At 34.4% G+C, this 72,089-nt stretch overlaps 6 protein-coding genes and 1 long non-coding RNA gene across 8 annotated transcripts; 4 read left to right on the forward strand and 3 right to left on the reverse strand.

Moving 5' to 3' along the window:
* Positions 1-14,700: 14,700 nt before the first annotated feature.
* On the reverse strand, positions 14,701-15,369 carry LOC106398518 (keratin, type II cytoskeletal 1). Its single transcript, XM_013839057.3, has one exon. It carries the CDS (start codon positions 15,233-15,235, stop codon positions 14,834-14,836), a length of 402 nt encoding a protein of 133 aa, XP_013694511.1. The 5' UTR covers positions 15,236-15,369; the 3' UTR covers positions 14,701-14,833.
* A 224-nt stretch (positions 15,370-15,593) lies between these two features.
* Positions 15,594-19,280, reverse strand: LOC106398517 (putative F-box protein At1g46984). The gene has a single exon (XM_013839056.3). It carries the CDS (start codon positions 18,764-18,766, stop codon positions 17,570-17,572), a length of 1,197 nt encoding a protein of 398 aa, XP_013694510.1. The 5' UTR covers positions 18,767-19,280; the 3' UTR covers positions 15,594-17,569.
* Positions 19,281-26,499: 7,219 nt separating this feature from the next.
* Positions 26,500-30,390, forward strand: LOC106399270. The gene is made up of 2 exons (XR_001279982.3): positions 26,500-29,881; positions 29,983-30,390. It is a non-coding gene; the product is annotated as an uncharacterized LOC106399270 (long non-coding RNA).
* Positions 30,391-33,619: 3,229 nt separating this feature from the next.
* Positions 33,620-36,053, forward strand: LOC106400186 (casparian strip membrane protein 3). Its single transcript, XM_013840575.3, has 3 exons — positions 33,620-35,006; positions 35,113-35,236; positions 35,660-36,053. Exons 1-3 carry the CDS (start codon positions 34,684-34,686, stop codon positions 35,876-35,878), a joined length of 666 nt encoding a protein of 221 aa, XP_013696029.2. The 5' UTR covers positions 33,620-34,683; the 3' UTR covers positions 35,879-36,053.
* A 13,436-nt stretch (positions 36,054-49,489) lies between these two features.
* LOC106399349 (small RNA-binding protein 11, chloroplastic) lies at positions 49,490-59,657 on the forward strand. Of its 2 annotated transcripts, none has more exons than XM_013839826.3 (6): positions 49,490-49,721; positions 57,995-58,128; positions 58,563-58,631; positions 58,733-58,839; positions 59,082-59,217; positions 59,294-59,657. In XM_013839826.3, exons 2-5 carry the CDS (start codon positions 58,041-58,043, stop codon positions 59,175-59,177), a joined length of 360 nt encoding a protein of 119 aa, XP_013695280.1. In that variant the 5' UTR covers positions 49,490-49,721; positions 57,995-58,040; the 3' UTR covers positions 59,178-59,217; positions 59,294-59,657. The 2 variants fall into 2 exon arrangements, with proteins under 2 accessions (XP_013695280.1, XP_013695279.1); XM_013839825.3 differs by having other exon boundaries at positions 59,082-59,169.
* LOC106413513 (uncharacterized protein At3g43530-like) lies at positions 49,781-53,768 on the forward strand. The gene is made up of 6 exons (XM_048752771.1): positions 49,781-50,630; positions 50,704-50,784; positions 51,352-52,110; positions 52,184-52,345; positions 52,438-53,317; positions 53,399-53,768. The coding sequence occupies exons 1-6, from the start codon at positions 50,094-50,096 to the stop codon at positions 53,662-53,664; spliced, it is 2,685 nt and encodes an 894-aa protein (XP_048608728.1). The 5' UTR covers positions 49,781-50,093; the 3' UTR covers positions 53,665-53,768.
* On the reverse strand, positions 54,608-57,988 carry LOC106405995. The gene is made up of 2 exons (XM_013846566.3): positions 57,593-57,988; positions 54,608-57,102 (listed from the first exon to the last, which is right to left on the reverse strand). Exon 2 carries the CDS (start codon positions 57,095-57,097, stop codon positions 54,758-54,760), a length of 2,340 nt encoding a protein of 779 aa, XP_013702020.1. The 5' UTR covers positions 57,098-57,102; positions 57,593-57,988; the 3' UTR covers positions 54,608-54,757.
* Positions 59,658-72,089: the final 12,432 nt, after the last annotated feature.

The following is a 72,089-nucleotide window of genomic DNA, read 5'->3' on the forward strand; positions in this document are numbered from 1 at the left end:
TCCTCGGAATTTATTTTTTACTCGGAAATCCCCCGGAATTTTCCGTCGGAATTCCGAGGAAATAAATTTCCGAGGAAATTCCGAGGATCACTAGTTTGTCGGAAATGTCCTCGGAATATACCGAGGGAGAACTTCGTCGGTATAATTCCTCGGAAGTTCATCGATCGATGCGTTTTTGGACATATATACATCGATCGATAGGAGTATACCGACGGACATTTTCCTCGGTTTATTCCGAGGAACTTTTCCCTCGGTATATACCGAGGGACCAGTTCCTCGGAATTTTCCGAGGGACGGCTCCCTCGGAATTTTCCGAGGGATATGTCCCTCGGAATATACCGAGGGAAAAGTTCCTCAGAATAAACAGAGGAACCTGTCCCTCGGTATAGCCCGAACGTTTTTAAAAAAACGCATCGATCGATGCGTTTTTGAACAAAAACGCATCGATCGATCAAGTGAAAAATATAATTAATTTCCTCGGAATGTAAAAAATATTAATTTTTTAAAAAAGATAAAATTTCTGAAATTTAAATTCGAAAATATGAAATTAAAAGTAAAATTGAAATCATATTAATTAATATTCAAAGTTTCACAAATAAAAATAAAACATTCCGAGTTTGTGGAAAAAAAAAAACTACGGGTCTGGCACGTCCGGGAACACCTCGTTCGGGTACATCCTCTGCATCATCTCCATCATTTGCTGGTTCAGCCTCCTCTGTGCCTCATAGCCCGCCTGTTGAGCCGCCATCTGGGTCTCTAACAAAGATATACGATCATCTTTGTCCTTCAACTGGGCCGTAAGTACTTCTGGATCAACGAAGGGCGGTGGTGCAGAAGAAGGGGGAACCGACCGGGTGCGACGACCCAAACCGACCAAACGTCCCTTCTTCTTTGGAACCGACTGAATAGAAAAAAGCCAAATTTAGAAATTTAAACCAAGAAATAAATGAATTGAACTTTTAAAAACAAAGAACTTACGGATTCAACGATTTCGTTGATTCGAAACCGGGACAAGTTGGTCGAAGCCGTCGAAGCGTCATCCTCGGTTTGAAGCTGAGACACTTCGTCTACCACCTGAGTTTGGACCAGGTCGACCACGTCCCTCACAAGACCGTCATCAATCTGGCCGGTCTTCTTGTTGGTATACGCCCTCCTCATTAGGGCGAGATCATCAACCGGCTCGCCATCATTTTCTTCCGCCTTGAAAAAAAACATAAATTAAAGAAACATTAGAAATTAGAAGAAATGCACAATAAATTTAAATTCTAAAACTCAAATAATTGAAGAAAAAACGGTTGAACTTACCATGCGATCTCCGAGAGTGGCAATAGATTGAGCACCCAAGTTATGCTTGTAGATGCTCTTCCCTTTACGGTCGCTTTTGCGGTTGGTGGAGTTGGTGGAAGAAGTTTCTTTCGTCTCTTCCTTATCCCAATGCGCACACAAATCCTTCCAGACCGTGTCGTTCATCGACTTTGGGACCTTTTAATAAAAAAAAAGAAAAATTTAATAAATTAAAAAATAGTTTAATAAATTAAAAAAATGGTTTAATAAATTAAATCGAACCTTATTGATTTCTCACTTCTTCTTCCACTCGTGGATCTGCTTCCCATAGTTGTCCATTACTTTATGGACGAAGTGGTGATAGATAAAGAGCGTCTCATCGGAATTCCAGTTGAACTCTTGCTGAAAAAAACACAATTAGTAGAAAATTTATATTAAAGATTAAAAATATAAGTAAAAAATTAGAATACTTACCGCAAACTGACGAAACCACAGAACCTGCTTGTCGGTTGGGAAGTGAGTGAAAGTCGGATGTCCACTGTCGAGGGCCGAGTACATCATACGGTTGATCCATGCGCTGATCCCCTTCCCGGATCGGTTGAACCTTAGTAAAAGAACAAACGGTTAATAATGAATCCAAATTTAAAGAAAAAAAAATGTTTAATTACCATGTTTGACCCCGTCCATGTGGATACGGAGTGAGATACGGAAGATGGTCACGACCGGGCTGTTGAACCAACTCCGCAACACGCATCACTCCCGGAGGACCCGGATGAACAGGAGCGGATGCAGCAGCGGGAGCGAGAGGAGCAGGAGCGGGTGCAGCAGAGGGAGATGTATGGTTGGAGCTGTGGGGCGAAGGGGAATCTTGAAAATGGCTGGAATCCCGAGACTGGCTTCCCGTACCACCACGACCACGACGCTGTCGAGGCCGGGTCTGATCATCATGAGACCTGTAAATTTAAAAAATATATTTAATAAATACAGAAATATATAAATTAATTTTTTTAAAAAAAAAATTCCCAAATAATTTAATCACAAAAAAAGATTTATATATATTTAAAATTTTTAATAAATATATAAAAATAGTTCTAATAAACAAAAAATAGTTGTAATAAATAAAAATAGTTTAATAATTACAAAAAATAGTTTTAATAATATATATATATTAAAAATATTTTCAAATCCCAAATAATAGTTTTTAATCACAAAAAAAGTTTTATAGATATTTAAAATGTATTGTAAAATCCAAAAAATTGAATTTATATAGAAATTTTTTTTTGTAAAGTCCAAAAAATCGAATTTATATAGAAAAATCGTTTTTTAAAAAACAAAAATCGATTGTATATACAAAAATCGATTTTATAAATAGAAAAAAAAATTATACAAAAATTCTAAATCAATTCAACAAAACAAATCATTCAACCAAATCACAATTCTAAACCTATTATACAAAGAATTCACAATCCTAACCAATCACCTTAACAAAAATCTATCAAAACTACAAAAAAACCTAACAAATAGAACCTAAGAGAGTGGGATAGGGTCCTTACATGATTTGTGTAAGAAAAGGGGGAGATCGCCGGAGATATCGTCGGATTTCAGGGGGAAATCGCCGGAGAAAAAAGAGAGGAATCGCGCAGAGGAAAAAGAAAGAAATGGGGAAGAAGAAGTGGCTCGTAGGTATAAAACCTAGGGTCCGACGGATATTATCCGTCGGAATTCCGTCGGAATTCTAATTTCAATTTTCGCGAAATATTTGCCCGGTAAAATGAAATTATTCCGAGGAAATTCCGACGGATAGTAAAATATCCGTCGGAATTTCCTCGGAATATTCCGAGGAAATACCGAGGAACTAGTGTTTGGGGTTTCAAAACATCAATTTTTTTTGCCGTATTTCATTTCTTATACAATTGTAATGCATACCATTGAGGATTCTTTGTATAGATGAGCATAAACCATGAAATAAAAAATTTCAAAACTAATTGAAAGTATTCCCTTTACCGTTCATTAAAAGGTATAAGTGTTTGTCTTATGTTGCGAGATTTCGTTCATACAATCGGAAAAGTGTTAATTATACGGTAAGGAACAAATTTTTGTCTTCATAATGAACGTAAGACACTTAATAAGGGTTATATAGGTGTTATTCAAACGGCAAAACGTTGTTTTCAGTTTAAAAACCCTATTTCCTCGGAATTTCCTCGGAATTTCCTCGGATTATTCCGAGGGAACTCCGAGGAAACCCTCTTCTTCCTCGGAATATCCTCGGAATATTCCGAGGAAATTCCGAGGAACTAGTGTTTGGGGTTTCAAAACGTAATTTTTTTTAAATAAACGCATCGATCGATGCGTTTTTGAACAAAAACAAATCGATCGATTACAAAGATGGACCGGGCCGTAAGATTGTGATCGATCGATGAGAGAATCCCATCGATCGATCGAGAATCTCAATTGTTCCTCGGAATGTCCTCGGAAAATCTTGTATGTTTTTTTAAAAACGCATCGATCGATGCGTTTTTGAAGAAAAACAAATCGATCGATTACAAAGATGGACCGGGCCATAAGATTGTGATCGATCGATGAGAGAATCCCATCGATCGATCGAGAATCGCAATTGTTCCTCGGAATGTCCTCGGAAAATCTTGTATGTTTTTTTAAAAACGCATCGATCGATGCGTTTTTGAAGAAAAACAAATCGATCGATTACAAAGATGGACCTGGCCGTAAGATTGTGATCGATCGATGAGAGTATCCCATCGATCGATCGAGAATCTCAATTTTTCCTCGGAATGTCCTCGGAAAATCTTGTATGTTTTTTTAAAAACGCATCGATCGATGTGTTTCTGAACAAAAACAGATCGATCAATTACAAAGATGGACCGGGCCGTAAGATTGTGATCGATCGATGCGTTATAGAACAAAAACGCATCGATCGATGTGTGTTCGGAAAACAGAATTATAAGGCAAAACCCGACCTTTTCTGGATCTAAACCTTAGAACTCTCATCCCCTCCGATTTCCCCTATAATTCGCCCCCCCTTTCTTCTCTATAATCATCCGATTTGAACAATTTTGGGCTCCATTCCACTTGATTTTTCGAGCTCTACCTGATTCCTACACTCGTCTTCACCCTAAGACAGGTATACTCCGCGAATCTCCACATTCTGAAATCCTGTTCTTGAGCATTTTTTTGGGTTTTGTGAATTTCTTATTTCCGTGTTGATTCCTTGATCAAATATGCATGAAACAGATGTTTAAACATGGAATAGAACACAATTTTCTGTGATCAACGAGTTTGAACATGGGTCTAGGCCAACTATGCAACCTCAACGAACCCACTTATCCGGAGTTGGTACGCCAGTTCATAGCATCCGCATACGTCACCCGTCCCGATGATAGCCATCAGGAAGGTTTTCTGGCATTCGTAGTGCAGAAAGTATACTATGAGGTATCTTTCACAGACCTCTGCAGACTATTTGGATTGAGTGCAGAGGAGAGGACATCTGGTCTTTATTGGACTTCAGAGCTGTTGAACTTCTGGGAAACGATTGGCACAGGGGTTTATAGATCTTCTCAGGCAAAGGAGTCACTTATCCGGAGCCCAGTACTGAGATATGCCACACGCCTCATTGGCTCATTGCTATACGGGACAACCACAGCCGCATCAGTCACGCAATGGGAGTTGTGCCTCCTGTACCAAGGTGTGAGGCATTTGCTACCGGCATTTGGAAACTCTACATTCCCACCTGCTACTGCCTTCAACATGGGAGCGGTGCTGGCCGCAAACTTAGCAGGATACAAGGGGAAAGTAACCAAAAAAAAGAGCAATGCATGTGGATTTGGTGCAGTGATTACTCGGATCCTTAGACATGTGGGTGTAGACTGCAAGAACCAGGAGGTAGCACTGGACAGATCGAACAACATTGCTTGGAACTACCTGGATGTCATTTCTCTAGTAAGTAAGGAGTTCATAGCTGGTCCCCACTCGAGGATCCATCGGGATGGTCCTTACGTCTACGTATTCCAGGACCGAGCGAAGAAAACACTCTACTGCCACCTACCTCAGATCGGTCTCACTTCTCTACTTTCAGAGGCTGCAGTTGAGTTCCTACCCCCTGCTACCGCACTAGTAGACAAGCCATCCTTCTTCACGCCAAAATATCAGACCAAAGGCAAGGGCGTGGTTGATGAAGAAGGAGAAGATGAGGCTGCACAAGCCATTCCAGATGATTCACAACCCCATCAGCTACTCCCATCAGACTCCAGCCAGTACAAGCTGCAAGAGCTTCCACCGAACGCCACTTCGCGCCAGCAACAACATTGGAGAGATCAGAGCATAAAGACAAACAACGACATGCTACACAAGATCTGGGCTGCCATTTCACGTATCAGGCCGTGTCGTTGCCAAAAGGATGATGTAGTTCATCGGGACAACTCTCCATCCACCTCTGGTTCGGGTTCGAGTGGTACACACAGGGTAAGAAAGAGGTCCAAGAGACCCAACGATGCAGGAACATCTGGAGCAGGAGACGAGGAGTAGGAGCTATCACCGGCTATTTTATTTTCTTTTCTATTCTAACGTTTTATGGTCTTATTTTCTGTTAATTTTGAACTGAGTTTTTTTTTGGGTTTCTTAATTATGAGTTCGTATTTCTTTTACATGGTTTCTTCGTTTTATTTGGTTGTGTTCTGAGTAGTTTTTAATTCGTATTCAGCTTTGCCTTGCTAGATAAACCAAATAACTATTATCCGAGGAAAGAGGTTATATCAAGTGTTCCTCGGAATTTCCTCGGTATTTCTTTAAAAAAAAAAAAAATAAGTTCAATGGTAGTCTGTTTCCGAGTCATCATCACCAGATGAATCTGAATCTGGATCTTCGTGAAACTCTCCAATCACTGGTTCATCCTCTACGTGAACGACGGCTTCCTCTCCAAAGTCGGTTAAATCGACTACAAGGCCAACTCCAGCTAAATCTTCTGCTGCACTTAAGTTGCCGGATGTGCTTGGTTGTAGTGGGTCTTCCAGCTCAGAACTTCCCTGAACTCGGCCTCTCGGGTTGAGTCTTGTAACAGTAACCCATGGATCATCTCTGTTCCTTACCCGGGGGTACTTGATATAACAAACCTGTAACATTTAGAAAAATTATAAATTAATACACATGATGATGAATCATTCTGAATAATTAACATTTAATTACCTGATCGGCCTGAGAAGCAAGAATGAAAGGATCATAATATTGCAGCTTTCGCCTCGAATTTACTGATGTAACACCAAATGCATCTGTTCTCACACCTCGATCTGGGGTGTTGTCGTGCCAATCACAATAGAAAACAGTACAGCGCAATCCAACCATGCCCAAATACTTAATTTCCAAAATCTCATGTATGTGTCCGTAGTATACATCATCTCCTGATGCAGAACAAACGCCAGCATCATAAGTCGTACTCGAACGTCTCCTCTTCTGAGTTGTGAATGCATATCCTCGAGTACAAAATCTCGGATATGACTTCACAACAAAGTTTGGTCCAACGACCATCTCACGTATCCAATCGTCAAATGTTTCACCTCTGGCCAAACCAGCAGACACCTATTAATAGCACATATATATATATTATATCAATAAATGTGAATTAGTATAAATATGTGATAAAATATATTTTAATTTGTTTAAAGCACTCACATAAGTAAACATCCATCCACTAAATTCTCTCTGCTTCATTTCTTCTAGTTCGTCCTCTGTGGCGTATCTATACTCGAACCGCTTTTCTGCCATGAAAATCCTGTATATGATGACAATAATGTAATTAATTAAGATTTAAATTTCAACTTGTTAAAATAAAAATTTGTAAGCTCATTTATTTACCTCTCATATTGAAGAACGTCTTCGCAGTTGGTGAGCAAATATGTTTGCAAATGACTGCGCTCCTGCTCAGTAAGTCGACGGTCCTTTGGTTTTCCGCTAAGTCGTCCAACATCTGTGAAAATGTCTGGAACCGTAACATGATATGCTGCCCGTTCGCCTCTATCATCATGCCGAGCAGGTCTTCTGTTTTTGGTCTGAACTTCTGCTGGAAAGTAGTACTCGGCAAAGTTTGAAGTTTCTTCATTGATCATCTGTGCGACTATAGAACCTTCCACCCTACTTAAATTTTTCACCATCTTCTTCAAATGGAACATATACCGCTCATACAGATACATCCATCTATACTGCACAGGACCACCAAGTTCCAATTCTCTTGCCAGGTGAATAACAAGATGCTCCATAACATCAAAAAATGAGGGAGGAAATATCTTCTCAAGGTTGCACTGAATCACGGCTATGTTAGTCTTCAAATTTTCAATACCTTCAAGAGTCACTGATCTCGTGCATAAATCGCGGAAGAAACCACTTATCCCTGCAATTGCTTCATGAACATTTCGTGGTAATAGTTCCTTGAAGGCGAACGGAAGGAGGCGCTGCATCATTACATGGCAATCGTGGCTTTTCAAGCCAGTAAACTTTCCTTCCTTTCTGTCGATACAGTTACGCAAATTTGATGCGTAACCGTCTGGAAATTCCACATCGTTTGAAATCCAATCAAAGAACGCATCTTTTCCCGCTGCATCAAGTCGGTATATGGGAAAAGGAGCCCTACCATTTTCATCAACATGAAGTTCTGAACGAGCACATATATCGACTAAATCCAGTCTTGACTTCAAATTATCCTTTGTTTTACCTTGAACATTAAGGATCGTGTTCATGAGATTGTCAAAAAAGTTCTTCTCAATATGCATGACATCTAAATTATGCCTTAGCAGATGATCCTCCCAGTATGGCAGATCCCAGAAAATACTTTTTTTGTGCCAGTTATGTAGTTCTCCAACAGCATCTACCGGAAAACGCTCATGTCCACCGACTTCTGGCGTCCTTTCTGCACCAAAATCTCTTAGTTGTATCTTCAAATCTTTCCCACAAATTTCCGGAGGTGGACTGTCAAACACCCTCTTGTTCTTCGTAAACAAATTCCTACTCCTACGATATGGATGATCAGGTGGTAGGAATCTCCTGTGACAGTCAAACCAACACGTTTTCCTTCCGTGTTTTAGTTGGAAAGCATCAGTGTTATCTTGACAATATGGACATGATAGCCTTCCATGCGTTGTCCATCCAGACAACATACCATATGCTGGAAAATCACTTATTGTCCACATTAGTACTGCCCGCATTTGAAAGTTTTCTTTACACGAAACATCGTATGTTTCAGCACCTTGAGCCCATAGTTGTTGCAACTCATATATTAGTGGCTGAAGAAACACATCAAGTGATCTCTTAGGATGCTCTGGTCCGGGAACGAGAATCGAGAGAAACAAAAACTCTCGTCGCAAGCACAAGTTTGGGGGGAGGTTGTATGGTGTAAGAATGACGGGCCATAGAGAATATTGTCTTCCACTCTTGCCAAACGGACTAAAACCATCAGTACATAATCCAAGGTAGACATTTCTTCTCTCATACGCAAAGTCGGGATACTTTGATTGGAAATGCTTCCACGCTTTTGCATCTGAAGGATGTCTGATCTCACCATCTGTTGAGTGCTCCGCATGCCATCTCATTGGTTGCGCTGTGCGTTCAGACAGATACAACCTCTGCAACCTTTCCGTCAAAGGTAAATACCACATCCTTTTATATGGCACTGGAACTCTTCCACTCGTATCTTTATAACGAGGCTTTCCACAAAATTTGCATGTAACCCGCTGTTCATCCGCCCTCCAATAAATCATGCAGTTGTCGCTGCATACATCTATTACCTGATACGATAAACCAAGACCAGCTACGAGTTTCTGAACCTCGTAGTATGAACCAGGAGCTACATTATCCTCGGGTAGAATACCTTTTACAAAATCAGCAATCGCATCCACACAGTCTTCAGCCAAATTATAATCTATTTTAATGCCCATCAATCTTGTAGCAGATGATAAAGCTGAATGACCATCTCTGCAACCTTCGTACAATGGTTGCTTTCCAGCATCCAACATATCATAAAATCTCCTAGCTTCTGCATTGGGTAAATCTTCCCCTCTAAAATGATCATTTACCATCTGCTCAGTACCTACACCATAATCTACATCCGTTCTAATTGGTTCTTCTAATCTAACCGCTGGCTGAGGTTCGCTAGTACTACCATGTTCATAATCAGTTTCCCCATGATGATACCAAATTTTGTAACTTCGTGTAAACCCACTCAAATATAGATGAGTCCAAACATCCCACTCTTTAATAACCTTTCTATTTTTACAATTAGAGCAAGGACATCTTAACTTACCTGTTTTTGCTTCCGGTTGTCGGTGAACTAACCCCATGAATTCGGTTATACCTCGTTGGTATTCTTCCGTAAGCAATCTCGTGTTCGGATCCAAATGAGGTCGATCGATCCAAGAACGGAAATAATTTGAAGAAGACATATTTTTTATGAATCAAATTCGTGTGTAAATAGAGTAAGAGGGAGGATGAAGATATGAAGTGAATGAAGAGGAAGAGGAGTGCTTGTTTATATAGATTAAATCCTGCCGACATACCGAGGAAATTCCGACGGAATTCCGACGGAAAAGGCTAGTTCGTCGGAATTTCCTCGGAATTTTGTAAAATCCCCCAACGGCTCTCCAACGGCTATAATATTTCCTCGGAATTCATCGGTTTTTTCCGAGGAACACATTGTTCCTCGGAATTTTCTCGGAATATTCCGACGGACTGAGGTTTCCTCGGAATTCCGTCGGTATATTCCGAGGAAATTCTGAGGAACCCCAATTTTGTGTTTCCTCGGAATTTCCTCGGAAATTCCTCGGTATATTCCGACGATTTCATTTTCCGTCGGAATGTCCGTCAGAATACCGCTGTTTTCTTGTAGTGCACATGTCATGGTTCAAAGGTTGTAATGTTTTTCTTTTAATATATAGGAGATTTTTTATTTGTGTTGTATTTTAATTATCATTATATTTACTCATTCCATACCATAAAATAAATGGTTTAAACGTCTTACATATTTAAAAAATAAATTTGTAATTAACAAAAATAACCCATCTTTAATATCATAATTTTTTAAAGTTAATTTATTATAGGTAGTAACTAATTTTACTTCATATTATTTTATAAAAACAAAAAAAAAATATTTATTAAAATGTTTCTTATATTTTTTTTTTTTTGAAAAAGGGCATATGTTTCTTATATTTGTGGGCTACAATTATTTATGATTTTTGTAACAAATACGTTGGTTTTGTCAAGAGTAAAATTTAAGATTTTTAAAATATAATAAAGTCATTTGATGACCAAAACAAAGTCATTTTAAAATTTTCATAAATTATTGTAATACATATTCTTGAAAATATTTAATTCAAGAAGCAAATCCTCGTACTTATTAGAATATGACATCGATCTTGTTTTCCTATTAAAGTTGTTTTGACCTCTGAATCATTCTTTTTCTCTTACCTCCAGGTAAAATTGAGAATTTCTACATAAAGTGAGATTTTTTTTTCTATATTTCAGGATACATAAGCATCTAACTTTGACTTCGACTATAATATTTATATATACTAGATGATAATCCGCGCACATGCGCGGAATGAGTTTTTATAATAATATTTGTTTATTAAATAGTTTTAACATTTTGTAACACCACAATCTTTATCGATTATAAAATGACGAATATACATGTTGGTTTCTTAAGTATATCATCATTGTTGAAGATTTAAAGTATTTCATCTTATTTTAATTATTTTTAAGACTTTATATGCACAAAAGAAAATTAAGTTTTGCGGCTGACACAAATCACCAAAACCAAATAGGCAACATCAATTGTATAATGAGGATTATGTTTTTTGCTCTCGATTTGTTTACTATTGACTCTCTATAAGTAAGTTCATTTTCTACTTGTATAAAATTGTGTTTTCATTCCCGTGTTTGTTTTATTGATATGAGTTAAGTTTGTTTTTTTAATTTCTTCTATGAATTCGGTGAATTAAATTAGTGTCAACTTAAAAAAAATGGACATCTGTAAAAATTAGTTTCAATCCAGATACATATCTAAGAATCAAAATTTTTAAAAAATCACTGGCAAACTATATTAACAGATTAGTGTTCAAATCTAATATATCAAGTTGTTATAAAATATATAAATGCACACTAGAAATATAAATGTCTGTCTAGTATATATTCACCAGCTCGGTCTAAATATCATCTAATTCTAAAACAACAAAACAAATTACTTATTTCACCAGTTCGGTAATATTTGAATCCAAACGGGTAGTATCCAAACCCGAATGTATATCTGAAGATAACCAAACATAAGTATACTTAACCCTATATTTATAGTCTGTCTCTCTCATTTTATTCAAAATATTTATATTAATGATGCTTATTTCTCAAAATTATATAATATACATATAATTATGGACAAAATTATTTGCTACTCACTTAAAATATATATCAAGCTCTTGTTTCTTGCATTAATAAAAGTTCCATCTAAAATTTCAAAACAACAACTAAATTAGCATATTTTTATTTTTAAAGTTTTATCTCCAAACCTATTAACGGTTTAATTTTTTTAAAATTAGAAAAAATAGTTAAAATATATTTTAAATGCAAAAAAACCTTAGACAATGAATCATTTATTTATTTTTCTTCAAAATTTAAATATCCAAACCCGACTCAAAATATCTAAACCCGAACATAATATACCCGAACCCGACTCGAAGTGTAGAAATATCCGAATGGGCTTTATAATTTTATACTGAAATACCCGATACGAACCCGAACGTTTATCCGAACGCCAACCCCTACGATATATGATCATCATTTGTGTCATGCTTGAACAAAAAAAAATAAACCATTGATCACAAAATTTTCAATGTGGGACTTTTCCCATTTTTAGTAATTTATAGTCGTTTTTAAAACTTCGAAATATAACATATAAGAAAAAATCTATTTTTTTTAATTATATGCTTAATGTGATTGTTTAATTTCTTTTAATAGTATAAAATTAAACAAAAAATAGAGAAGTTAGAAAAAATGTTATCAAATCCCTTTTTTATTATTTGAGGAGCATTATTTTAAACTAACCTTGACCTCATGTGTTATTAACCAAATTGCCATTTCTTAGGTGTCAACACTAGAATCACTCTCACACCCTTTAATTAAAAGCCCTCTCCTCATTAGACTAATTACATATATTGCCATTATTCATTACAATATAGCTTAACATAATATATTATATGATTCCTATCTATATAATCGATAACTCATTTGATCATTCATTATCCATTTCTCACGCGGCCTCCTTCGTATTGATAGAATGTCTATTTTATTATTGATTTTTGTAGTCTCCTTAGGTTTCTATATCCATCAAGTAGATACAAATATATTTTAGTAAAAGTAGTATAACACAGGTTTTAGTTCAAGAAATATTTCTCATCTATCTCGAGACGCCTATCATCTTTATGATATATAAGTACAAATAAAAATCGAATATAGCTCGAAACGCCTATCATCTTTGAGAATATAGAAATCTCAAGTATAAATTTGTTTTTGTATAAGTAAGAATGTTCGCCTCACTTAAATGATATCAACTATAAGGCAATTTCAATATTTTCAAAATGTAGAAGGAGCTATATGACTGCTTGCTTTATACGGTTTGTATTAATATTTTTTATTTCAGAAGTTCTTATTGTCCAATGGTCATATGTTAATTTTTTTTATATCAACCTCACATATATAAACTCATTATAGGTATAGTTATATTGAATATATCAAAAGATGTATTAAGCTATAACCTTGACCGGTTAGCTACTTATGTTATTATGTTGAATTTAAAAAAATTCATTAGCCCGCTTGGACAAATTAAATTAGATACCAATTCAAAATTTTCATTGATTGTCGTTTTAAAGTCATTAAGTATTTACCGGCAACTACGGTTGTATATAAAGAAAGTTAGATTATTCTGCTTGGACAAATTAAATTACATATCAATTCTTAATTTTAATTGATTGATTTTTTATAATCATTAAGCATTCATCTGCAATTACAGTTGTATATAAAGAAAGTTAGATTATGTATTCAGATTTTAAAAATTATATCACATGATTTTGTTGTTTAAATATCATCCCGAAATCGAAGGTGATTTTATTACAAGTGTTTTAAAATAAAGTGAATTGATTACATCATTTGTGTATGATAGTATTTACCTAATTTGATCTTCTTTGATTTATTATTATCGTGTATTAAGGCAAGCTTTTAAAGAGGATTAAAGCGCAAGTTTGTGATAATAATTAGTGAATATTTTATATAATTAGAGTGAGATTGATTTCAGAAGATTAATTTAACGTATATAAATACGTAGCCTTGAGCTCTTTGTTATTTCTCTTTCTAGGATTGCAAACCTAGAGTTCTAAAGACATTTTTCACATTAGTTGTGGTTTTATCAGTTTTTTTATTTGTTTCTTTATAATTTGTTGCTTTTGTATATTATTATTCTATTACATATGTTTCATTTCGTATTATCATAATTTTTATTATGAAAGTAATACTTATATTCCTATGTGTTGTTTTATCTTAAATTTATAATAAATTTATTTAACTATTTGTTTACCCTTAAAGATTTATTTCCATATAATATACTTCAATTACACCTAACCAATTACAGTAATAATTTTTTTTAATCACTCATTATTTGTGACTATATATTTTTACTTTATAATATCTATAGATTAAAAGTAATAATTTCTTTTAATCACTCATTCCGCGCAGGATGCGGGTTATCATCTAGTATGTATTATTCATAATCATTAATTGTCATATATATGTTAACCATATTAGATAATTATGTACCTTTTATTTAAGGAAATAAAAAAATATCTTTTATACACTACTAATTAATTTTATAGCTAGTTTAATAAAAAAAATATTATATGTTTATATAGACCAATTTATTTTTTAACAATTCTAAGAATCATTCTCGTGATGATACGTGACTACGAAAATATGTTGTAATGGTCCAGGATTAATATATAGGGGATGAGAAAAATGACCAAAATAAGTTTTATTAAAGAGTAAAACTACATTTTTACAATAGGGTTAACTAATCTAGATTTAGTGTTTAGAGTTAAGGGGTGGAGTTTCGAGGATAGAGTTTTAAATTTAAAAAAATAAAAAATAAATATTAAAATTTTTAAAATAAAAAATAGTTATTTTGGACATTTTCTTTTTTTGAAAACTATTTTTGTGACAAAAACTTAAAAAAAAATATTTAAGAAAATTACCCTAAATATAACTGGAGAAATAAGAAAAACTTTTTTATAGCTTTCTCTAGCTTGGAACCGCTTTAGGAATTGTTAGTTCAATATTGATTATGTTATTTTTGAAACAGATTATATTTCTGTATTTTCAAATATATAGCTAATATAAGATAGTAAATACTAAATAAAGCAAAACCAAGTAAGACATGGACGTATACAAAAAAAAAAGTTGAAATTGAAAGAACCACAAAAAGACACAAGCAACACTAAAAAATTAGAACATTTAGAGTCTAATACATGATAACCAAACAGGTCAAGAAGAAGAACATCGCTACAGAATAATGAAGGCGAGCACCACTGCTTGGAACCCGTCCACCTTGAGTATTAGTCGTAGATGGTCTAGTGACACCGACGGAGCCACCTCCGCGACTTCCCCCACCACTGCTTCTGCCACCTGAAGAACTACTTCGAGAGCCTCCACCTCCTCCACGGCCGCCACCGCCTCCTCCTGCAAGTTGCCTTCGGTTCAAATCTGCCGTAAACAATGTCGTTTTTGTGATTATTTGATGGCGTTTTAGATCAACGGATGGAAGAGAATCCTGGTTAAGTGAACCAACGGCTTCGATTTGCGTATGAATTAGAAGAAGTGATAGAAATAAATGAAGCACAGTGCAACGCATTTTGAGTTCCATTTTGTGTTTACCAATATTTAAGCTTCGGTACCAACACAAAACTATATATACACACGATTCTTAAGTAACCGCGTTTGTGAAAATCAATCGTCTTAACATCATCTTTCTTTTTTGACTATCATAACGCGACTATCGCAAATTGAAGCTTCCTTGCAATAAAAGTGTTACGGCAAGAGTTGACTTTTATTATCCTTGCGTGTATATTTTGATTTGTTCTACCAACTAAAAAATATTCCATCCAGATAATAAAATAATAGATTAGATGCGGGTATATGAAAACAAAAACGAGGTACATGATTGACTAACCTTTATAAAGAAACTTCAGGAATGAACCATAATAATGTTCCCTATTATTTTCGGTCAATAGTTAAATTTTATTTTGGAAACTAATTAACAAATCAATGGAAATGAAAGAATTCTACTTCTACTAATTTTCTAATACTACTATTTAAATATAAAAATAAATTTGACCTCTCCCTCTCCCTCTCCTTCTCCCTCTCCCTCTCCCTCTCGAAAAGAATTTGACCTGAAATTCGTATCTCCTAGGCAGAATTAATTGTCCTTACACAACTTTGGTTAGACGACTAATCATTCATGCTCATTCTCAAAGATCATGTGCTCTTGGAGCCATTAAAGCAGGATCAAAGTCCTCCATGCTCAAAGATCATGTGCTCTATCCCATTGTTTTGATTTTGATCATGCCTCAGCGGCTCCAATGGTCTGTTCTGAATCTAAACAAGTACTTGAGTCAGATTATTATTCGGGTCCTCGGATCAGGTCCGGTCCGTTCTCACCGGTCTGGATCTTTCGGATCTAGCATATTTGAACCCAATAGATATATTTTAGGTGTTCTGATTTAGTGTTGGGTTGGTTCGTGTTGGGTCCGGGTCGATTCAAGTGCTAATTTTAAAAACTTGTTAAAAAATCCGTGCATTTCGGGTTGGAGGTTTGGGTATTTACGATCCAAAAAGCCCAAAAATACTCAAACTTGAAACAAAGATCCGAAAATACCTAAAACTCCAAAAATATCAAAACCCCCCAAAAACATTCAAATCCTGCAAAAATTTCTGATTTTACATAAAACGTGACCCGAAAACCTGGATAGTACCCAAAACTTTACCCAAATACCCAAATTATATTTCTGAAAATATGAAATACTCTCTCTCTCTTTCTCTCTGCGCTAGGGTTTAATGATGCATTGTTAAGACAAGTATGGTGTTGTTGTCATTGCAAGTTTTGAATTTATCATTGTAAAAAATGATTAAAAATATTATTAAAACTATTTTAAGACAACTATTTTAAGCAATTAAATAGTATTTTGTGGAAAAATAACTATTTTAAGCAATTGCTTTTGGAAACAGAAAAAGTATTTACTACACACTTTTGGGACATAGTATTAATTAACTTTCACATTAGTTTCTCAAAATTAAATACTAGTATTATTTTGTTAGAACTCATGTGTTTGAAATACTCCCAATCCGGATGACCTTAATGCATGTCACCATTGAATATATATGAAAAAAGTATATGAATTTTGCAACTGAAACTGAATACACGTTTAATTAGATTGTTTGTTGCATTTTATAGTTGTATTAATTCAAGTCAAGTCACCAACCTCATATTCTTAATATGGTTGCTGAAAGATAAGGACAAAGTAAAGAAAAACTTCCTCACCATTCGCAACGCCAGGTTGTAGAGCAATTTCATTTGTACCAATGGCTCCTAAAAGGCGGCCAAAGGTAGATAACCTTCAATCATACTTGCTTATTGGCATCGTCTAAACCTCACAGCTCACGAGGACTAACGTTATGTGGCTTAGGCCATGATTATTGGGGCTGATAAAAGGGTTTCTTGCACTGTTCCAATGGCGTGGGTCCCATAAAATAGCAATAATCGGTTTCAAAAGTTGTGAAATGAGGGACGCAGTTCGTCCGTTTCTTACAGTTTGCGGGTCCCACTGACACGTGGCTGTCTGCGATTGGTTTCTATTTTTTTTTTGATCAGACAAAGAAAAAATTAAGAAACCCTCAGTGAGTTTTAGGGATAATGATGCTCTTCTATATTTCTATGTAAGATTTGTTTCTCAAGTTTACGTAATCTGTAAGTGATATCATGCATATAAAAAAAAGCAGTAGCAGGAAAACAATAACGAGATCAATGTCGTTGAGAGTTAAGAGACAGAAAAATACACAAGTAAATCAAATAAAAAAAAATTAAACATTAAGATTCAGAAATGATCAATTGAAGAAAAGACTTAGAAGTTAGAATCAAACAAGGGAACAACAAAAAAAAAAAAGAGAGAGAAAAAAAACACTGCGATAAGCCACATATTTATTACAGAAGCATCACATTCTCAACATGGTTTGTGAAGGTTAAGATTGCTTCGGGGCGATAATGACCCATCAATACCTTCCCTTCAATTCCTTTGATCTCTACTCTTCTAACACTCTGTGTCTCTAGATTGTAGTAGAAGACATAGAATGGATGGGTCCAACGACTTCGCGCCCAAACAATTTCACCCGTATCAGTTGCCCAAATTGATCTCATGATCCAAAAAGCTGCATCTGGCAAATGAAAGATATGCTTCGACCATTTCTCCTGCTCAGGATCATCTAGAACCCATAACTGACCATTGATACTACGATCATAGACTATGGCACCTAACTTTCCCTTGTAGTTTATTAACGTCAAGAACCAATACAACTTAGAGTTCTCATCATCTATTTGTATAAACCTAAATTTCTCATACTTAACGTCAAAGCATGCTATCACTGTATTCAAATTGCTCCGAGCTATGTAATACAAAATCCCGTTGATGCATATCCCAGTTCCGAAATTCTCAGGAAAATGCGGAAACAAACATGCGATCTTCCTCCATGATGGTTTTCCTTTCCCTAACGTCAGAACTTGATGCTCTCTAGAGTTAGTTTGTTCTCTATACCTTGCCACAGTCATGCACAAAACCTTGAGTTGATTCTCGATCGGATCATACCCTAAAAAGCTTCTCAAGTCCTTATTCTTTGCTAACACTTTAGGTAAATTTACCTGCTGACCCGTGCTAGGGTTACATATCACAGGAACCCTTTCCATCTTTTCCTTTAACATCTTCCTATCATTTAGATAGATAAACCCGTTGGCGAGTATACAAGTTTCCTTGTACCAATCTCCAGAGAAACCCATATGATAATCTGCTATTACAACCTGCTCATCGCCATTTTGAGGCTGAGGGGACGAGAAGAAATGCCACTTGCCGCCAAATTCGAATGTGAACAGAAGACGCGGCCGAGTTGACGAACGTGTCAGGAATGATTTCGTGAAATATGGATCGCAAAGTAAGGAACCCCACTGCTTCGAGACGCAACGGCATTTTGCAATGGTCTTTGTTGGTAACCTCTTGAGTATCTCCATGATGAGATCGATGGGAAGCGTCTTTGGGTTCTCTCCTACATACGTTGAGGAGGTCGTGGATGATTGTGTGCGGCGTCTGATGATCTTACAGTGATTCATTGGATTGTACTTCTCTCGGTTCATGGCAAAGTTTGTTCCGTTCTAAGAATACAATTAGGACGCGTACAAACTGTATAGGTTTGTCAAAAAAATCATTCTTTTTATCATGCATTAACTTTTCAAAATCTTTAACTTTAGTAATATTTTTCCGTATCTTTGACTTCTATTTAATCTTCTATTTTATTCAACCAGTCATCAACTGAACTTCAAATTTATATGGGAAAGATATCATCCCTTATGTGGTAAATATATAATCCCTTATATATCAAGAGAAAATCAATTTTAAAAGGTAGATTTTAATTTGAATTTTTTTTACAGCTATGCTATGTTGAGGTGGTAAACACCACCAGCCTTCTCACACCATATATTAATTACTGTCTATTCGTTAGGAAAATAACAACATATGTCAGTAAACCTTTATTTATTGTATCATTCATCATTTACATTATTGCTAGGTAATAACCCGCGACTTGCATGGAATTTGATTATTAGTTTTGTTATTTTTAATAAAAAGACATTAAATCTGTTTAATCCGGATATTGGTTCGGTTTTAAGTTTTTTTTTTGGTTTTTAATCTTCTAAAATATAACTATTATTTTAAATTATATTCATTTTAGTTTATTCGGTTAAAATATTTGATTTTTTTTTGGTATTTTTTCTGGTAAAAACCAAAAATTAATATTATTTTTTTATTTTCATGTTATGAATTTTGATAATCATCATGTCGAACCAATAGTTTCATATTCCCTCCGTTTCAAATTATATGATGTTTTAGAAAGTTTATGTTGTTTCAAAATATATAATGTTTTGAGATTTTAAGGTTAATTTTAACTTTATTGGAAACTGTTCAACCAATAAGATTTTACGGTCTTTTTCATAATTGGTTGGATAATTTTAAAATTATATCTTTAAAAAAGCTTTATAGAAAAATATAATTTGCTTAATCTTTGTGCAATAAGCCAAAACATCATTTATTAAGAAAAAGAAAAGAAAATTATTAAGACAAATCATTTCACTATAATTTGGTCGGTAGTGAAAGAAGCATTAAGAAAAAATATTTCAACTTTCAAAAAAATTAGATACTTCAGTTGTGGTGAATATTTAGTTACAAGGTGCTCACATCAAGGTGCACATGTATGTGTATGTAAAAAGTATATAAAAATAGTTGACAAATATATAAAGATATTGTTAATTAATATTAAATGACATTTTTGTTCAAAATAATACATAAAAGATAAAATTAAAATTAATTTAAAATAAAAAAGGCCTTGACATTAGTCATTTTTTACATATAAAGAAAATAAAATTGTATCCGTAAATAGGGGTTGACACATATCGAATATCAGGGTACTAGCAAGCATTCGTGTCGATTCGATCTTTAGCCACCTAGATATTCGGTGACTCGGATATCAGAAATGTTTTAGAATTTTAAAGAATATCCGATTTGATCCGTAAATAAAATAAAATTTTAAAAATAATTGAAAAATTTAATAATAACATTTTATCACAAAAATAAAACATTATTTAATTTTTTAAATTCTAGTACCTAATATAATAAATTTAATTCATAAAAATATTGTAAAACTGATATAAAGTATAATATATATAATGTATATATATAATTCTTTACATATATGTATATATATATATGCATATAACATATCGAATTAGATATCTGTTCCTAAAAATATTGGTATTTGTGATTAATTTGCTTCTTTTTTGGATATTGTATTTTAGTATTTTATTTGTTTCGTAGAGTTACGGATATCCAGATTTTTTTGTTCAAATCAAAACGGATAACGAATCTAATCAAAATTTATGAATATTTTGCTCAACTTTATGTGTAAACAATAAAAATAATATATATTTAGTTTGGCTTTTGATTCGTTATCTATTTTTATTCGAACCGAAAAATCCAGAGTTTTATTGGAACTATATATGTGAGTTTTATATTAAAAAGAGCGCAAAGTACATAGTGTGAACACATTTATAAATATAGTCTGAACGCGTTAGCATACTTATTATCAAATCATTGCGAGGCTGCCACGTGTCTATTATAGTGTGAATGCATTTATTACAATGTTTCTCTTTTTAATATATAAGAGATTTTTAATTAAAATATTTATTAAATGACTTAATATGGGAATAAAGGTATTGATTATAAACTGACTCGAACAAAAACACTTGCGTTCAAAGACTCGTAAATTTGTTTTGCTCGATCCGCCACTCCCAGCGCATTTTCTCAGTTCGGAACCCAATATCTTAAGTATCAGTAACCGTTCTCACCACTGACGGAATCCACAGAAATGTAAGATTCACATTGTTGTCTCGGATGCCGGAACTTCCCATGTCGTCTACGTAGTAGATGGTTCCCGATGAACTCATCAAGCTTGTAACATAGGCAGACAATTCATTATAAGATACTCGTGTATAGTAGCGTTAAAAGAAAATAAAAATTGAGAAAGAGTAGAAAAACACAGTTTATCACTAGAAAACACAGTTTATCAAAAGTAAAATATTACTACTCTACCCACAAAATAACGAGGTCAGTGTAGTAGCAAGGGGAAACCTTTAAGGAGCAAAAACTAACACTTAAGAATTCAAGTAATTGACCAATATTAGCCAAAAGTGAATGAATCATGGATTATATTGCAATCACAAAACATAAATGAACTAATCAACTACCAAAAAAACAAGCAATTAAATAAGTAACACAACTGTGTCGCAATGGTACAATTCACCTTCCTCCGGTTACAACGGAGTCAAGGAAGTCTGAAAATTCATCTCACAACTGGGTCGCTTTCTGATGATGAAGACTACTATGACTGGGACCTAGATGGCAACATCTCGACCAAATTAGATTTTATGACACAAGGAAACCATATGTTTAATTGGTGTATGAGATGTTAGATTTCATAATTAAAAATGTAAATTTTAGAATCTAAATATTTTTGAAATCTAGAAAGATTTTGAAGATTTTAAAATTCTAGAAAGACACTTAAGATCATTTAAGTTCAGGGTTATGATTGGAGAAATGAAAATTGTAAGGACCTAAATGAATTTTAAAAGTGTCAACAAATTTCAATTATATAATTTTGAAAAATTTAAACTTACCATTTATGAACCATGAAATTTCATATAATATATTATGTACAAGAGTTTTATGTAAAAAAATTAAACTGTCTGTAATAATTAAGGGTTTCATGTGGTTAAGTAACTTAGGTTATCGGTTAATTTTCTTAAAACACTGTCTAAGAGTATCTCCAAAAAAGAACTCTATTTTGAAGTTTCCAAAACTCTATATTTGAAGTTTAAAGGTGTTCTTCTTCAAAAGCAAAACTTCAAACCCAACTTAAAAACTATTTATATTTTATAATATGGTCCTTATATTTGTCATAACTAATTTGAATTCATAAAATTTTTGTAAACAACTAGCACATATATAAACATATTGCAACAATATTAATTAATAAAATATTTTATTAAAATATAAAAATTTAAATAAAAATAACTTAATTAATATTAAACTTCAAACAAAATACCATATTATTTCATAAAATGATTTTTGTAATGCATATATGATCTATTAGTACATTTCGAAGTAAAAATGGTTCTCCTCATTTTTAATTTGTAGATTACGAACTAAAAGTTGTTGAAATCGGGTAATATTCTTGTAAATACATCAAATAGGAACAAGAAAGTAAAAGAGAAACATAAAATATTGCTAAAAGACTAATTTCTTATGGATTATATTAATACTCGTGATATATTCGATATGAACAAGAAAGAATTGTACGAAAAAGACATCAAAAACAACAACAACAACAACAACCATGTTCAGTTACACAAAACAATTTGGATAATATTTGAAAATTTTGAAGGTTCCAGATCAAACTTACTTGAATATTAGTGTTATTGTAATATTTAAATTTGTGTAATAGTTATGTCTTCATGTAATTTTTTAAAATCTTTTTGTTAAGTTTTGTTTTGCATATTATTGTTGTCTAAATCTAGCTTAAAATATTTTAATTCTTATTTTAAAGTTTTATTTAATTTTATGTGTAAAATTTAAAATCTGTAAACAAAATTTAAAATATTTATGAGATATAATTTTTTTTAAGGATTAAAACAATAAACGAGAAAATATTTATGAATCATAAAGGTGATGTGTGACTGTAGTGACCAAAATGCAAATAAAAATATGAAAGTTCAAATATAGAGTTTCACTTCTCAAAACTTCAAATTTGAAGTTTTGAAATTTCTTTTTGGAGAGCAAAAAACTTCATATTTGAAGTTATAGAGTGTCTTTTAGAGATGCTCTAAACTGATATCAATATTTGAAAATTTTGAAAGTTCCAGATCAAACTTACTTGACTATTAGTGTTGTTGTAATATTTAAATTTGTGTAATAGTTATGTATTCATGTAATTTTTTAAAATATTTTTGTTAAGTTTTGTTTTGCATATTATTGTTGTCTAAATCTAGCTTAAAATATTTTAAATCTTATTTTAAAGTTTTATTTAATTTTATGTGTAAAATTTAAAATCTGTAAACAAAATTTAAAATATTTATGAGATATAATTTTTTTTAAGGATTAAAACAATAAAAGAGAAAATATTTATAAATCATAAAGGTGATGTGTGACTGTAGGAACCAAAATGCAAATAAAAATATGAAACTTCAAAATGTGACACTCATTTAAAGTCTCTCTCTCTCTCTCTCTCTCTCTCTCTCGCATAATAATATTAAGAATATTTATTATTAAATGCTTTATTAATCCAAATACCATTATAAATTTTTATGACTGAAAGTATTATATAATATTTTAGATACAACATAATATATATATAAGAACTATTTTTTGATTGTATAATAAATTCATTGTATAAACAAAATGTCAATATTAATTTGTCCAAGTATTTTTTCCACTCACTCAGGCATAGACATGTTATAATTACTTAATACATGTATTACTAACTAAAAGACTACAATGATAAACTATTATTTATGTTTCATTTGAAAATTCTTATGTGTTATAATTTGTTTGTAAATTTTGTATACATTATATTCATTATATAGAAATAAATATTTAAAATCACTCAATATTCTCTTTTCAATTATATAAAATTAAAAATTTTACTTGATTAATATTTAGTAATGTGTTTTCTGGTTTTTAAATTTTTTTATTAACTTTTTTTAAAGATAACAACACAATATGAATAAGAATTATCCCCTTTTTATTTTAAAATATATTTTTTAAATTTTGGATGATTCTTATAATTGTTAATTTTAATCACTTATTTAATAAAAAAATAAAATTCATTTTTGATTTGTGAGTCGTCCAGCCGAAAAATAAAATTTTAATATTTAGTTATAATTAGCCGACTTTCATGTAAGTCGTTTCTGGTTACTTTTGCAATTGAAAAATAAAACTTAAATATTTAATTTTATCTGGACGACTTACACAGAATTCTTCTCGTAGACGACTTACACAGAAGTCTTCCAGAATTTTATTCTGATATTCTTGTCAAATCTTGGTTATTACAAACGACTTTCGTGTAAGTCGTTTGTCGGAAGACTTCCATGTAAGTCGTCAAGATAAAATTAAATATTTATATTTTATTTTTCAATTGGAAAAGTAACCTGATACAACTTAGATGAGAGTCGTCTAACTATAATTAAATATTAAAGTTTTATTTTTCTCCTGGATGACTTCCTTGTAAGTCGTCTATGAAAAGTCAAATTCTTTTATTAATCCAAATACCATTATAAATTTTTATGACTGAAAGTATTATATAATGTTTTAGATAACAACATAATATATATAAGAACTATTTTTTTATTGTATAATAAATTCATTATATAAACAAAATGTCAATATTAATTTGTCTAAGTATTTTTTTCCACACACTCAGGCATAAACATGTTATAATTACTTAATACATGTATTACTAACTAAAAGACTACAATGGTAAACTATTATTTATGTTTCATTTGAAAATTCTTATGTGTTATAATTTGTTTGTAAATTTTGTATACATTATATTCATTATATAGAAATAAATATTTAAAATCACTCAATATTCTCTTTTCAATTATATAAAATTAAAAATTTTACTTGATTAATATCTAGTAATGTGTTTGCTATTTTTTAAATTTTTTTATTAATTTTTTTTAAAGATAACAACACAATATGAATAAGAATTATCCCCTTTTTATTTGAAAATATATTTTTTAAATTTTGGATAATTCTTATAATTGTTAATTTTAATCACTTATTTAATAAAAAAATAAAATTCATTTTTGATTTATGAGTCGTCCAGCATAAAAATAAAATTTTAATATTTAGTTATAATTAGCCGACTTTCATGTAAGTCGTTTCTGGTTACTTTTGCAATTGAAAAATAAAACTTAAATATTTAATTTTATCTGGACGACTTACACAGAATTCTTCTCGTAGACTACTTACACAGAAGTCTTCCAGAATTTTATTCCAAGATTCTTGTCAAATCTTGGTTATTAAAAACGACTTTCGTGTAAGTCGTTTGCCGGAAGACTTCCATGTAAGTCGTCAAGATAAAATTAAATATTTATATTTTATTTTTTAATTGCAAAAGTAACCTGATACGAATTACATAGAAGTCGTCCAACTATAATTAAATATTGAAGTTTTATTTTTCTCCTGGACGACTTCCTTGTAAGTCGTCTAGGAAAAGTAAAATTCCTGACACAATCCGGTCAAATGCAAAACTAACTTGTTTATCCTAGACGACTTACCGGGATGTCTTCTCTGGTATTTTACAAAATTTTTTGTTAACAAAAGTAAGCCAATAATTACAAAGGAAGACTTTTAAAAAAGTCTGCTGTAGAGTAGACTTCTCTCGAAATTTTCCTTTGTAAATTTTCAATTGTAAATATGACCTAAATGGACGACTTCCTAGAAGTCTACCAGAAGACTTCCTTTGTAGAAGTCTTCTACGGTAATGTTTAATAAACTTTCATTTTCTCTAGAAATATAAAGACTTTTTAACATTTTCTTGTTAATTCATGTATATTAGTCGATATTTGAGCTCCTGAATGAAATTCATAACTCAATTGGTTTTATTCATGAGTTTACCAGTATTCATGTGTATTAATGTTTCCAGTTAATTCGAGAAGACTTTTATGGAAGTCTTCTACGTTAGTTTTTGTAAATTTGTTAAGTAACTTTAAAATATGTTATTTTTTAATTTTCAAAAGTGTTAAGTAACTTCAAGAATATCAAGTCATATGGTTTAATATGTCGTCTTAGATCATAAGATATACTTTTTAACTTTCATGAAATTTGAAATTTCAATTTTCATTTAGAATTTGAGCTTCCTGCTTTAAATTTAAGTCTTCCAGAAGACTTCCCAGACATCTTCTATTGAAAGTGTTCTATCTTTGAACTTATGTAATGTTTGATCTTTTGTGAATTTAACTAAGTTTTTTTGAGAAATTCTTCTCCCTTAGTTGTAATAAATTTGAATAAGCTTCTTTTGTGTTATTGTGTTTTGCTATTAAAGTTGTATCAATAACTTCAATAATGTCAAGTAATTTTGGCAAGATAATATTGTGAACAATGAACATATTTACCAAAAATTTTCATTAATATCTTTTCAAATTTACAAAAAAACACAACTAAAAGAGTACACATAAAAATCACAAAACAGATCACAAACAAAACTATTATAGATCACTTCATGGAAGTCTTCTAGCGCATTATATGTTAGTGATGCAAGACTTTTCAAGGATCTAAGATCAAATCAATGTAGTATAAAAGATTGTCGAACCAATCCTAGGTGATTCTAAAGCAAAGGGAATGCAAGTTTATGCTTAAGCTAACTGCGATCCGGTTTTAAAGATGGTATGAACTAAGAACTAATAAGCTAATGCAATAAAGTAATGATCTTTCTTTTCTCAATATGAAGCAAGAGGACTCATGGGGCTAGGCATTTGATCTTGGGTGATGTAGATCCAATCTAGAGGTGGCAAGCTATCAATCAAACACTTTCCTTATGCCTAGACACTAAGCTAAACAAGCTCTATCTCTAGATGAATGTTCTTTTGATAAAGCAACTCAAGCATCTAATCTCTTAGGTTGAATGTTACTAAATCAAACATGGAGAACAAGTTTAATAGCAATCTTAACTCCTTTAGCAACTAATCTCTTAGGTAAAGCAAGCTAAAAGCATTGAAGAGTTGGTTCAGGCATTTCATCATACACCTTGTGGGCAGGAAATGCCTAGAGATTTATTTTAGTATAATCAAGACTAAAATAGCATTTGGAACCCTCAACAAGCAAGGAAACAAGTAGATCTAACTTTAAACACCCTAGATCATCTCTAACCACCCTTAATCACCCTAGCCCATGAATCCAAAGATGACTACTCAAAACTCTTCATGATGAGCCCAAGAATCAATGATGATTTGGTGCTAATCATGATTAATGACCAGATTAATCAAGCAAATCACAAGAAGAAATGATCAAAGTAAGATCTTTCACCTAAAAGTTCTTTCTTATTGTGATAGAAAACAAGATAAGATCCCAACTTTTGGATTACAAGAGTATTTATATCCCTTGGAAAACCTAATGGTTCCCATTAAAAAGTATAAAATGCCCATAAAAAATGTTTAAAATCGACTAAGGATAAGTCTCGGCTCGGGTAGGAGTCGACGGGGCATACCCCGCGTCACACAACCCGCGTCGGATGCTCGTTGATCTTCTGCTTCATGCGCGCGGGTAGTGGAACCCGCGGCCTTTATCCCGCGTCGGACCGCCGATCTTTCCTGCCATGCGCGCGGGTAATGGAACCCGCGTGGCTTCGTCCCGCGTGGCTCCGTCCCGCGTGGCTCCGTGCGCGTGGGTGAGCGATCCCGCGTGCCTTCAACCCGCATCGGTTACCCCTCTTCAGCTCCATGCGCGCGGGTGAGTTATCCCGCGTGCCTTCAACCCGCGTCGTACCGCCTCTCCAGCTCCGTGCGCGCAGGTGAGTTATCCCGCGTGCCTTCAACCCGCGTCGTAGTCGGCCTGAACTCGAACCGACTTCAATTTCTATCTCCTCTTGGACCACAATGCTTCTAAACACCTCCAATTACTCCAAAGGATGCTCCAATACCTGATTAAGACATATGAATGCAAAATGGATCCTAAAGATGCTAAACTCTTATTCTATATGATCATTATGTACAAAATGGAAGCTTAAAACAATGAAAATATGCAAGATATCAGTTAGAAGATTTCTCATAAGTCTTCCAAAGTTTGACTCAGCTCTGAAAAACCTGCATATCCAAAAATGTTGAAATGGCTTCAAAAATAGAAAATAAGTGGAAGATAAGATAGATCTACCTTAAAGAAGACACATAAATACATATCCAAAAAAATTAGATCTACCTTTAAAGTAGTGGAAGATGATAACCATGTGATAAAAATCTGCAAAAACTAGATAGATTAGTAAGAAAGACAAGAGAAAAAAGAGAATTTGATACAAAGTTCGGTGTTTTCATGTTTAAAAAGATTAGAGAAAGGTCGGAAAATTTTAGTTTGGAAAAAAAGTAAGAGCTTTATGCAACAAGAGGTTACTAAATGAAGAAAAATCAAACATGAAAACTTACAAAAACGTACATATCTGTTATGAAAGAGGAGACATGAGAGAAGAATATGTCAGAAGTATTCTAGCGCATTATATTTTATAAGACTTCCGAGAACACTAGTAAAAATCTACCGCATAGCCACGGTACTGCCACTGTAAAACCGTGGCTATAAACAAATAGCCACGACTCAGTCACGAATTAGCCACGGTTAACAATTAGCCACGATTAATCCAAAAAGAAGCCACATAATAGCCACGAAGCAAGAAAGTGGCTACGTTAGCCACGATTTAGCTACGAAGTTTCCGTGGGAAGAGACATAGCCACGGTTATAGCCAGTATTGTTTCAGTAGCTATATTACTAGCCAATGTATAGCCATATTTTTTTCATGGCAGTGTACAAACCCTAATTCAAACCCCCAATTCTATATCCTAAACCCCAAACTTAAACATACATATAAAACTATATATCTAATTTTTTCAATCTTATAATTTAAATCACAAACTCAAATATATTTAAACTACAAATAAATTTCAATGTTAAACTCTAAATTTTAATCATAAACTCTACAACTACAAATACATTATATCCAAATCCTATATCATACATTAAACCATTAACAGTTGAACCTAAACCCAAACTTTATATACTATAAACTCCAAAACATTTATACTTTCCATTATATAACTTTAACATTGTAAATTAGATATAATTTTCCATAGTCCAACTCTTAAATATAACCATATATCTTTTAAACTCTAAACCTAAAACATTATATATTCCAAATTTCGTAACACATATACTTTCAATTATGTAACTCTGACATTTATAAATGTAATCATATTCTTCAAATTCCAAACTTTAAGCTTAATCATATATTATTTAATTAACTCTAAACTCCGAGCTTTATTTATTTTTTGAAACACAAACTCCAAACTTTATATTTTCCAAATTTTATACCCAAAATTAAAAAAAGATTTAAACTTCAATTTTTATTATAAACTAAATCACCAACTATTAATTATTATATAATCCTTAAACTTTAATCCTTAACACTTAAATCTTTAATCCTTCAACTTTAATCTTTAACACTTCATAACACTATATAAAATAAAAACAAAAACAAACGTAAATAACAATCTACGCCCTAGTTTCTTATTGGTTAAAAACAAGAGTGTTCGGATAGCTAATCTAACCATTGGTTACAATTAATCAATGGTCTAGATTGATTCTTTTTGTGTTTCTTTGTCATAGGCCAGACAGATCTAGCACCACACAATTCAATACTCTCTTTCATGTCTCCCTCTTCTTTCACGTTTCTTCCCCTCCTCTTCCACACAAATTAACTTGCGGTTAAGGGTGATTATGATGATGATGAAGGTCGCAGAAGAAGAGAGTCTCCGTGGAGGGTGATGACGATGGTTGCAGAAGAACTGACTCGATATGAAGGGTTACTCGCCGTGAAGGGTGACTCTGGTCTTAAGCTCTTCGTCGTAGACGATTTCATCAACAAATCAACACGAATGAAGGTACACAAATTCCTTCTCGCAAACCCAAATTTCTAACCTGTAATATCTCTAGGGTTTCTTCTGTTTTGCAAGAGATTTGATTTTTTTTCTTCTTTACACAGACGAACGCCACGAATGGAGAAGGGTGAGAAGATAGACGGCGACGGAGGACACGAGACAGCGACGGGGGACACGAGACGGCGACAGAGTGCGGTGGAGGAGGCAGAAGATCTCCTGGTGGTTTGGTTGGTGGTGGAGTGGCACGACTATCACCGGAGACGCGGGGAGATGGGCTATCACCGGAAGAATCGTGCGGTAGTGCGTGCTGTCGTGGTCCGGTGGTGCTGAGCAAGAAAAAGAAGAGAAAGGCGGAGAAGGAGAGAAGACAAAAAGCCGGAGACACCATCGGAGGTGGTCAGACGAGGACGTCGGAATTTGCCGGATTTATTTGTATTTTATATATATTGTTTGTATTTTATTATATATTATTAAAATGTCCATTTTGTTATTTATTTTTTTTTTAAAAATTATTCTAAATAGCCACGATAAAATTGTGACAAAACAGTGGTTATACCTTTCAACGATTAATCTGTGGCAAAATCGTAGCTAGAAAAGTCACGAAAGTATCGTGGTAAAATCGTAGCTAACAGCCACGTTTAGCTACGGTTATTTTTAGCCACGAGGCTATAGCCACGGTAAATTTTTGATCCAGAAGCGTGGCTTTTTTTCTTCATAGCCACGGTTTTCTCTTCTATAGCCACGGTGTTATAGTGGCTATACGTTAGATTTCTACTAGAGGGAAGTCTTCCAAAGTCTGATCCAGATCTGAAATACATGCATATCTAAATCCAAATCTGAAATACATGCATATCTAAATCCAAATCTTAAAACCATGCATATCCAAAAACGTTCAAATGACTTAAAAACAAAAAAAAATGAGTGAAAGATTAGATAGATCTACCTTTCTAGAACACACAAAAATATATATCTAAAATTCATAGATCTACTTTCAAAAGAGTGGAAAATGAGAACCATGTGATTAAAAATCTGCAAAAACAAGATCAATTAGTGAAAAAGACATGAACCAAAATGAGAAATTGATATAAATTTTAGTGTTTTCAAGTTCAAAGAGATTAGAGAGAAGTTAGAGAGTTCTAGTTTGATAATTGTGCTCTTAGTATGTTTGGCAGCCATATAAATCATATGTGATGGACTTTTTTGGGCTTCTTACAGGCATGGAATGAGTTGGGCTTGGTAGCATTCCCAATTAGATTTCTGAATTTCTTGTTTAAAACCTCATAAAATGTCCAGCATAATTTATGAGATTTTAGACAAGAGCAGTGTTTTGATCAATGTCCAGCAGGTTTTAGACAAGAGCAGGGTTTCTGAATCACTTGTCTAAGAACTCATAAATTATGCTGGACATTTTATGAATCCATAGAGCAGTGTTTTGGTCAATGGTCTGGCTGGTTTGAACCATACAAACTTATTGTTGCATTTGTTCCTGGCCGGGATCATAATTGCTTCAATTAATCTATATTCCTGTCCAAAAGCGTTTTGTTTAGTTATGCATGATAAGATTCCTCCGCCCTAGTCCTGGTCGACATATTTCATTTCTTAGATTTTATTTTTCAAGTCTCTATTTTAGATGTCGCTCGCCCATAAGAACCGAGAACCTTCAGAAGTTAATCAGGCTGGATATTATTGATATAGTAATTGAAGTCTATCAGCATACAAGAAAGCTTTAGATGTCAATGATGAGAATTTTGATGATAACTTCTCTAGAATTTCGGCTATAGTTAGTAAACCGAAGCTTCTGATGCATAAGAAGAAGTTCTAGATATCGAATCAGAAGAAAACCGGATGAGAAGCCACGTCGGTGAAGTTTTGAGGCTTCTAGTTAGTATCAGCTTTATATTTACAAAACATTAGAAAAGAAAACAGAATCAAAATAACTGCACAATTGTTAACAAAACGTAGCATAACTAAAATTGGATGACCTAAAATAAGTGGATGACTTAATATTTTAGGTCAACGTCATGTAGCACATTCATTAACTTAATAGTTTTTGGATGGTGTAAATCTTAGTATTAATTCATATTTGTTTATAAATGTTATCTTAATATCGTAAGTAGACTTGGCTATCTCCATGGGGGGAATCATGCCACATGGCATAATTTATTTATTTTTTAAGATTCAATGGGCTTTAGTTCAATTCTTTAAAACAAACATTTTTGGCATGTGTTGGTTTCTGGTCAAATCTTCTCCATCGATATTCAATCGCAAGAGGTTATCTAACCTAACCTGAAACCTATCGTTCCCAATTCCCCTTCCCCGGTGAAGAAACGCACCTGAAACCTATCGTTCCCAATTCCCCTTCCCCGGTGAAGAAACGCTCCGCCGTTATGGCAATCAATCAACACGACCCAGTAATCCCACCCTCTACTCTTCACTTCTGAATATATAAGTAGACTTGGCTATCTCCATTGGGGAGGGGGGGGGGCATGATTTATTTATTTTTAAAGTTTCGATGGACTTTAGTTCAATTCTTTTAAAACAAACATTTTTGGGTTGTGTTGGTTTCTCGTTCAAATCTTCTCCATTGGGGGGGGGGGGGGGAATCATATCACGTGGCATGATTTATTTATTTTTAAAGTTTCGATGGACTTTAATTCAATTCTTTAAAACAAACATTTTTGGGTTGTGTTGGTTTCTCGTCAAATCTTCTCCATCGATATTCAATCGCAAGAGGTTATCTAACCTAACCTGAAACCTATCGTTCCCGATTCCCCTTCCCCGGTGAAGAAACGCTCCACCTTTATGGCAATCAATCAACACGACCCAGTAATCCCACCCTCTACTCTTCACTGTCGTTTAATTCATTCATATAAGCTTATTACATAATTTATACTTCTCTGTTGATTGATTGCCATAACGGCGGAGTGTTTCTTCACCAGAGAAGGGGAATTGGGAACTATAGGTTTCAGGTTAGGTAAAATAACCTCTTGCGATTGAATATCGATGGAGAAGATTTGACCAGAAACCAACACAGCCCAAAAATGTTTGTTTTAAAGAATTGAACTAAAGCCCATCGAAACTTAAGAAAATAAATAAATTATGCCACATGGCATGATTCCTCCCATGGAGATAGTCAAGTCTACTTTATACATATTATTATACATAGTTATGATAAACTAAATCAAAAATACGTTTGTATGAGCAGAAATATCAAACATACAATGGTAATTTATATGATTTCTCTATGAAAATGTTCAAATTTTGAAACCAATTTGTCTATCAGCTCAACTAATTTTTCTTACATTCAAATAATAAACAATTCATATTTTACACTTTTAAATCAATCATTATTTTCATTTAACAATTTCTAAAATAGAAAATTAAAACAAACCACATAGTATAAATAATTAAATACAATAAAATGATTCTCAAATCAAACAAAACAATTAAAATCATATAAAATATCAGTACTCATGCATAAATTGTTTTTCATATCCTCTCAAAATTTGAGAAAAAAAAGAAATAAAATAATCCATAAATTTGAGTAGAAGATTTACTCTTGGTGCATATATGAATACAGTTAGTGATGCATATAGAAGAGTAAAATAAATATTATTTTTTTAAACTGTTTATTTTTTTGTAACTTTAAAACTATGTTCAAATCAAATTGTACAAGTATAATATGATTTACTTATTTTATTTTTTTGAAACTGGATTTACTTATTTTATTCTCAATCCCAAATTGTTATCTCACTGAAATTGGAATACATTAAATCAGACATGTATGTTGTTATTGTGATCTCGATTCTAATGCATTTTTGTTGATATTGTAGTATTGTAGATCACTGTACATGTGATTAATAATATTTACTTTGCTTCTGTTACATTCAAAATTCATTGTATAGCTTTCTAACATTCAAGAACATAATATCCAATTATTAAAAATTCGGTCAAAAGCAACAAAGCTTAATAAAAAGGTCAAAAAATCAGTTTAGGTAAAAGGCTAAAATATTTTTGCATATGTATTCAAATTTTGCTTATTTTAAAATAATCTAAAAACAATGAATGAAGAAATTGAAATATTTTTATATGTTTGATAAATATTTTTTACTATAACACCAGAATAGTTTCAAAATTACTATAACATATATTATTGTACAAAAATCCGGCGCCTAGCATAACATATATTATTAGTATAGTCGTCGCGTTACAATTTTCATATTATTATTTTTGAAATGTTAAAATTTTCATGCAGCTAGCTAGCATGCATGCTATGAAAGTTAAGAGAATTGCGTAGACGAATTAATTAATATTCTGCATCACCTAATAATTGCAACCTAAAAGCAAATTTCCATTAATTCAACGTAACCTAATCCTATAAAAAGTATACATTCAGCTTTCGGAGTCAGTACTGGTCAAAAAGTATAATTTAAAATTATGTATATATGTGTATTGTATAGGTTAAAGAAAGTACATGGTTGTTGACACATATTAACTAATAATATTCAATCTGGCTTTATATGTCAATGGAGCAAGTCGTCTCCTATATATATTTTTTTACTAAACAAAGATCGTGAAATTAAGATTATGAATAAGTTTTGCTTGAAACATTAAAAAAATATACACACCCAAACCTATTCCTTCACTTCAACAACTAAATTGACATGCATGCATATATATCCTACATGCAAGACTTAGGATTCATTATCCTCAGAATATCTAGTTTCTCCTTTGAATATTTTCCAAATTCAACTTGCAAGGTCAACCCTAATTTGTAGTCTTCTTCTGAGTCTCAGTTATTTCCTATGGATATCGAAAAGGCAGGGAGCAGAAGAGAAGAAGAAGAACCCATTGTCCAAAAGCCAAAGCTAGACAAAGGAAAAGGCAAAGCTCATGTGTTTGCTCCTCCCATGAACAACAGTCGAATTATGGAAAAACATAAGCAAGAAAAGGTGAGCATGCCTGGGTGGAAAAGAGGCGTGGCTATCGTCGATTTTGTTCTTAGACTCATTGCAGCCATCACGGCCATGGCCGCTGCAGCAAAGATGGCAACCACGGAAGAGACTCTCCCTTTCTTTACTCAGTTTTTGCAGTTCAGTGCTGACTACACCGATCTACCAACGCTTTCGTAAGTTGCTCTCAAAATGTTCACTCTTACTAAATATTATGCCAATAATACAAATAACTATCGATTGAAATTGTTTGAAGCTTAATTTATTTGTTCTGTTTTGCAGATCTTTTGTTGTAGTAAACTCAATCGTGGGCGGCTACCTAACCCTATCATTGCCTTTTTCCATTGTCTGTATCCTCCGGCCTCTCGCAGTGCCACCTAGGCTCTTCCTCGTCTTATGTGACACGGTAACATTTTTTATGTGTTAGATTGCTCAGAGTTTCAACAGCCAAATTTAAGAAACGTTCACTTGTTATTTCTTTTATAAAATCAAAAGAAAAAATAAACGCAAACGCCCACCACAAAGAGAGTTCCTCATTTCGTTTCAGTTTAGCGTCTACCGTTTAAAAAAAATGTAACATTTTTCGTTAACTGGCAGTTTCAATTAGAAAAAACAGGTTATTATAAAATGTAAACGTAAAACCAACACTGAATATAATCAATGTTTCAATCAATTAACCTCCAGAAACCCTGCTTTCTAAAGGCTTATATTACACTCGTTAATGTATAGTCTAGAATATGGTCGTATATATTCGAAGGTTTAAATATGTATATGTTGAGTACATATGGCGCATCCCTATTTAATACGTATATTGATTTCTGTGGTCCAGGCGATGATGGGCCTCACTATGATAGCGGCATCTGCTTCTGCAGCCATAGTTTATTTGGCGCACAATGGGAATTCAAGCTCGAACTGGCTTCCCGTTTGCCAGCAATTCGGTGACTTTTGCCAAGGAACCAGCGGCGCCGTGGTGGCTTCCTTCATTGCAGCAGCTCTTCTCATGGTCCTCGTCATTTTCTCTGCGTTTGCTCTCAAGAGATCGACGTGAAAATTTGTATTTGTGCCTATTAAATTCCTGTGTGCTCTGATATTCATTTGTGTGAATTTGAAAAGAGTAAGATATATGATTTGGTTTTTGTTAAGTTGTGTAACTCGGGTTTGTATTGAGAATTGTGTTGTAAATCAATCAACTCACAAAAAGAATGATAATCGTTAATCTCGTACTCCGCGTTTTTGACGTCCTATTTAGAGGCACTTTTGGCCAGGCAATCGTCCGGTTGAAACATCTTCACCATGTTTAAAATTCACAGAGTTAAAAACTTGCCAGAGTTGTCAAAACCGCACTTAGGTTCTGGTTTGAAAACTTGTGTAGCCTAGCGAATAAAGATAAAGAATCATATAAATATTTTACAAAAACGTTTCCACTTGTACGGAATAGATAATTGATGGTTCACCAATTACTATGTTTTAAATGACTAGATAATTGATGGTTCACCAATTACTATGTTTTAAATGACGCAAGGCGCTCCTAGTCGATCAGAGGTGGGCTATGTAAAGAAGCCGAAAATCTGAACTGACATAAATGATAATATAAATCGATGTTAAACGAAAACCGATATGAAAAACGTTTCATAAATAGATATGGAGTCGAGATACCTTTTCTTTTCTTAATCTAAATATTCGCTCCATAGTGTGTGGGACATAGAAAAATATCGAAACCTATGATACAATCATGTAATACGATTCATACATCACTTGTTAACGTCTCTGCGAACTAAGATTCTACGAAACACTTTCTAAAATTTACGTTGAGAGATTTGCTGGTTTTCGTTGTGCAAAATGTGAATAGCGAATGAGGAGGAGACAAGTTATTTAAAAAGAAAAAGAGGAGCTGATTTTCGAAACCGTTGCAGCATGTTAGCGAAAATCTTTCAGAAATATTGAAAGTGGAGGGTTGAGAAACTTTCTCCACAAATTCTCCCATCTGTTGGCTCTTTATGATCTTTGGCGAACAGATATACTTCATGTCGTTTTTAGACAAATTACGTGTCTTTTAACCACAAACATCATGCTATTTTGGCTCGAACATGAGCCAAAAAAAAAAAAAAACTAATTTTCTCCAAAAAGAACTTATTCCTATGGTCCTTCACCAAGATCCACGCCCACGTCCACGCCGAGCCGGACGGCGGCGGCAGCGTGTGCGTGAAGGGCTCGGCAGCGTGTGCGTGAGGGGTGAGCCGAGCATGTCACCTTAAAGCTTTTGATCAGCTTTACATGTGAACACACACATATATGACTCAAATTGCTTTTCATAACCGATATGAGAGGTTTTTATTACTTATTCATTTAAGCCAAAGACTTTTAACTCATGACCCGTAGGCCCACTCATTTCACACTGTCACAATTATTTTGAAATTATTTGACTAAAATCCTCTTTATGAATAGAAATTATTCTAAACATATGCAGACTAAATAAAACTTGATAAATCACTAACATATATCAATTCTGACTAATTTAATTGTTACACCGAATATGTACTATTGAAAATTTTATATCGTAATTTTAGGTTGAAATATTATTAAGTGAAAAACATCATATATAAGCTTTATGAAAAACATAGTTACATCTTCTTAAATATACGCTGAGCATTTTTTTTTTGAATAAACCCATTTATTATTTGGCCAGTAATTTACGTTGAGCATTATCTGGAATAAAAATTTGGTAGAGTTAATGTATAATTTAATGTTGAAAATTATTAAATACATCATCTCTGTTAAGATTTTGAATGTGTAGAAAGTTATAAATGCTAGAATTAATTTGGAAAAATGTTAAATGATAATAAATAATGAAAGCTTGATGAATTTATAGTAATTTAGTTGAAAATAAAAAAAATTAAAATCTCCTAAATCTAAGAAAAAATATTAAAATGAAGAAAATAATTAGTTTAATTAGTTGGAGTATTAAACTAGGTAGAGAAAAAAATTGATTATTAAAAAATTTAATGATATTTAATTGGGATATTTTTATGGAAATTTTCTTTTGCTTTTTCTCTTATTCCATTTGCAGATTATTATACGCATACACATTGTCATGACGCAGAAATTTATTTCCTATTTTGACAAACGTTGATAGGAATACAAATTGATGTTTTATCTATACTATTAAAGCATAATCCCTACTAGGATTTTGCCCTTGATTTTCCATCATATTTACATTCCAATGTCATTTCTATTTATATGCATAATTTTATTTTAAATTTAGGAAAGAAAGTAAAAAATAAGGGATAAAATTACAAAATTTAATTTATAAGGACAGTAAATAATTTTTTTTCTAAAATAGAAAACAGTCTAAATTAAATATTTAAAACATAAAATTTTATTACAAAATTTAAGACTAAACAAAATTTAGTTACTTTCATTTCTCAAACAGAAAATAGAATTAGAATTTTCTGAGATTTTGTAAATTTTAGAGATTTTTTAAATTTCGTTTAAAATTTATTAGTATTTTTAATTAAAATAAAAAAGTTTGGGTATTAACTGGGCAAAGTTTTAAAAGTTTATATACTAAAATGAGCAAAATAATTAGTTGGACTATTAAGTTGGGTAATAAAAAAGTTTGGGTGTGTGGTACACGTCTGGGGATGCGTGAAAATTACATGATGCATATAAGGATGAAAAGGACTACTGGTATCAGAAAAGCCGGAATATGTAGCACACGTTCGGGGATCTCAATACAAAGTTTTATCATTCCTTAACAAAGCAACAGCGTGTTTGCAATAGGATTGTGGGGCTACTTGATGAAGATGAAAATTGGATTACGGTGGATAACAGTGTTGAGAAAGTCGCAGTAAACTATTTCGATAACTTATTTAGTACTACTTCCCCATCAGAGTTTTATAGTTTTCTGGAGGAGATAACACGGTGTATCACCTCTCAGATGAATCAACAGCTGTTAAAAATAGCGACATAGGATGAGGTACGACATGCTTTGTTTATGATGCATCCAGAGAAGGTTACAGGATTGAACGGCATGACAGCTCTTTTTTCCAACATTCCTGGCATATAATTAAGAATGACTTTGTTGAGATGGTGAATAATTTTCTAGTTTCAGGAGAAACGGACTCAAGGTTGAACATCCCCAATGTTTGTATGATTCGAAAGACGGAAAGGCCTACAAGGATGACAGAATTAAGGCCAATAAGCCTAATGTAAGGTATAAGATCATCTCAAAAGTATTATGTCATAGATTGAAATTTTGTCTCTCCACACTTATATCAGAGACTCAATCAGCTTTTGTGGCAAGAAGATTGATATCAAACAATATTCTAATAGCTCAGGAAATATTTCATGACTTGAGAACCAATAAAGCATGCCAAGAAAAGTATATGGCAATCAAAACAGACATGAGTAAAGCGTATGATAGGGTGAAATGAGATTTTATTCCGGCCCTACTACACAAATTGGGATTTGATCCTCTTTGGATCAAGCTAATGATGGAGTGTATATCATCGGTTCAATATCGGGTTTTACTAAATGGCCAACCACGCGGGTTCATAATTCCACATAGGGGTTTACGTCAAGGGGATCCACTATCACCTTATTTATTCATTATGTGCTCCGAGGCTTTAATTGCAAATATCAAAAAGTCTGAGAGAGGGAAACTATTAACCAGAATGAAGATAGCCAGAGCTTGTCCATCGACATCTCATATGCTCTTTGCAGATGACAACCTCTTCTTTTGTAAGGCACAAAAACAAAAGTGTCAAACCATCCTTAGGATATTAAAGAGTATGAGGTTGTATCAGGTCACCTAATAAATTTTCAAAAATCTTTGATTCAATTAGGACACAAGATTGAGGAATCCAGCCGAGAGGAGTAACGGAATATCTTGGGAATTTACAATCTAGGAGGAATGAGATCTTATCTGGGACTGCCAGAGAATCTCGGAGGATCCAAGATACAAGTTTTTGGATTTATTCAGGATCGCTTGAATAGCATGGTTAATGGCTGGACTTTTAAGTTTTGTACCAAAGAAGAAAGGAAGTGATCATTAAATCAGTGGTTACGGCCTTATAAATCATGTGATTTCTTGCTATTGTTTACCAAAGGCAACCGCTAAACAACTGACGAGTGCGGTAGCACAATTCTGGTAGAGTCAAGATGGTAGCACAAAAGGTATGCACTGAAAACCATGGGACAAATTATGTAAAAATAAGGATGAAGGAGGTCTGGGTTTTAAAGACATCACTGATTTTAACACGGCGATGCTTGGTAAGCAGCAATGACATCTAATTGAGAAACCAAAAACCTTATTCTCTCAAGTTTTTAAAGGATGGTACTACATGAACACCTCAACCCTGGAACCGATCCGATCATATTTTCCGTCATATGGCTGGTGGAGTATTGTGTCTGCTAGATTTTTGGTTAACAAATGACTAATTAAAAGGGTGGAATCGGGATCATCTATCTCTATATGAAATGATCCATGGCTCCCAACCACTCGCCCAATACCAGCAAATAAAAACCAACATAACAGTTACCCTGACCTTACAGTTGACTCTCTCATTGATTCAGCTACGCGAACTTGGAAATCGCAGGCAATTCGGGATTTTGTAGGGCCCCAGGATGTAAAACTCATAGAAAGCATACCACTGAACAGGACTCATATGGTGGACATGGATGAATGGCATTTCACAAAAAATGGGAAATACACGGTCAAAAAATCAGGTTACCAAGTAGAGCGAGTTTACCCAGACAAGGAAAACCACTAGTAGTGTTTGGACCCACAGTTGATATTCTAAAAGCGTTATGCTGGAAAGTACGGTGCCCATCCAAGATTAAGCATTTCCTATGGCAATTGGTATCAGGGTGTATAACAGTCAAGAAAAATCTGCAAGCGATAGGGCTACAAGGGATATATTTTGTGCCAGATGTGGAGCTACATAGGAATCGATAAACCATGTGTTTTTCGAATGCTCTGCAGCACGTCAAGTTTGAGCCCTCTCACAGATATCATCAAATCCAGCTATTTTCTCACTAGTTCTCTCTTCACAAATATGGATCATCTATTCTCGAGAGTTCACCCATCAATTTGCATGGATTCTATGGTACATTTGGAAAGGAAAGAATAGCAAAGTTTTCTGTAATCTGGACATTGATCCCAAGGAAACTCTTAAATTTGTGGAAACAGAATCAATACTTTGGGCTGAAAGCACAAGTATTGAACACACAGAGAAGAACACATCATGTAGAGGCTTTGAATCTACCATCAATTCCAGGGCGTTGGTGTTTTACAGATGGTTCTTGGAAAGATAATGAGTTGTTCTCAGGACAAGGTTGATATAGTACTTTAGAAGGCTTTGATGGTTTGATGGGGGTAAGAAATGTAAGGGCTAGCTTTTTCCCCTCTTCACTTGGAGGTGGAATCGCTACTTTGGACAATGGAGTGTATGAAGAATTTACGTCAGTTTAGGGTCACGTTTGCAACAAATTATTCTCAATTGGTGAAGATGGTTTCAGAACCACAAGAATGACCCGCTTTTGCAAGTTATTTGGAAGACATTAAGATCCTGCAAGAAAATTTCCTCAGTTTATGTACCAACAACACAGAATTTGAGGACGGATAGTATAGCATGAAGTGTCAGGAAACAACCGTATTTCGTCGTTCACATAGATTCGGAGTTACCATTATGGTTTACGGAGTCGGTATGAATCTGTTTAAGTTGATGATAAAAAAAAGATTGGGCGTTAAAAAACTTAACTAAATTTAGTTGGAGTATTTTTATGGAATTTTCATTAAAAAAACATCTCTTTTAGTGAGAATTACTCGACAAGCAAAACAGATTTTTTTTTACGAAAAGTAAAATTTCAAAGTACTTTCGGATATGAGAGAACTAGCTGAGTAAGATGCTTGACCAGAACTGTTTTCAAATGACGAATGAGATGAAACACGGCCTTCAAATGTGCTGGATTTGATTACTCATGAATTGTGACGGGATATGAATGACATACGACAGCTCTCGACGTGTTGTATCAAAATAAATGATCTTGCCAACTAAACGATGATAGCGTGAGTCAGTAATCATTTTACCATCGCAAGTGCCACCTTATGAGTAGAAAGGTGATTGTTTTTTTCCAAGCAGTCTAATTTTTCATAATGTATACTATTGAAACTGAATTCGGCGTACTTAAATAAATAGAAAATGAATTCGAAGATCAGTTATTCGAAATTCGTTTATTAGAAAGATATAGATCGATTATAAGAAATAGAGTATTAAAATCAGCAAAAGACAATGAAATTGCTTTAAGAACAAGTTTAAAGTTATGATGTAGAAGATCCACCAGACGAATTTAGTTCTTCAAGCTGCTGTGTTGGAACTCGTTTTTGACGAAATGGTTTTAGACCATTTTCCGGTAAGTTTCCGGACGAAGACGTTCGTCGGAATAACCGAATGTTTGACAAACACTTTGAAATAGTGTAAACAAAGTTTGTTTGAATAAGAAATGTTGGTCCAAATTATTGACTTGGAAAGCTTGTAAGTTTGACTATTTGACTATGTTTAAAAACTAGTAAATGTCCAACATTAAAACATGAGGTGGAAGTCCTCTTGTTTATATATGGAGAAGTGGTAAAATGGTTTAAAACATGGTAAAAATACTATGGTATAGTGATGAAAAGATATACCCAATTAAAATGTGTGCGCACATTAGACCGAGATTAAACCAAGCAGAGTTTGGTTTTGGAATTAGAATTAGGATTGAATTTGTGATTTGGTAAATAGATTATTGGTGTATTGCCTTATTAATTTTGAGTCAAATTCAAATTAATGTTATGATTAATTAATTAAATCATAATTATCTTTTCATTAGTAGCAAACCGTTACCATTTGATTTGGTCATGGATTCAATTTAATTATATGAATCAATGCATTCTCGTGTAATAAATGCATACACGTTTTGTTAATATTGCTTTTGGACAAAGCTTATTTAAACACACTTCCGCTGTGTTGAGAAAAAAAAAACATTCAGATGAACAATGAAGAGAAAAAATCCTTCCACTTAGAATAGTTATGCTAGTATTTTTAGTTTTTGAGTCCGAGAGTATAACACAAAATTAGGTTCGATAGATTCTGTTTTTCGGTGATGTTAAACAGAAACAATGCTGCAGTTGTATCCTGGGAATCTGAGCGCTATGAAACCGTCATACTACGGGGCGTTTAAAGATTTAAGGAAATAGATTAACCATCCCGACTCTGCAATTATTCTTTATTCTTTTATTTCGGTATTGTAATTTTGATTTATTTTCTTATTATTCTTTACAAATATCAGTTGTCCTATGGTAGTAAAATAAGGTTCCTACACTGTGTCGGTCATGAGACATTCAACAGCTTAAGATACATTTTCACTCTCAACTCGGCTCTACTCTTTCTGTTTTCTGCCAGAATACTGTAAGTCGACAAACATTCATCTATCTTTGAGGGCTAATATTTCACTAATCATATGCTGACACTGTCAACATTCAGTAGCGTCTCAGACATACTTGATGCTCTCCGTTTTGAAGACAATCTCACGTTTCTCATTATGAGCCTTACCAATGACCTTGGTTCCACTTGTTGGATATATTTGCATCTATGAGACATGTTACGGTGAAGATGGTAGGTTGGGTTCCCCGTTTCCCATTTTCTGATTTTGTACATCAAGAGACACTAAATTGCACTCTCCCAGTTAACAACCGCCTCAATTATAATCTTTGTTACGTTGTGTTGTTAGTTTTATCTGCCAAGATCAACGTGTGTGTCAGTGAGTGTTCGGATGTTTAGAGAATGACAAGAGATAGATTTTGATTTTTTTTCCTATGAAGGAAGAACATAAACATCATCATCGGTCGCTCCAGTAAAATCAAGGATTATCAGCGTTCTTATTTTTTGTTTAAAAATAAATTAAGCTTCTCTAGCGGATCCTTCGAGAGGGTTATATGTCAGTTGGTAGTTAACAACTCCTTTATCCTTTTCCATTAACCATTACTAATTCATTGGGTTTTTTTTGCAGTATCCCATCGCAGGCTCCTCCTCCCAGAGGCGTGCCTACCCTTTTGATTTTGAGACATTGGCCTCAGACCCCTTCTCATATCTATTAATTTTGGGATCCCAAATTTACAGTTTATGACACAAATAAAATGATAATAGTCACCAGAAAATATGTTTTTAATTAACCAAACCTCCATTTATATTCTCATTTGTTGTTATGAGCTTTAACTTCTGTTTTAATTAATGTTGAAATTTTTTTTGTCTATGTAGAATTTGGTTTTGTTAATAACAAAACATATAATGCTTTCCATTTAAAGCTTTTATAATTTTTTCATAAAATAGTTTCAAATTATGAAATAACAAAAACCCAGTTTTATTTGTCAACTTATATTAAAATATTATTATTATACTAATATTACTTATATTATTATTTAGTTGTTATTATTATTATTATCTATGTAGAATTTGGTTTTGTTAAAATGAATTATATTTGCCTTAGGCCCCGATTGTTCTAAGCACGGCACTGCCTCCTCCTGATAACATCTGGCCCGACATACAAAATATTAGAGCACTGAGTCATCTTCACTGGCCAGATATTAGCGAGGAAATAATATAACTCTTCTTCACTTTTTTTTTCTTTTGTCGAATTCATTAAGCTAATTATTAACTTTTTTTTGTACTTGTAGTTGACTGGGATACCAAGATCCTTTGGTCCATATATCGACAAACAAGAAAGCAGATTGAAGATGGGAAAAGTTAAGAAAGACATTCCCTCATACGCTGATGATCTTGGCAAAACAGCTACTACAACTCTTTCGAGAATTGATCCAAATCAATGGCACTTATGGTGTCGGCTTCAAATTCCAGCTCGGATCCCATCAAAGGAACATCTCCCAACTGATGAGATTCCTGACACTCTTCATGATCCTCTCATTGTTGACAACACTCATTCTGAGGTTGACATCACAACCGACTCGACTGTGACTGTACCTCATGCTAAAAAGAAGTCACCTAAACATTAGATTTCAAGTGACCGTCCTGAGCCAGCAAAAAAAAAAAAGAAAGAGAGATCATGTGAATACTCCAGAAGACACAATCATTTTCAATTATTCCTCAAACACTACGTTCGTCAATCATCATGATGAACCGGCCGAGTTGTTTCGGCAGATTAAAAGATCAATGGTTCGCAAAAGAAAAATACCACAAAGTCACGAGAGCTGGAGCTTTCGTTAGTATCTCTTGTTAGAATTTGATGAGTATGTATGATAATAAGATGAACATGTCGAGATATGTGTGTTATAGTCAAGGAGAGAATTGCTGATAGAGAGTGTCTGAGGCTGAGAACCGATATTGAGAGAATAAATCCTTATGGCTGAGAATGTGTGTGATCCAATTGCATCTCGTAGTTGATGGATCCGAACACCATTCCGGACCGAAAATCTTCTCTGAAGAGTTTCCCAGAGTTTATGAGCATCTGAAACAAACGTGACAGTAGATCGTATCTTAGGATCAATCGACGTCCGTATCCAACCCACAAGCATGGAATTAGTAGCAAGTCATCTAGAGAGATCAGGCTCTGTTGTTGGTTTTGGTAACGATCCATTAAGAAAGCCGAACTTTTGTTTAGCTTGGATAGATCAATTCGAGAGTTTGGTAGCCCACTCAGAATAGTTATCACCACGCAGCAAGACGGAGGTGATGAGAGCGCCAGGATTATCAGACGGATGTAAGTAGTACAGAGAGGAGGCCGGGCCAGTAATAGCCGGAGTATTAGTAGAAATTAACGTAGAATTGGTATCTGCCATGTTTTCTTTAAAAAACACGGTACGTAGAGAATGAAAAATTTAGGTCAAAGAATCTTATGCCATGATACCATATAACAGTTTGTAATAGTTTTCTGTCTTATTGAGTATGGCCAATGGCCTGTATATATACAACCGAGAACGTCCTAATCAGCTACGTAGTTTAAGGGATTACATCATTATCCAAACATTATTAGGATTTATCTAACTAACATAGTAGTTATCACATTAGATTGATGGAGAATGGGTTTGTATGAGTGTATGGATGTGTGCGATAGTATGACAATACGTGAACCATATAGACTAATGGAGGAGAGGGTTCAATTCCCTTTAAGTTCAAATATGTGCAGAAAAGGCTCTCACATAGCCAATTACATAAACAATAAACATATGGTGATTGAGGAAGGCACATCCAGCTTGGTGATAATGATTTCTCTTCTTGATTCCAATGAAGGTTTGGATTGGATGGATGAGATGGGAAGATTTTAAAATATTTGAATTGGATGGCCGAGATGAAAGATACGTTCTAATGTGATAGTTACAGCTCCTAAATTGTTTGGACTTTCCATTTAGAATGCATGTAATCATGTTGTTATCACTTTTGAGATCTACATTAGTGTGTATCCCAATAACCAACACGTTTGTATTCTCCCAGCATAAAGCGGTACACTCTGCTTTTTCAATTGTGTGTCGGCCTTGATATTTTCCCATTCTACGATCTCTTGTCTAAGAGTTTTTGTTGAAAGATAGACATTTTTTTAGAATTTTTGATCATTATGTTGTATTTTTTAAATAAATATTACTGAAACTGTTATTTTAGGAAAGTTTTCTTTTTGTAGAAAAATATTGTAGATTTGAAATTCTGATTTATAAATTAGGATAACAAGAGTTTTTGTTGATAGATGGACATTTTTTTTAAAACTGTTGAACAATAGGTTGCATTTTTTAAAGAAATTTTTGAAAAATTGCTATTTTAGGAGAGTTATTACTTTTGTAGAGAAATATTGTAGATTTGATATTCCGATTTCGAAATTAGGATAACAAGAGCTTTTGTTGATAGATGGACATTCTTTTAAAAAAATTTATCAATAGGTTCTATTTTTAAATAAATTTTCTAAAAACTGATATTTTGGGAAATTCATCATTTTTGTAGAGAAATATTATAGATTTGGGATTGTTATTGAGAAATTACGATAACAAGAGTTTTTGTTGATAGATGGGCATTCTTTTAGAATTTTTGAGCAATAGGTTGCATTTTTTAAATAAGTTTTCTAAAAATTGTTATTTTAGGAAAGTTGTTATTTTTGTAGAGAAATATTTTAGATTTGAGATTGTGATTTATAAATTAGGATAACAAGAGCTTTTGTTGATAGATGGGCATTCTTTTAAAATTTTTGATCAATAGGTTCTATTTTTAAATAAATTTTCTAAAAACTGCTATTTTGGGAAAGTTATCAATTTTGTAGATAAATATTGTAGATTTAAAATTGTGATTAAGCAATTGGGATAACAAGAGTTTTTGTTGATAGATGAGTATTTATTAAGAATTTTTGAAATTTGCATTCAATAAATCGCACATTAGAAATTTTGTGTTTATCATATGAGTATGAATTTTCAATAATAAATAATTATATTAAAATATACTATATATTTATGTCCATGTCATTGAAATTTAGTTATATACCATATAAAACAAATAAAATGATTATTTTGATTTATTTACCAAAAAAATATCATAAATAAACAAGATGTATTGTTTTGATTTATGTGCTTACTCTAACTTAATTATATACATAATACATAAATAAATACAAATAAATAATAATATATACAAAAAAAATTATATATAACATTCATCCCAATAAAATGATTATTTTGATTTATTTACCAAAAAAGTATCATAAATAAACAAGATGTATTGTTTTGATTTATGTGCTTACTCTAACTTAATTATATATATAATACATAAATAAATACAAATAAATAATAATATATACAAAAAAATTATATATAACATTCATCCCGCGCAATTGTGCGGATCTTAAGCTAAGCTAGTGTAAGATTATTCTGTTTGCATAACCGACTTTCATGCCCAGATTTGGTTTACAACTTCCTTCAAGATGTGATGAGTCATAATTACATTTGAAACTTCCAAAAGAAGGAGCTGCCCATTTAACAACAGAGGCTTTTTTTGTTTCCTATTGCAACCGCTGGTGAACTATTGGGTTTCCACTAAATCATTCAGTGACATATTTGCTTACATTTCTTCATGGTCTCCTTTAGAGTGTATTATTTAAGCTGAAAAATTATTTGGTTGCGTTTCTTTCACAAACGCCACAGAGTCAACAGTGAAAGAAGTTAGAATTCAAAATGAATATTTGTATTTTCATGGAGTGCAAGGATCATCTACAGTTTATCATCACAAGCTATAAATGTATTATTGATAAAAGGAAGGGGATCACTTGTTTTCAGACCGAGATGGCATAAGAAAAAGTGAAAAATATGTGCTCACTTGTTTTCTCATAGACAACATCGCAGGCATAGGGGATCAACATTAAGTCTTCACTTCTGAATATTAGTGTTCATATAAATCATACTTGATGTCATCTGCCATAAAAAAAAGTGTTATTTTCAGGGTCAATAGCGATTTCCAGATATGATTTGATATATCAGGTTTGGATGCCAAAAAGGTTTAGACGCAGCAATATCTAGGGGATAAATTGTGTGCAAGAAAATAACCAAATTTCATTGTAAACATTCCATTTTGAGTATAACCTCAATTTATATATGGAATCCTTTGTTGGTATTGTAGGAAGATAAATCTTCTGAATGAGATGATGATCCTCATGTGCTCTCAGATCAGATAATTTTTTCACATTCCATTGGTTTTTACTATGTTTGATCAGTGTTGTGAGAGGTGGAAAATGATTTGTATAGTAGGAGCTTTTTGGTACTTGAAAAGATTTTGTTGATGTGTTCATTTTGTCGTATGTGTTTGACAACAGTCAACAACTATTAAATAACTTTTAGTTTTTTTATTTATTTTTGATTAAATAAAAATAAAAATTATTTTCTAATCAAGACAAGAGAATTTTCTAAAATTTCACCTATATAAACAAAATCACTGATTCTCTTTAAATATATTGTAGGATAAACAAAATAAATTCAAAAGATGCAAACAAAATTATCTAATTATTCGTAAAAAAAGATACTTATATTCAATGTTTTTAAAACCGGACCGGCTAGCGACCGAAATTTTTTTGGGTCATGGGTCATTGTGGTTTGACGGGATCTGAACCGAGTTCGATCGGGTTTACTTAGATTAAACTAAATTTAAGATATTTTATAAATAATATGCATATTTTTAAAAAAAAAAATCATATCAAATAAAATGTTTAAATAGCCGTAATGTGCAGAAAAACTTAAAATAACAATTAAAATTTAAAATCAATATGAAAAACACATTTCAACTTTATTCGCAGTTCTTATCACTCTACATCTTCATCACCTTTTAAAAAAAAAATATACACATTAGGTAAAAGTTATATTTTGAAATACAAATTTCGGAAACGAAAATGTTTCAATTATTTAAAGTCTTCAAAACAAGTGATCATGAAATAAAAATTTTAAAAAGTGAAAAGTAAACAAAAACAATATCTTGATGTGAATATTAAACTTTGTGAATCTTGTAATTTATGAGTTGTAGAAAAGACAAAAGAAAAAGAGAGAGACGATACTTTATTAATCTTTGATAAATCTTATTTTTACTTAAAAAAAAAAAATTAATTGTTTCATTAACAAAATTTTGGTTTATATACGAACCGCAGTTTGGCCGGTTCTTTGAGTCGCCGGTTCCCGGGTTTCTGACGGTTCGATAGGGGTTTTTAACTGGTTGGATTTTAGTTGGATTTTAGCATTAATCCAACTTGGATTATTTTCGGTTGATGGTTTAACCCGGTCCGACCGCGGGTAAAAACATAGCTTTTTTTTATTCTAAAAAGGGGTAAAAACTAAAAAACAATGCACGGAATAATCGGTGGGCCGAAGCCTGAAGAAGAGCAAGCGATCAAATGCTGAGATCGACCAAATGGGCACACAAAAATCTGGAAAAGGACACTTCTGTTTTTATTTTTTTAATGAATTAATAATAAATCGAAATTAAGCTGAAAATACTATAAAACCTAAAACTTTAACTTATTTACATATCCAACCAACCTACCCCACCCACTAACCCGACCCGCGTGCCCTTCCCGGATCCTTCCCCCTAAATCAAACTAAATCCCTAATTCCTCTTCCCCGACATAACCAACAGAAAAAAATTCACGATCTCTCCCCCTTCCCTCTATCTCATCTCACTAATCAAACTCTACCACAATCATCACGATCTCCCTCTATCTCATTTGTTTCTCTATTTCGTGTTACTCTTTGAAACACTATGGCTCCAAAGACTCGTTTCACCGAACAAACGAACAAAGAAGGTGCGCCGGAGAAGAAGAAGAAGAATGAGTCAGTGGTGGAGAAGAAGAAAGCTGCGGTGGAGAAGAAGAAAGCTGAGGCGGAAAAGAAGAAGAAAGACTCTGTGATAAAGAAAAAACAAGCAGCGGTGAAAAGGAGGAGAGAAGCCGTTAAAAAAAAAAGAGATGCAGAGAAAAAGAAGATTGAAACCGCAGAGAAGAAGAGGAAGCGAGACAGTGGTGTAGACGATGAGTCCTCGTCCAATCCAACCAAGCGGCCTCAGACCGCATCTTCACCAGAACATCAAGCCGATCCTGATCATTATCCGCCACTATCAACGGAGTTACCTTCGCAGGATGATAGAGAGGGTACGCCAAGCCCATCAGTTCCGATTGAGCCACAAAAATCACCTACTCAAACACCCAATGAGGCGGAGAATCCACTGCAAGCTCCAATAACTTCTACCAACAGAGAATCAGGCTCACCCGAGGCTGCCATTAACAATGACGGGCAAACGGTAAACAAATCAATTAAAATGGTTTTGGAATTTTTATGATAAAATTGGACTAACAAATAGGAACCGTGAGCAGATTGGATCTAACAACATAGATTCAAATTCACATGAGGCTGCTATTGGATCTGCTGCCATTGACAACGACGCTCCAAGAACGGTAAACAAGTCAACTTAAATGGTTCTAGAAATATTTATCATAGGGTCGAAAAAAAAAATAAGTAGTGATTATATAAGAAGTGTAACTAGTACAACTAAAAGAATGAAACTAGTTCAACTGGTAATAAAATGTTGTAAAACAGAATCAATGGAACTAGTATAACTAGTACAACCACACTTCTTATAACTAATATAACTGGTATAACTATGAAAAGTATAATTAGTCTAACTAATACAACCGAGTATTAAATTACTAGTACAACTAAAAGAGTGAAAATGGTGCAACTGGTAATAATATGTTGTAAACAAATTCAGGATAACTAGTAAATTTTTTTTTATAAGTAATATAACTGGTACAACTACGCTTCTTATACGTAGTCTGACTAGTATAACTAGAGAAGTATTTTGTATAACTGTTTAATGAGATGGTGTTGTTGTTGTATAACTAGGCTTGCTGGTAGAACTAGTAATATTATTTTTAATTTAATTAGTGTAACTGGTACAACTAAGTGTTTATGTGTTGTATAACTCAGTTATTTATTCTTTGTATTTTGTTTGTATTTTTCAGGTTGAGAGTGATGATATGACCGTAGAAGCTGACAGACCTGCTGGTTTTTTCTTCAATCCGAGCAACTATGGAAAGGGTTGCAAGCTCTCCTCAAGGTGCCATCAACACGATTTTCTGAACAAGACGATTGGTAAGTTGGATGCCTCAGAGAAGAGTTGGTTTCAGGAACATCCTCAGTTCAAGCATATATTCCACATGGATTGTACCTCAACAAGAAAAGTGATGGGATTGTGGATGTTGCTACTTCGTACTATGCATACAGAGAAGGGTCGACAAGCTTGGTTTGGGGTAAACGGTGTTCCAATTAGATACTCTATCAGGGAACATAGCCTCCTCTCTGGTTTATACTGCCACTCATATCCAGAAAACTATCAGAGCATAGGGAGACTGAAGTTTGCGAGAAAGTATTTTAAAGTGAAGAAGACAAAGGATGGGAAGGAAAAGGGTCTGCAAGTGACAGAAGCGGATGTTAAGGAGAAACTTCAGAAGATGAAATTTGATGGTAGTGGCGATCGTCTGAGGATGGCGGTTCTTTACTTTCTGGCTACAGTTTTAAGAGGAAGGTCCAAAGCAGGATACTTCATTGAGTATTTCCTTCTCCAAGCAGTAGAAGATTTGGAGTTTTGCACCGAATTTCCATGGGGCCGTTACACCTTTGATGATTGCATGAAGGAGATTTTTCATGTAAGGGATCATTTTCGTGATGGGATCCCAGAGCATGCACAGTGGGTATTTCCTGGGTTTATCAACCCTTTGGAGGTATATGAATAACATTTTTCATAAGCATATTTGTTATAATATAACTAAAGTGATTGTGTGAAATGATGTGCAGATATTAGCATTTGAATGTATCCCTGTCCTTAGGGAAAGATTCAGAGAGCCTGTTCCAAACTGTTTTGATGGTTGTCCAAGAATGTGCAAATGGAAGTTCAAGAGGACCGGAACAACAGGATTTCCACTTGACATGATTTATCGGACGCTAGGAAACACAAAGGTAAAAGCTTATAATTTTTTTAAGTGTTGTTTATGTCATTTTCTTCAAGTTCATAGTTAATTAAATGTGTAATTTGTTGTTGGTCATTTCAGGAGATTATCAGTGTTTTGGAACCAAAAGGAAATGAAGTAGACCTTTTGTATGAAATAATGGATGAAGGGACTTTTGAAGACTTGGAGCTGATAGATGATTCGGATACGCTAGACATAGCTGTTGACAGTTGGAACAAGATCCTAATGGAACCAGGGAAAAAAATCTTCTGGCCGGATCTATATGAGATGGATGTGAGAACCCGAGAGCAACAAGAGGAGGCAGGAGGCGAGGCAGGGGGCGAGGCAGGAGGCGAGGCAGGAGGAGAGGCAGGAGGCGAGGCAGGAGGCGAGGCAGGGGGTGAGGCAGGAGTTCAAACAGGGGGCGAAGCAGGTCGTGAGAGTTTAAGAGAATTAGAGTTGAAGTTGAACAAAAGAATGGATGATGGATTTGCATTGAGAGACGAAACAATTCGTCTTCTGGAAGCAAGAGTAAAGGAGTTGGAAGAAGAAAAAATCCAGAGAGAAAGTTGGTCGTTCCAGGAGGGCGAGATGTATGGTGATAAGGAGGCTGAGATACTTGGTGATAAGGAGGGCGAGATGCATGGTGATAAGGAGGGTGAGATACATGGTGATAAGGATGGTGATGAGACTAACAAGGATGGTGATAAGGCTGATAAGGATGGTGATGATGAGCCTGATAAGGAGGGTGAGGATGGTGATAAGGCTGATAAGGATGGTGATGATGAGCCTGATAAGGAGGGCGAGGATGGTGATGAGGCTGACAAGGGTGATGAGGCTGAGAAGGATGGTGAGAAGCAGATTGAGGCAGAGGCTGACAAGGGTGATGAGGCTGAGAAGGATAGTGAGAAACAGATTGAGGCAGAGGCTGAGAAGGATGGTGAGAAACATATCGAGGTAGAGGCTGAGAAGTTGATGCAAGGTAAGTCATGATAACATATAACTTCAAATTTTATTTTTAATGATGATGATCTAAGTCAGGATGTATTTTTGTTCAATGTAGATACTGAAGATGGAGATGAGCAATCTACACTTCAAATTATGGCAGACACTGCAGAGAGATTTGAGAAGGCTGCTGCGGAAAAAGCTGTTGTGGACAAGACAGATGAGGTTGTAGATGATGATGCTTTGGAGAAGGAAGGTGAGGTTAGAGTTGATGACGCTTTAGAGAACACAGCTTCGGTTGGAGATTCACAGGATCCTGCTGAGATGCCAAAGAGGGTGCCCAAGCGTTCTCATTTGTTGAGGTCTCCTTTTACGCCAAACTGATTTGGCTGAACTATGTTGTTGTTTTTGGAACTTGTATGTGTTTGTTTTAAAACCTAAAACGGATGAACTTGTATGTGTGTGTGTTTTAAAACCTAAAACTTGTATGTGTGTGTGTTTTAAAACCTAAATCCAAACTTGGTGGTTGAACAGGTTGCAATTACAGGTGGGAAGTAAAACAACATTACAGCATCAACTATGCCAAAAAATATGAAAGTAGTATAACTAGAAAAACTAGTACACCTAGTGTTAAATTAAAAAGTGTAGGACTTATCTGGGAATCCACTTATTTGAAACTCATTATGCACACAAAGTTGTTTTAGTTTTTTAGTTGTACTGGTTTCTACAAAGTTGTACTAATTTATTAGTTATACTGGCTTGCACAAAGTTGTACTAGTTTATTAGTTATACTAGTTTGTACAGAGTTGTACTTTGGCAGTGAAACCTGAATATATTAGTTGTACCAAAGAGAAATACCATTATCTAAGTTGTACCACTCATTTATGTTAACATGTGTTTGCCCGGATACAATGAAATCATCACTATTGTGAAAATACTTGTCATGTATGTTTTTCAAAAAATATGTGGACAAATATGTTAACAAACCTTAAAAGTATAAGGTAGATCAAGCAAACTTTTGTGATGGAGGTAGAAATCCAGAAAAAAAAAAAAAACAATACAAAACACAAAGAAACCTATCCAAACACTTAAAATTAGACCATTTGAATGTTTTATTAATATGAAAAAACCTAAAATAATATTTAAATTTCAGATCCTCCATAGTTGTACTAGTTATTCCAGTAGAACCTATTTTAGTAAACTAGACATAGTTGAACTAGTTATTCCAGTATAACTTATTTTTAGTTTTACTAGTTGTACCAGTATAACAACACAAAAACATGAATGTTAGGTTTAATGAAGTTTTACCAATTGTACCTGTTGTACCTGACAGAAACAACACATTACATAAATAAGTTCTACAACACATAAATAAGTTTCATAACACATAAGTAAGACTCACAAGACTAAGCAAGTTCCATAACACATAAGTAAGACTCACAAGACATAAGCAAGTTCCATAACACATAAGTAAGACTCATTCATCAATTCCATCGCTTCCACTTTCATCGCTGTCAATTCCATCATTCTCACACACCAATGGTGGATACTTCTTCTTTTTCTTCCTCCGATATTCCCCAGCTGATGGAAATCTAGTTTCTTGTAGTCTTCCTTTCTTTCTTTCCACATGCGGAGGGTAGACAACCTGAGATAGGATTTCATCTGGAATTTCATAACTTTCCCATAATGAATGATGAGGCACTGGATATATTGTCTTGTAATATGCCAAAGTCCACTGCTCCATATAATAATACTTAGAACAATAGTCTTCAGACATTTCTCCACGCGCGATGATCGCAGCCTGTGCATGCACACAAGGATACCGATCAATATCAAAACACTTGCACTGGCATGTTCCGTTGCCTAAATCAACATAATAACCTTGACCATCTTTGCCAATCACAGTGTACTGACGTTCAAATCTGTTTAGCTCCATCACCGTGAGCTTTTTTGCCTTCGGATAACTGTGATGCAATATCCCATGCACGTAGGGAATTAGTATCTGTCTCTCTGGAACGCGTAAAGATAAATCACGATATTTGTTAAACCATTCTACCATCTTCCCAATGATCACATCAAGCATTGGCAACAATGCATATTTCCTTGGTTCCTTTAAAACACCATTGATTGATTCAACAGTGTTGGTTGTATCTATGTTGTACCTTTCTCCCGGAAATTGACATCTTGCCCATTTGGTCTCATGAACACTCTCATCTAGATACTCAGCGGCTTGAGGCAACGTTCTCCTGAAATCATTGTAGCTTTTTCTGAACTCGACCTCTGTGTACATACCAGCAATTTTTCTAAACTTTCTGGCAACCCCTTTCTTGTTAACTTTGCTGCATGCTCCGGCAACATTATTAGACAAGTGAAAAATGCAATATCCATGGATCGCCATTGGGTACACCTCGTGCACCTTCTTGATGATGCATTGGTTTCTATCAGTACAAAAAACAAGCTGAGGATCATCTGGTATCAAAGTTTTCAGTATAGTCAAAAACCACTCCCAGCTCGCATTTTTCTCACCATCTACTACCGCAAAAGCGAGGGGATAATGATGATGATCTGGATCCTGAGCAGTGGCAATGAGAAGCACTCCTCCATACACACCCTTCAGGTGAGTTCCATCCATTATTATCACTTTCCTCATTGCTTGAAACCCTTCGATGCAAGCTTTAAGCGCAAAGAACATATACTTAAACTGCTTCTTCTCATCCACTACTAATCTTGTGATGGTACCAGGATTCATTCTTTCTAACATGTACAAGTAAGATGGAAGTCTAGCAAAACTCTCCTGAGGGTTACCACGCAAATCACTGACAGCTTTGTGTTTCCCTCTCAAAGCTGTAGAATATGAAACCGTGACACCTAGTTTGTTCTTCACCAACTTTATGAGAGACTTTGGATCTGGAGTCTTGTATTGGCCTGGATAATCTTCATGCACCACTCCTGCGACCAAGCTTGGTGTTCCTCTTTTCCCCCTCTTGGTTACACTTCCCTCTCCCCGAGTACACGTATGCATCTTTCTATACGTTCTGACACTGAAAAAGGCTGAGTTTTTCAGCCTTGCAGCTCGTAAATACCATCTGCATCCAACCCCACGACATTTCAATACATAAACAGTACGATTCGTCTTGATTATATCAACCTCAAAACAATTCGAATGCACTCCTGCGTCCACTAAATTCCTCAGCTCTTCCTTAGTCGCAAATTCTTGATACAAACTCATATCAATACCATCATCCCACTCAGCATTGACAATTGTGTCTACAGATGGTGTAACAGCCGGCAACTCCTCCCTATCATTCATTTCATCACCCTCTTCATTGCAATCCTCATGCTCATACCTATCTGATTGTCTTGGAGGAACAATTGCTAACTCCTCATGATTATACCCATCTGATTGGTTTTGAGGAACAATTGCCAACTCCTCAACTCCAGCCATACCATCATTAGCTCTGGCATCAATCTGAATTTCCTCGTTCATAGAAAACTGCTCGTTACTCTGATTTTCTGAGATATTTTCGGAAAACTCCACATGCAAAACACTACGCCGGTTTTTCCTATCCACCTCCATTAAATATCCTAAAACATCTTCATCATCCAAAATATAACAAGGCCTCTTATTATCCACGACCAGGGGATAGTAGCTCAGTTGAAGCTTCGTCGCAGCTACATCGATATTCATTTTCTTGCCTATTCTATCAACCAAGCGAGAATAGGTTATCTCCTCATATTTTCCTCTCATTACTAATGTATAAATATTTTTGTCTCCACCATGATCAAAATGTATCACCACAGCTCCAGTACCATCCATAGTTCCTGAAAAGAGTTAAAACCAACATTACAGCTTACAAGTTATATCAGTTATACGAGTTCTAAAGTCGCTAAAATACGGGTTATACTAGTATTACCAGTTATACTGGTTTACATGTAACAGTCGTTTATAAGTTATACTAGTTATACTAGTATTTGACTTGTCAAAGGACTACTAAGAGTTATACAAGTTTTACCCATAGTCTTATTCAGTGTTACTTAGAGTTGTACCAGGTTTACTAGTTGTACTAGTGTTATTCTTAACGAGTTTTACCAGGTTTACCAGGTGTACTCAACGTCTGTTGTACCAGTGTAACCAATGTAAAAAATGATTTAATCTACAATATCATGATTCATACTATAAGAACGTTATCTTAAACCATGGAACCTGACTCATAATGGTAACATACATATTATGGGACTAAAACTAAACAGAAAACAAATAAAAAAGAAGAGAAGAGTGAGAGAGAAGGAGAGGGAGAGAGTATACACTTACCAAGCGATTTCAAGACCAAGGACGAGGCACATTTGCTGTTTCAAGGACGAGAAAAGCTGTAGAAGAACCCTAAGAAACAGAATTAAAGGTTTGTGGATAAAAACTTGAAGAAGAGAACTTTGGTTGGTGATTGAAATGAATTTTCGTGGGTGGTTGAGTAATGAAGAAGATGAAGATGTGAGGGAGTTAATATGGATTTTGGGTGGGACCCAGGCGAGAGAAAGAGAAAGGAAGAAGAAAATTGGACGACCGAGATTAGAGTTTCCATTATTTGATCCAATGGTTCACATGCCACTTTCATTAATGGCAAATTGGTAATTTACCAGCCCTTGGTCCATGATAGATCACAATTGGTCTATGTAGACTTCTTTTTGTCTTTTTGGTCTGTTATAGATCATTGTCCGAAAGGATTTGAGAGTTGGGATTCGCCGGCGGCAACAGGCAGAAAATGCTGAATCATTTGCTCTATCGCTCTCACACCCCTTCTCTCCTCTTCTCCAGAACCTTCTCCTCCTCCTCTACGCTTTTCGTCAAAGGTGCCATTATGTCTCTCTCGTTTCATCTGATACTTGATCCATCGTCCCACCAATCTAATTTCTCATTTCTTGATTTGATTTTGTTTTGTAAAGTGCATGTATGCTTTGATTACGAACTCTTAGGGACAGTGTTTTGATAAGGGATAAGACAAGGGTCTGTCTAATTTTCTTACCAATCTTCAAGTTTCAAACTTCGGATGTTTTTTAAATTGTCTTAGTGATTTCTTTCCCCTATAATTGAAGGGGTTTGTTTTCAATTTATCGAAAGTTGCATCTCGTGGAAGATATGGTCTGACCCCTATTGTGATTTGGTTCTGTTTTATGTTGTGTTAATTTCCCCCGTATGGTCTTCAAGTTTCAAACTTTAGATGTAAAAAAGCATCGTCTTTTGGCTTAGGGCAGGTCTAATGAGCTTCTTTTTATGTTTGTGGCAGGGATATCTTTCTCAAGCACAGAAGAAACATTAACGCAAGCATTTTCTCAATATGGTCGAGTTCTTGGAGGTCCGTCTCTTAACTCCCAACAGCATTTTTAGCTCGGCGTTTCTTGACACAACTGCATTTACATATCTCTTTTCTCTTCTTCAACTTTTTGGTTGCTTCAGTGGATGTGGTAATGGACGAAGTCAGATGTAGGCCAAAAGGGTTTGCTTATGTCACATTCTCTTCTAAAGAAGAAGCCGCAAAAGCTTTATTAGAACTAAACGGACAGGTATGAATTCCCTTCTTCATTGTTATCAAGTCTAAGAAGCGTTGTTCGTTACCTCAGTTAGGTTGGAAATGTATATGATGAATATTTGTGAATCCCCCCGGGTGGAGCATTAGAACAAGATATGTCAGATTTATATAATGGGAACTATTTGCTTGGAATAATCCGACCACACAGAATCATCAACTCTTTGAACTGGTTATGTTGCGTAATCTTCATGAAAATCTTTGTTATTTCGTTCTCAGTTGGTAGACGGGAGGGTTGTGATCCTCGACACAACGAAAGCCGTGAAACAGAATCGACCAGACAGCAAGCGGAAGCATGCAGATGCAGGTGGGTGATAGCTGATACTTCTCTTTTCTCTTACGAGCTAATTGTTAGGTGAAATTTTTGACACACAATCATGTACCTGTTCATTGAATTGCAAAATGTCTTCTCAACTTTTGTTTTGACTCAGTGGAAGAGGTTCCGAACAGCCAACACGTGGTTACTCCAGAAAGTTAGGCAACGTTTTACTGTTTTGGCAGCAGAAGAAAGAAAAAAAGACGAGAAAGCCTCTGACTTATCAAGTCTATGATCATGTGAAGTTACTCCAGGTCCAGGCTAACCTACATTTACCTAATAGTCTTTAATTTTTGTGGATGACTGTGCTTCTTCTTTACCTCATATTTTCTCGTTCTTCTCCTTTGTTGGACAAATTTACTCTTTCTTCTTTTCACAAGTTTCTTCATGTTTTGGCATCTTCAAATTACACAACTAAAGCACCACATGTAACGTAATTATTCATTCGTCACCTTTTTAAGAATGTCTGAATATTGATATAGTGAAGCCTCAATGGCACACTAGCCTCTCTCTAACGCTACTTATATAGTGAAGCCTCAATGGCACACACTCTTTGTGAAGATAAAATCCACCTCATCATTCCAGAAGATGTGTACCATCTTCAGGATTTAGGTAAAATGGGTCGTGGTCTTGTCCTTCCTTCCGTATTGATACGATACATGGCGATGTGTAGCCACATAACCGAACATCCAAATTCAAGTAATGCATTCCTTGTAAATAGCCCCCACTTATTTCATCATTTGAGAGGATCTGAAAAATTATATTCAGACGTTTGTTGCATTTATTCTCTTCCACACTCGCAAGTGTTATAATCGAGAAGTTATCTAGTCTAGTAGAGTACAATTATCAAGCTACTATCTCATTCTTCTGACTTAATAAGGGCTATTTTTTTTGTATAACAAAGCTCGCCAAACGCTTTGATTTACCCAATCTTTCTAGCCAAAATTTAGCTGTTCATATTTAAACAACTGTGAAGTTTTGGAAAACATAATAAGAATATCTCCTGTTTATTTGACTATTTAATGTTTTGCGGCATTACTTGTTACCCAATACGAAGACATATAATAGTTTAAACTAGAACGATTACTTTTTCTTTAAGAATCAGTAAAGTTGTGCAACCACAAATACCTTATAACTCATCTCATCTATTTTGTCGAGAATGGTGCGCTACAAACAATATCTTACAAATCATCTCTACATTATTCTAAATCTAAATAAAATTTGAATGAAAAACTATTCAATAGCATACCAATTCATCACAATATCTATTCACCAGTTTCGTCTAGAAATAATAATTCAGTCAGTGAGATATGTGATACTAAATCTGAAATCCATGAAATCGGACATAACTTTCTAAATATATATAATTTAACCCTAATATAAAACAAACATGACATCTAAAGCATAAAAAAAAACAAATTTCCTAGTTACAAGATCAATGCTTGCACATCCACCCGTAAAGGTCTCCCTCTACGTAAGATTCATGTACGGGACTAGTGCCCACATATACCGCCCAAGAGACGCTTTATTGACCTCCTGCGCTACGGCTCAACGAGTCTTCTAAGTTGGTTGTAGCATTCACACAACCTCAGCCAACATACATAAGCACCTCTTTGTATCTGACTAACATCCATATTTGTCTCATTATTCAATTATATTTATTACCTTAAATGAAGCAAACAATGTTAAATCATGTAACTTCATATTTCCAATTAAGCAAAGAATCTAATATTTTAAACATGTATATCTCAACTAGAATCATTTCAAATAGACTGGATCTATTCTATTAAAACTGAGCTACAAAACAATACTCCCTCTGTTTTTTTTATGTAGGTAGTTTTAGGTGAATGCACAAATATTAAGAAAGTTATTAATTTTTCCAAAAGTAGCATTTGATATATAAATTAGGTGTAGTTAAACCAATCATAAATAAGTACATATTATTTGATTGGTCACACTATACCCAATAAAAATAAAAGTTAATTAAAATTATGAAAATTAATTATATTTTGAAACAAACAAATTTTACTTAAACTACTTACAATAAATAACAGAGGGAGTACTTCCTAACTTTAAGTGTTTTCTTACAACTTTCATTTTCCTTTTCTAACACATTTTTACCACTTCATTTATTGTTTTTTTCAAATAATTCAACAACATTTATTACAGAAGTACAAAACATAGGACAAGACTTGGGTTCACCCCCTTTGGTGAATTCTCTAATTCACCTCCACCTTCTAAACCAATTAAAATGCCATGTAGGATTGAGTAAAACAAAAATTATAAAAAAAAGAAAAATAGTTGAAAAAATAAAAGACGTCGGCTTCTTCTTCTTCATCCCCACTTAAAAGATATGAAGCTTCATTTGTCAAGCTTTGAGTCTCTTATTATGTGCTTTCAAATACAATTCTATATCCTAAATCCAAATCCTATACCCTAAACCCAAACTGTAAACCCTAATCCAAACCCAAACTGTAAACCCTAAACCTAAACTCAATTGTAAACTCTAAACCCAAACCTAACACATCTAAATAAAGTTTAAAGTTTACGATTTGGGTTTATAAATTGATGCAGATTATTGTTTATCTATCTCATAAGAGAACATGATTTGATTGGATTTCGAGAAGATAAAGTCGAAATTAGATTTGAAAGCACATAATTGAAGACTTAAACTTGGCAAATAAAGCTTCATATCTTCTCTGTGAGGATGAAGAAGAAAGAGGCAGAGGCAATAGAGATAACGTTCTCTTCTTTGACAACGACGTCTTTTATATTTTTTTACATATTTTCCTTGTTTTTTTTAATTTTATTTCTTTTTTAACTAATCCTACATGACACTTTAATTAGTGTAGAAAGTTGAGGTGAATTTAAGAGTTCACCACAGGGGGTGAACCCAAGTTTTGTTCCAAAACATAAGTTACCTATTTTAAAGCGTTTATTATACATTTTGACATTCCTTTTTTATTCTTCTTAAATAATTCTTTAACTATATTTATCATAATAATTCAACAACATTTATTTTACATGTTAAACATAATAATTCGACCAGTTTAAATGAGTTTGCTCATGACAAAAATTCAAAACAGGTAACAAAGAATTTTCTATTTGTTTACAGAATTAGTTAGGAAAGGACATTTAAGTACCCATTCAGATATGGATCTTTCTTTTGGGTATCGGTTTTTGGGTTTTAAAATTAAGCTCTGCTTGGGTGTAAATTACCATATTCAATTACTAATCTGGGAGAGGTAAATTATGAAGTAATCCGTTAGTTACTTGATGATATGCCTTCACCATCTGATAAGTCTGAACACACAAAACAAAGGTAGCCACATCCTTTTTTTGATACTAGTGCAGTGGTAGTAACGATTCAAGGACTGATACATCTTGCTTCTTTCTTAAATTCTTGTTCTCTGGCACTGTACTCGATTATGGTATAAGAACATCATGTTCGCTGCGGTGTGATAGACAAAAAATTCCTTTTCAATTTGTTTGCACAAAGCTTCGTCCTTTCCTTTGGGCTTGTTGTATCTTCCACTGTATTGTCTTTTTCTTCGGCTTGTTGTATCTTTTATAGTAAGTTTACATGATTTTTTTTCCCAGACCAACTAATCATGTCTCCTCTGTAACTGCACACAATATGAGGCTATCAAGTGTCTCATCCATTTCATGGACTTCCTTGGTTCATGTTACATTTCTCATGCGGTTGCTCTACGCATCTGCAACGTGGTTGGCCTTATGAGAATGGCGTGAGATCTCGAGATTGTAGTCTTCCAGCAATTATATCTATATGTATTGTCTCAAATTTAAATCCTCTTTAGTGGTGATATTATTTTGGAATCTGATATAGAACGTTTGATATTTAAGAACGTAAATGTTCTCTCTAGACAAATAAGCTCTCCAAATATTTAACACAATAACCTCAGCTGCCAACAATTAATTATGATTGGGTTAACTACGTTGTGAAGCCTAAACTAACATGACGCATAAGCAATGACTTTATCCTCATCTACTAACACACATCCCAAACCAGATCTAGATACATCAGTATAAACTTCATATGGTATCTCTTACCTTGGAAGTACCAAAACTAGCGTCTTCGTCAAATATTGCTACCTCTGTGAAACTCCATGACAAAGTGTTCTCGCCTATTCAAACTTAGCTTTTTTTCATTTTAGTCGGTCATCTGCTTGGCTAGACTGCCAAAACACTTGACAAATTTCTGGTAATATCTTGTTTAACCTAGAAAAATGTGAATTCACTACAAGAAAACACACCGAATTCCGACGGAGGTTCCGACGGACACCAAGGTCGTCGGAAATTTGTGACGGAATACTGACAAATGGCCGACGGAATTCCGACGAAATATGGTTCGTCGGAATTTTCCGACGACTTTTCGACGACATTCCGATAAAAAATGTAACCGTTGTAGTCGTCGGAAGTTCGTCGGTATATTCCGACGAATTTCCGACGACATTCCGATTAACAGCAAAGTCGTCGGAATTCCGTCGGTATTTTCCGACGGAATTCCGACGAACCATGTGACCGTTGCCGACAAATATATATGACCGTTGTATAGCCGTTTGAGATTGGACAATTCCGACGGAATACCGACGGACTGCTTTACATCCGTCGGAATTTCGTCGGAAAGTCGTCGGAGGTCCGTAAGCAATTTCCTATAAATACAACCCCTCCTCATTCAACTCATTCACACTTCATTCTCTCTTCATTCTCTTTAGTCATAACAATTCCGTGAAAATCATGTCTTCAGAAGTTTATTATCGTTCGTGGATGGATAAACCTCATTTGGATCCGAACACCAATTTGCTTACGGAAGAATACGTTCAAGGGATTGGAGAATTCATGAGGCTTGTTCAACAGCAACCGGATGCAAAAAGTGGTATGTTAAGATGTCCCTGCTCTTCTTGCAATAATAATAAGGTTATAAAAGAATTTGATGTTTGGACTCATTTGTATATGAAAGGGTTTTCACGTAATTATAAAGTTTGGTACCTTCATGGGGAAACTGGTTATGAATATGGTAGTACTAGCGAACCTCAGCCTGTTAGTGAACCTCAGCCTGATATTAGGTTAGAAGAATCTAGAACGGATATAGATTATGGTGTAGGTACTGAGCAGATGGTACATGATCATTATAGAGGGGAAGAACCAAACCCCGAGTCTAGGAGATTTTTTGACATGTTGGATGCAGGAAAACAACCTTTGTATCAAAATTGTAGAGATGGTCATTCAGTCTTATCATCTGCAACTAGATTAATGGGTATTAAGACAGACTATAATTTGGCTGAAGAATGTATGGATGCGATTACTGATTTTGTCAAAGGTATTCTACCTGAGGATAACCTTGCACCGGGTTCATACTACGAGGTTCAGAAACTTGTTGCAGGTCTTCAACTACCGTATGAAGTGATAGATGTATGTATTGACAACTGCATGATCTACTGGAGAGCGGATGAGACACGGAATGTATGCAAATTTTGTGGGAAACCTCGTTATCAGGAGACGAGGGGAAGAGTTCCGATCCCATTCAAAAGAATGTGGTATTTGCCTTTGACGGAAAGATTGAAGAGGTTGTATCAGTGTGAGCGCACAGCAAAAGCAATGAGATGGCATGCAGAGCATTCCACAAATGGTGAGATTAGACATCCTTCAGATGCAAAGGCTTGGAAACATTTCCAGTCAACATATCCAGAATTTGCGGAAGAGAGAAAAAATGTTTATCTTGGATTATCTACTGATGGTTTCAGCCCATTTGGAAAGCATGGAAGGCAGTATTCTCTATGGCCAGTTATTGTGACACCGTACAACTTACGGCCGAGCTTGTGCATGCGACGAGAGTTTTTGTTTCTCTCAATTCTCGTCCCCGGGCCAGATCATCCTAAAAGATCACTAGATGTGTTTCTTCAACCACTAATATATGAGTTGCAACAACTATGGGCGCATGGTTTTGAGACATACGATGTTTCGCGCAAAGAAAACTTTCAGATGCGGGCAGTACTTATGTGGACAATAAGTGACTTTCCAGCATATGGTATGTTATCTGGATGGACAACACATGGGAAGCTATCATGTCCATATTGTCAAGATGACACAGATGCTTTCCAACTAAAGAACGGAAGGAAAACGTGTTGGTTTGACTGTCACAGACGATTTCTACCACCTGATCATCCATACCGCAGGAGTAAGACTTCGTTTACGAAGAACAAGCAGGTGTTTGATGGTCCACCTGAGGAAGTTAGTGGGAAAGATTTGTTGAAGCAGTTTAGGTATTTTGATGCAGAAAGGACGCCAGATGTAGGTGGACATGAAAACATTCGAGTCAATGCGGTTGGAGAGCTACATAACTGGCACAAAAAGAGTATTTTCTGGGATCTGCCATATTGGGAGAGTCATCTATTGCGGCATAATTTAGATGTCATGCATATTGAGAAGAACTTCTTCGATAATCTGATGAACACAGTCCTTAACATCCAAGGTAAAACGAAGGATAATTTGAAGTCAAGGTTGGATTTAGTCGATATTTGTGATCGTTCTGAACTTCACGTTGATGAGAACGGTACGGCCCCTTTTCCCATTTATCGGCTAGATGGTGCTAGAAAAGAAGAGTTCTTTGATTGGATTACAGATAAAGTGAAATTTCCTGACGGATATGCATCAAATTTGGGGAACTGCGTTGATAGAAGCGAAGGAAAGTTTACTGGCTTGAAGAGTCATGATTGTCATGTAATTATGCAGCGCCTCCTTCCGTTTGCTTTTTCAGCATTATTGCCACGTAATGTTCATGAAGCAATTGCAGGTATATTATATTTTTACAATTTAATTTATTTTTATATTTAACAATTATGCTTATAAAAACTTAATACTTACGAAAATTATGTCTTTTATCTATGTAGGGATTAGTGTTTTCTTCCGCGACTTATGCAGCAGAGTAGTGACTGAAGAGGGTATTAATAATTTGAAGACAAACGCACCAGTCAGCATGTGCAACCTTGAGAAGATATTTCCTCCATCATTCTTTGATGTAATGGAACATCTTGCTATTCATCTCGCAAGAGAATTGGAACTTGGTGGTCCTGTGCAGTACAGATGGATGTATATTTTTGAGCGTTATATGCATCATCTGAAGAAGATGGTCAAAAATCAAAGCAGGGTGGAAGGATCTATAGTGGCACAGGTGATCAATGAAGAAACTGCAATCTTTGCTGAAAATTATTTTCCACCAGAAGTGCATACAAAACACCGAAGACCTGCTCGGCATGATGATAGAGGGGAGAGAGCAACATATCATGTTACTGTCCCAAGCATGTTCAAGGAAATAGGACGACTTAGTGGAAAATTCACGAAGCGGAGACTTACGGACACTGAGCACGCTCATTTGCAAACATATTTGCTCACCAACTGTGAAGATGTTCTACAATATGAGAGGTAAAAATATTTATTCATTTATTGTTAGATTAATATTCAATAATTTTATTTCATATTGATAATATTTTTGTATATAGTGTATATATGGCGGAGTTGCGTATGACTCACAGGCATGCAACAGAAGATGAGCTTCGACAACTTAGAGATAAAGGATTTGCTGCGTGGCTTCGTAGTTATGTGAGTCATATATCATATTACCCTATGCAAATGATTAGTTTAAATTTAATATATATAAACTAATTAATTTTGCAATCATATATGTTTTTAATTTATAGGTGAATGATGGTTTGGCCAGATGTCTTGTGTTCGATGATTGGATACGCGAATTTGTGCAGGGACCAAACTATGTGGTCAAATCATATCCTAAATTTTGTACGCGAGGATATGCATTCACAAGGAAAGGTCATTCTAAGACAACATATGATGCTGGTGTTTCATCTTCTTCTGGTGACGATGTCTACTACGACAACATAAAAGAAATATTGGAAATCCAATTTCCTGGAATGGTTGGATTGCGTGTAGTATTCTATTGTGATTGGTATGACACCACCCCAGATAGAGGAGTGAAGATTGATGCGTTTGGTGTTACATCAGTTCATTCGCGGCGGAAACTTCAATATTATGATCCCTTCATTCTTGGTTCGCAAGCTGATCAGGTATGTCAATCTATTCATAATTTTTTACCAATATAATTAATTAATGTTATATATTTTACTAATACTTGTATAATTGATATGTATAAGTGTGCTACATCAGTTACCCTCGGGTGACGTACAGAGACGATCCATGGGTTACTGTAACGCAAATCAACCCAAGAGGACGAGTGGATGGAACTTCTGATGATGATGAACCATTGCAACCAGAGTCTACCAGCAACGCCCAGGCAGTTGAAGATTTGGAAAATGTTCAACTCGTTGAGAATTTGACTGTGTTTGGACATGATGATGTCGTACATTCAGAGCCGGAAGCCGAGGTTGGGGAGTTTGATGAAGATTCAGAAGATTCTGATTAGTTTTTTTTTTTTTTTTTTTTTTTATGGTCCGTCTGAAATCCCTCGCAATATACCGACGACATAGCGACGACAATGTGTTTCATTGAAAATTGGAAAGGTCGTCGGTATTTCGTCGGAAAATACCGACGACATGTTTTTCTATAAAGTTTCAATCATAAAAATCTATAAATTTAGATGCCAAAACTATGAAAATAACACATAATAAGTGTTTAGTATAGTATTAGATCGCAACCGTTCAAATATAACAACTCATTAAAATATTTATGTATGCATATCATTGTTTTCATAACATCTCATCTTAACATTATATACTTATACAATCATATTTATATAAGCTTACACTACAAAAAATGTTATTGTGTAAAATCGTGTTATAAAACATTTTTATTGTTAAATCTTTATGCAAATACTATATATATTATCAAAGATTTGGATTTTGCATTTAGAAACTTGAAATCAACACCCTAAACACTAAGTCGTCGGAATTCCGTCGGAATATACCGACGGAATGTGTCTGTCGGAAAATACTGACGGACACATTCCGTCGGAATTTCAATTAGCCCGGGAGAACCAAACCGCTTAAAAATTTTCGCGAATCGGCATTTGGTATATTTTAATTATACCGACGGAATACCGACGAACCCGTGTCCGTCGGAATCCTCGGATATAAAAAAAAACCTTCTTCTTCCTTCTTCGTTATCTCCGCGGCCTCTCTCTCACAAAACGAAAACACTCCGGCGATTTCTCCCCCTCTCCGGCGATTCCGGCCTTTCTCCACCTCTCTTCACCGGCGAATCCTCTCCTCACCCTCATATCTCTTCCCCAAACCCCAAATCATGTAAGAATCATCCCAAACCTTCTTTTTTATCAATTGTTTAGGGTTTTGGAAGTTGATCTCGGATTTAGGTTGTCTGATTGAAAATTTTAGGATTGAATGGATAGTTTAGGATATATAAGTTAGGATTGTTGTTTGGATTGTTGTTTTAGTTTTTTTTTGAACATTTTTTGTTTTTAAAAACGTTTTTTGATTTTTAAAAACGTTTTGTGATTTTTTAAAACGTTTTTTTTTATTTTTAAAAACGTTTTTCAAGTTTCCAGTAATGAAATATATATAATAAAACGTTTTTAAAATTTTTTAAAAATATTTAACAATATTTTTGTATATTTATAAATTTTTTATAATTTTGTATACATATATATATATATATATATATATATATATGTAAATCATGTATAATAAAAATTTTAAAATTTTTTATAATTTTTTATAAGTTTCCACTAATAAACTATGTATAATAAAACATTTTTTTTAAAAATATATAAATATTTAACAACATTTTTCTTCATTTATAAATTTTTAACAACATTTTTCTATATTTATAAATTTTTTATAATTTTGTATAATATATATATATATAAAAGGTTTAATAGTTTTTTTCAAAACGTTTATAAAACCTTTTGTAAATATATAAATGAAAACATTAAAAATAGAAATGATTTGAAAATATGTTTGATGGGTTAATTTTTTTTTTTAGGGCCGAGGATGAAGCCCGCCCCGCAGCCCGTCTTCGACGTAGTTCGGTGAGCAGTTCCCGTGCATCGGGATCGTCTCATGACTCGGTTCCCGCATATATTCCCGCTCCAGCTCCCTCAGCCCCTCACGCTGCCCCTCACGCTGATGCTCAACAGGATCCGGGGGTCATGCCGGTTCATCTATTGGTTCAACAACCAGGTCGAGAGCATCTCCCGTTTCTCCAAGCCAACCCAACGACGAGGCCATTGCACTTGGTTAGTATTTTTTTTATTTGTACCGTTATATTTTTTCCTTTAATTAACTTGCTAACTTGTATTTTTTTTAAAGGTTCACCAAGTCGAAAAATGGCATTAGCCGGAGCATCAACCAGATGATGTACTCCATGCTTCGTTTTGGATATCCAAAGTGGAGTGTGATCCCTTCCGACGAACGAGAGTTGTGGTTTCGTCAGTTCGCGGTATAGTAACTCTTCATTTTTTTAAAGTTTGAACATTTTTTTAAATATATTTACTTATTAAATTGTGTTTGTTTTGTAGCAAGAGTTCAACTGGCACTCCGATCTTACGGAAACAGTCCGTAAGAAATTCAACGAAAAGGCCATGGACTCTTACACAAAGCAGATAAACTCGTGGAAGACAGTTTGGCAGAAGAACAAGAAGCCACGGTTCATCAACGGGTCGGTGTGGGAGCAGTTGATAGCTCATTGGGAGAAGGAAGAAACTGCAGAGACGTCTTCTAGGAACTCCAGGAACCGGAAGAGCGATCGTGGCGGGAAAGGTATGTATGTGCACAACCTCGGCGCTTGCTCTATGTCTACTAAGGAGGATGAACTTGTAAGTTTTTTATTATTATTTATCTTTATATTTTTTAAATAAATATTTTATATATTTCTTGGCTAATAATGGCGGTTTTTTTAGATCGAAGCAAATGACGGTAATCCCGTTGATCGTCTACAACTCATTAAGGTGGCTCACACTAACAAGACGACGGGTCAAATTCAGGACCCCGTGATCAAAGGTGTAGTTGATTTGGTGAAAGCTGAAATAGTTTCCCAATCTCAGCCTCTCTCTGATGACGGCGACTCCACGGGAGCTTCAACCAACCTGTCTCTATTGCAAATAAATGAGATGGTTGAAAAAGTAATTTTTTTATTATTATATTTTTTTAATAATGTCGATTACTTACTTGTCCCTATTTACTTACTTTAAATATTTTTGTAGGCGGTTCCTAAAAGGAAAGGAGGCCGTTTAGTTGGGTTGGTCCGTCGTGCTTCTTCGTATCCGGCATCTTCTTCACAAGCTCCGTATGCCGATCCCATGATTCTCGAGGAGCTACATGACAAAGATGAACGGATTGGGGCATTGGAGGAGCAGAACACCACTATCCTTTCCGAGAATGCCACTATCCGTTCGGAGAATGCCACTATCCTTGCTGAGTTGGCATCCCAGAAGAAGTTCAACACCGAGATTATGCAGAAGCTAGATCGTTTGATGTCTTCGAGTTCATCTTAGTTTATTTCGGCTTTTTAAAACTTTCGGAATGTTTTTTTTTTATTTCGGTTTGTATGAATTTTAAACTTTATGAATGTTTTTTTCCTATTTCGGTTTTTATGAATTTAAATTTTATAATATTATTAGTTTTAAATTTCTGATTTTTTAAATTTATTAATATCAAAAAATATATAAAAATGCAAAATTAATTTGAAAAAAATGGGTATATACCGACGGACAGTGGTCGTCGGAATATACCGACGGACATATATCCGTCGGAATTTACCGACGAACCTCGTTCGTCGGAATGCACCGAGGAACACTCTACGTCGGAAGTGTCCGAGGAACGTTCTCCGTCGGTACGTAGTTTTTCCGATGAACTCTTGTCTCGTGTATCCGCATCGTAATATCGTCGGAAGTTCGTCAGAATGACGTTTCTCGGTATTCGTCAGAAAGTCGTCGGAAGTTCTGACGAAATTCCGACGAATTTTTTTTTTCCGACGAAACGATACCGACGGACGGGTTCGTCAGAAATTCGTCGGAATCGGTCTATTCCGACGAATTTCCGACGATTTCGGCCATCAGAATCCCCCTGTTTTCTTGTAGTGATTTGGTAGCGCTTCTCGTCGCACCCAGTTTGTAATATTTGCAATTTTCTCCAAATCCATAGCAACTCCTGCTTCTGAAAACACATATACAAGAAATGTAATTCTCCTTTGGAAACCCCTACACTTACTCAGCTTGAAAACAAATGTTTCTCCCTTCAAAGCTCCTTTGCTTGTAACATGGAGATAATCAAATCTTGCTTGTTCAATTAAATATTTTGGAAAGTAAAATTTTCTATTTCTCTAGAGATAAGAATTTGTACTCTCGTACAATCTAATAGCACTCAACGTCGTGAAAAAAATCCATCATTAATATAACTTTCATAGTAGTTTAGCTCAATCTATGATAAATATTCTGTGAGAATAAATAAAAAGGCAATTCAAATCACACATCGGATATTAGACAGAATAAAGTCTAATATATATATCTGGTCCAATCCCACTTAGTATGAGGCCTTTTGGGAGTAACGACACAAGAACAAAACCGTGAGGGTTTAGGCCCAAAACGGACAATATCATACTAAGCAAGGGATTGAACATCTGGTGACGGACATCTGGCTCTAGTTGAGCGTCTGGCCTCCAGCATGGACATCCGGTCTGGCTCTAGTAGAGCATCTGGCCCAGGAGTGCATCTTATCCGTCACAACATATTCCGTCAACTTAAATCTTTTAATTATTACCAAAAAACCTTGATGAATGCATGTAGCTCACATCATCTATGTGACGGCAGTGTGAAACTGCTTAATAATTGGCTCGAACACATTCTAAAATGATTAACATTACCAATCTGACTCTTAAACTATGTGTAGCTTCAACATTGATACAAT

Source organism: Brassica napus, chromosome C3 (genome assembly GCF_020379485.1).
Source record: "Brassica napus cultivar Da-Ae chromosome C3, Da-Ae, whole genome shotgun sequence".
Lineage (NCBI taxonomy): Eukaryota > Viridiplantae > Streptophyta > Magnoliopsida > Brassicales > Brassicaceae > Brassica > Brassica napus.

Bases quoted from the DNA above. Each gene is read 5' to 3' on its own strand.
- LOC106400186 (XM_013840575.3), top strand. From the start codon at position 34,684: ATGGATATCGAAAAGGCAGGGAGCAGAAGAGAAGAAGAAGAACCCATT. The intron at 35,007-35,112 runs GTAAGTTGCTCT...TCTGTTTTGCAG, and splicing joins ACCGATCTACCAACGCTTTC to ATCTTTTGTTGTAGTAAACT. The intron at 35,237-35,659 runs GTAACATTTTTT...TCTGTGGTCCAG, and splicing joins TCCTCGTCTTATGTGACACG to GCGATGATGGGCCTCACTAT.
- LOC106399349 (XM_013839825.3), top strand. From the start codon at position 58,041: ATGCTGAATCATTTGCTCTATCGCTCTCACACCCCTTCTCTCCTCTTC. The intron at 58,129-58,562 runs GTGCCATTATGT...TGTTTGTGGCAG, and splicing joins CTCTACGCTTTTCGTCAAAG to GGATATCTTTCTCAAGCACA. The intron at 59,170-59,293 runs GTGGGTGATAGC...GTTTTGACTCAG, and splicing joins GCGGAAGCATGCAGATGCAG to TGGAAGAGGTTCCGAACAGC.
- LOC106405995 (XM_013846566.3), bottom strand. From the start codon at position 57,097: ATGGATGGTACTGGAGCTGTGGTGATACATTTTGATCATGGTGGAGAC.
- LOC106398518 (XM_013839057.3), bottom strand. From the start codon at position 15,235: ATGGAACTCAAAATGCGTTGCACTGTGCTTCATTTATTTCTATCACTT.
- LOC106413513 (XM_048752771.1), top strand. From the start codon at position 50,094: ATGGCTCCAAAGACTCGTTTCACCGAACAAACGAACAAAGAAGGTGCG. The intron at 50,631-50,703 runs GTAAACAAATCA...AACCGTGAGCAG, and splicing joins TTAACAATGACGGGCAAACG to ATTGGATCTAACAACATAGA. The intron at 50,785-51,351 runs GTAAACAAGTCA...TGTATTTTTCAG, and splicing joins ACAACGACGCTCCAAGAACG to GTTGAGAGTGATGATATGAC.
- LOC106398517 (XM_013839056.3), bottom strand. From the start codon at position 18,766: ATGAACCGAGAGAAGTACAATCCAATGAATCACTGTAAGATCATCAGA.